At 43.7% G+C, this 72,089-nt stretch overlaps 1 protein-coding gene across 1 annotated transcript; it reads left to right on the forward strand.

The window, feature by feature from the left end:
• The first annotated feature begins 467 nt into the window (after window positions 1-467).
• LOC145351778 (organic cation/carnitine transporter 2-like) lies at window positions 468-50,590 on the forward strand. Its single transcript, XM_080201402.1, has 10 exons — window positions 468-1,020; window positions 13,633-13,736; window positions 17,276-17,430; window positions 21,474-21,645; window positions 27,215-27,341; window positions 29,746-29,846; window positions 35,631-35,845; window positions 40,729-40,911; window positions 47,166-47,301; window positions 50,243-50,590. Exons 1-10 carry the CDS (start codon window positions 634-636, stop codon window positions 50,340-50,342), a joined length of 1,680 nt encoding a protein of 559 aa, XP_080057528.1. The 5' UTR covers window positions 468-633; the 3' UTR covers window positions 50,343-50,590.
• The last annotated feature ends 21,499 nt before the right edge of the window (window positions 50,591-72,089 follow it).

Below are 72,089 nucleotides of genomic sequence, written 5' to 3' on the forward strand. Positions count from 1 at the left end.
TCTGGGTGCTCCAGTTTCCTCCCACAGTCCAAAGACTTGCTAGTTAGGTGCATCAGCCACACTAAATTCTCCCTCAGTGCACCTAAACAGGTGACAGTGTGGTGACTAGAGGGTTTTCGCAGTAGCTTCATTGCAGTGTTAATGTAAGCCTTACTTGTGATAAACAAATATAACCATTTCCATTTTACCTTTCCAATATCTGTGGGATTTTGTTCAGTGTAAATTTGCAAGAAATAGATTAATTACCAACATCTCAAAGAGAACTGAAAACACTGTCAATGTCTCAACTGGAAAGCCATAGGACATACTCAACACACTGGGTAAGGAGGTATCCAGTTTAACCACAACCAATCATTTCAGCATTCTGTCAGCAATGTGTTTCACAAGGTATGTGAATGTGCCGGCGTTGGACCGGGGACAGCAGAGGCTGTGTTATCTGCTAAATTATGTCCCACTTGGGAGGAGCTCTCTCACTGTCGGCTGAAGATTGGTTTAATATTTAAATATGGAAACGACTGATATTAAATCAGACTTTGAAATGACTCCAGGCTGTTTCTCCACTCGCTGCCCAGAGATAAATTCTTATAGTTTTAGATAAGTAATTCACTGCTGGTTCCCCCTACTGTCACCAGCATGCGGGATTACGATGAAATCACCGCTTTCCTCGGAGAATGGGGACCCTATCAGAAAGCTACCTTCTTCCTCCTGAGCCTCAGTGTCATCCCCAATGGTTTCGGAATGTCTATGGTATTTATCGCGGATATTCCAGAGCATCGCTGTGTAATTCCCGGGAATCTCAATCTGAGTGAAGCGTGGATCAATAGGACTATCCCCCTGCAAGTGGAAAAGGGCAAACTCCAGTACAGCAAATGCAGACGGTACCGGCTGGATGTGATCGTGAATCTTTCGCAGACTTTTCCTGACCCAGATTCCCTCAATATGTCTGAGCTAGAACAGGAGCCCTGTTTGGATGGTTGGGAGTACAGTAAGGATCAGTACATCTCCACCATTGTCAGCGAGGTAAGTGATTGAAGGAACACAGTCATTACACTGGTAGCAGGGACTCTGAGATTAGGGTAACTAGTATATTCAGTTTTGTGTTGAATCAAAGGAGCAGATACATTGGGATTGAAATGTGATCCGACAGCTTTATCTTCCCTGTTCTTTGATCAGATAGATATTAATATTTAACTTCAGCGTCTTTGCCTCTCTAAGCATTAGTTTTTTTGTATTTTAACTCCTGACTCCGTTTGTTCTCAATTGATATCAATCTTCTTTCTTCTCCTGCAATGTTTAATTATGCAGGACTGTGTGTTAAGCACGGTTCATGTCCTCTGGCCTCTGAGTCAACAGGTTCAAATCCTAGTCCTGCACAACTAGCTAGGCTGCTACTGCAGTGGTGAACCTAGGGAATGTTGAGCCGTCAGACATACAGTTCTCGGGCGGATTATTCAACCAAGGTTCGGTCTGCCCTCTCGGGTGGACGTATGCGATCCTGAGGCACAATTTTCAAAAAGGGTGAGAAAGTTAACGTAGTGTTGTGAGCAACATGTATCCCTCAAATCTATACCATCAAAAAAAAGATTTGCTCTTTGTCATGTTGCTGTTTCTGAAAGGTGTCTGTGTGCAAGATCGCTGTCACATTTCCTGGATTGCAATAGTTTCTCTAGGTTAAAAGTACAGAATTGACTGGAAGCACTTTGGAATGTCTGATATTGTTAGATACTATAAAATGCAAGTCATTCATTTTTGCATGTTAAGTCCTATCAGCTTTCTGCAGTATTGGGCTTGTGGGGCAGAGGCAGGGCTCCTATCCATTGCACCACAAGGCTTTGGAATAAAACCAGTGTAATAGATAGCGGTACCAGAACTTTTAATTAAATTCAGGAAAACTTTTTTTATCGCTAGAACCCAGCAAGCCCAATGAGGAAAGATCGGGTTCTGGAGTTAGGTTTCAGGAGTAAAGCTAGAAGCATCTTGGTGGTTTCATGGTATTTTAGTTAGTAATTTATTTCCAAAAAAACCTTTGGAGGGTGGAACGAAGTTATAGCCTTAAGACATAGAGTCCCTAGAGTGCAGAAAGTTTAATTATTTATCAGTCACAAGTAAGGTTTACCACAGTCAGGCGCCTGTTGGGGTCAATGCACCTAATCAACAGGCCTTTCAGAATGTGAGAGGAAATCAGGATACCTCGAGGAAACCCACACAGACACAGGGAAGCATTCCGCCCTTTGAGCCTGCACCACCTACAATCCCACCCAGACCCTATTCCTGTAACCCCACATATTTACCCTGCTAATCCCCCTGATACTGGGTGGGGTCAATTTACCATGGCCAATCACCCTAACCCCCACAGCTTTGGACCGTGGGAGGAAACTGGAGCACCCGGAGGAAACCCACGCAGACGTGGGGAGAATGTGTAAACGCCACACGGACAGTGACCCATTGCTGGAATCGAATCAGGGTCCCTGGCGCTGTGAGATAGCATTGCTAACCACTGTGCCATCGTACCACTCATTCGTTTCAACCTGAGTCATTTCCACATTTAAATATGAATCCAGTCTTCAGCTGACTCCAGAACTCCTCTCAAATGGGCAGTGTGTACCACTAGGTGCAGGAGGTGAAACGACAAAACAAATTGCAGTTAATATTAGGGTAATTGAAATTCCCTACAATTGCTACCTTTTCCCCCCTCGTTTCTCAGCTTCTGCCTATATACTTGTTCTTGTAATTATATAGGAAAATTGCTTAAAAGTGAGAAAAACACATTTGAGCATAGCTACTTTGGTAGGAATAATGGTAGGAAGGACTATTACTTACGTGGTGAAAAACTGCAGCAGGCGACGGTGCAGAGGGACCTCGGGGTCCTTGTGCATGAGTCGCAAAAACCCAGCTTGCAGGTGCAGCAGGTGGTCAGGAAGGCAAATGGGATGCTGGCCTTCATAGCGAGGGGGATTGAATATAAAAGTAGGGAGGTCTTGCTGCAGCTGTATAGGGCATTGGTGAGGCCGCAGCTGGAGTACTGTGTGCAGTTTTGGGCGCCGCACCTGCGCAAAGATATTTTGGCCTTGCAGGAAGTGCAGAAGAGATTTACTAGGCTGATACCGGAGTTGAGGGGGTTGAGCTATGAGGAGAGGCTGAATAAACTAGGCTTGTACTCGTTGGAGTTTAGAAGAATGAGGGGAGATCTCATTGAGACGTATAAGATGATGAATGGGATGGATAGGATAGAGGTGGAGAGACTCTTCCCGCTCAAAAAAGACAGTAGGACTAGGGGGCACAGCCTCAAGATAAAGGGGGGGGCGGTTTAGAATGGAGTTGAGGAGGAACTTCTTCACTCAAAGGGTGGTGAATCTCTGGAATTCTCTGCCCGTTGAAGTGGTGGAGGCTGCCTCGCTAAATATTTTTAAGATGCGGGTTGATGGGTTTTTGATAAGAGAGGGGATAAAGGGTTATGGGGAGAGGGCGGGAAGGTGGAACTGAGACACGACAGATCAGCCATGATCTTATTGAATGGCGGGGCAGGCTCGAAGGGCTAGATGGCCTACTCCTGCTCCTATTTCTTATGTTCTTATGTACAACATAAATACTACGTAATATTAATAAACTGCAAATACATAGGCATTAACAAAACATAAGAAAGGTAATGGAAAGTAAATTAAATATTTTTTCTGGGTGTATAGTGAGGATTAGTTGGACAACACACACAGTTAATAAGAAAGGTTGCAGAAAGCAGGCACACAAGAACTTCCGAAGATCATCACCAAGAAACAACTACAGTTCATTCTGCACATGCTGATGACTAGTCTGTTAACTCAGTTGCCTGGACAGCTGGTTTGTGATGCAGAGTGATGCCAACAGCGTGGACTCAATTTCCGTACTGAGGTTATCCATGTCTTCTCAACCTTGCCCTTTGCCTGGGGTGTGATGATCCCCAGGTTAAATCGCCACCAGATAACTTTTCCTTTCAAAGGGGAGAAAGGCCTATGGTCATCTGGGACTATGGCGACTTTACTTACTTTACATAGGACTGGAACATTGGATACAATGGAGGGTAGCAGAGCAAGAGGGAAACAAAAGGAGACATACACCTCCAGTTTAAAAGGCAGGACAGGTATAAGATTTAAAAACAACACTAGAATGTTGGTTACTGTCAATGATCATGAAAGTTAGAAAACCATGATCATGAAGGTTTTAAAAGGCACTTGAAGGAGATTTCCTCTTGTGTAGTCTGACTAGGGGTCTGTTGCGTTCTCCCAGCAGAAATTCAGAGGCATGTTCTTCACCAGCAATTCTCAACTGGGGACCCTCAGCCCCATTGGATCTGTGAGAATATTCCAAAAGATCAGTGGCCGGATGCAGAGTTGTGGTACCACCAAGTGACTTGCACAGAACTGCAGCTATAAAGCTCTCACATTGAATGTAGCTTCAGGTTTTGCCTTATTTAATTCCCTTGAGTGTTCCTCACCTTGAGCTACACAGGATAGAGTGCTGGACTATGAACAAGTCCCCTTCATTTGCTGCCTTATATCATTGGTTCTGATGATTCTGGAGAGGCAAGTTTAACTGTTGTTCCAATTAATTTGCTTGGTGGGGTGTTATCTGATACTTTCTGCCTTAGATACAAATGTCTGCAGCAGAATATTGAGGCGTTGTCAATAGCAATGAATATTGTGCAATCATCAATTAATATCAACAGTCATTAATAAAGCAGCTAAAGTTGCCTGGGCCTAGGGCGCTGCCATGAGAAACCAGCAACAATGTACTAGGGTTGAAGTGAGTGGCTGTCAAGGATCACAATGATCTCCCTTTTAATGAGGAATGATTTCTGTTGGTGGAGAGCTTTCCTCCTGTTCCCATTGACTTCAATTTTGCAAGCATCCCTTGATGAGCCACACTGGTCAAATGCTGCTTTAGTGTGAAGAATAGTCACTCTCACCTCAACTCTGGAATTCAATGCTTTTATCCATGTTTGGACCGAAGACTATAATGAGGTGTCATGATGTGGAGATGCTGGTATTGGACTGGGGTAAACACAGTAAGAAGTCTCAGGTTAAAGTCCAACAGATTTATTTGGTAGTAAATGCCACTAGCTTTTGGGGTTTGCCCCTTTGTCAGGTGAGTGGGAATTCTGATCACAAACAGAGCATACGAAGGCACACACAATTTACAGAATACTGATTAGAATGTGAGTCTTTACAGCTAATCAAATCTTAAAGGTACAGACAATGTGATCGGAGATAGCATTAAGCATAAGTTAAAGAGATGAGTATTAAGAACATAAGAACATAAGAAATAGGAGCAGGAGTAGGCCATCTAGCCCTTCGAGCCTGCCCCGCCATTCAATAAGATCATGGCTGATCTGTCGTGGCTCAGTTCCACTTTCCCGCCCTCTCCCCATAACCCTTAATCCCCTCTCTTATCAAAAACCCATCAACCCGCGTCTTAAAAATATTTAGCGAGGCAGCCTCCACCACTTCAACGGGCAGAGAATTCCAGAGATTCACCACCCTTTGAGTGAAGAAGTTCCTCCTCAACTCCGTTCTAAACCGCCTCCCCTTTATCTTGAGGCTGTGCCCCCTAGTCCTACTGTCTTTTTTGAGCGGGAAGAGTCTCTCCACCTCTATCCTATCCATCCCATTCATCATCTTATACGTCTCAATGAGATCTCCCCTCATTCTTCTAAACTCTAACGAGTACAAGCCTAGTTTATTCAGCCTCTCCTCATAGCTCAATCCCCTCAACTCCGGTATCAGCCTAGTAAACCTCCTCTGCACTCCCTCCAGGGCCAAAATATCCTTGCGCAGGTGCGGCGCCCAAAACTGCACACAGTACTCCAGCTGCGGCCTCACCAATGCCCTATACAGCTGCAGCAAGACCTCCCTACTTTTATATTCAATCCCCCTCGCTATGAAGGCCAGCATCCCATTCGCCTTCCTGACCACCTGCTACACCTGCAAGCTGGGTTTTTGCGACTCATGCACAAGGACCCCGAGGTCCCTCTGCACCGTCGCCTGCTGCAGTTTTTCGCCTCGTAAGTAATAGTCCTTCCTACCATTTTTCCTACCAAAGTGGACCACCTCACACTTGCCAACATTAAATTCCATTTGCCATTTCCTGGCCCATTCGCCCAGCCTATCTAGATCCTTCTGCAGACTCTCCACACCCTCCGCACAATTTGCCGTTCCCCCAATCTTGGTGTCATCAGCAAATTTCGACACCCTGCACTCGGTTCCCTCCTCCAGATCATCTATATAAATGGTAAATAGCTGAGGCCCCAGCACCGACCCCTGGGGCACCCCACTAGTCACCAACCGCCAATCCGAATAGCACCCATTGACCCCCACTCTCTGCCTCCTATTTGACAGCCTATCCTCTATCCACGCTAACACCCTACCCCCAACTCCATGTCCCCTGACCTTCTGCAGTAACCTCTTGTGAGGTACCTTGTCAAACGCCTTCTGAAAATCCAGAAAGACCACATCCACCGGCTCTCCTCTATCCACTGCCCTAGACACATCCTCATAGAACTCCAGTAAATTTGTCAGACACGACTTCCCTTTAATGAAACCGTGTTGCGTCTGCCCTATCAAGCAATTCCCTTCAAGATGCCTCGCAATTTCCTCCTTAATGACGGATTCTATTGTCTCCAGACAGGACAGTAAGTGAGGTGTTGCAAACCCAGGCAAGTTATGGGGTTACAGATAGTGTAACATGAACCCAAGATCCCGTTTGAGGCCGTCCTCAAGTGTGCGGAACTTGGCTATCAGTTTCTGCTCAACGACTCTGCACTGTCGTATGTCGTGAAGGCCGCCTTGGAGAACGTTCACCAAGCTAGGTGTTCTAGAACACTTGTTTTCATTGCTACAAGTGGGAAGTTGCTGTGGCCCAGTGAATCCACAATCAGTCATTTTTTTGACATCGCACAGAGTGATGTAGATTGGCTGAGGTCTGTAATGATGAGGAGTATAGGAGGAGGCAGAGATGAATCATTCACTCAATACTTCTGCCTCAATATGTTTACAATGCTTCAGTCTTGACTTTTGCTCTGGGCATGGTGCTTTCCAGCGGGGCTGTTGTATGGTCAAAGCAGCAACAACATTGCACATTGGTGCCTGGAGTCCACTCTTATTGTTAGGTTGAGTTGCGTTCCACTAATCCACCCACCTGACTGTCACATGGAAAAGCCACACTTCCTCCAACACAAAACAAAGGCAAAACACAAAAATCTGAGATTAAAAAATTGAAAAATCTGGATACATTCATCAGTCAGACATCATCTGCGGAGAGAGAACCAAGGTTAATGTTTCACGTTGATGGCCCTTCATCAAAGCCAGTTCTGCTGAATGCTCATCAGCCTGAAACAATTGTGTTTCTCTCCACAAATGAGGCCTGACTAGCTGAGTATTGTAGATTTTCTGCTTACAGTCCTGCAACCAACAACTTTTACTTCCCACAGCATTCTTTTGTTCAACATCTGATCTTGCCATTAATCACAAGTGAAAAGACCACGAGCAGCCACAAGAAATTAAAGTGAAAGCTAAACTCCAGCAATAATCAAAAATGACCAATTATGATGGAAGGTGTGTGACTTGCTTAAATTGATAACTTCATTCATGATAGGTATTATGTTATGAACCCCACTGGTATTAAATGTGAAAGTATCCCTAAACAGGGAAGGGTAACTTAGAATATTTGTTCTTAGTTGTGTATATTTTCAAGTTGTATAATGTGAGGGAAGCTATGAAAACCAGTGAGGAACATATCAGTCTTGTGGTGATCATTTAATGAAGAATATTTATTAACTTAAAAGAAACACACGACAAGGAAAACTACAATACATGACAACAGTACACATAACCACAATAATCGCCATACAACGCCAGTATCTTATGAAGTGAACCCCTTTTCCCAGATATCTATGTTCCTGATATCTGAGAAATGCCCCTTCCCCAAATAACATCCAACATTTTATAACTCTGAGCTAAATCCAGCATATAGTTACCACCAAAAGTTCTCTTTCCATCTGGGAAAACTTTTCTTCAGCATAATTTTTTTCTTTGGGAGTTTTTTAAAACAGCTGCTTTCAGCACGACTTTGAATCTGGAAGAGTCTGCTCTCTCAAGATAGATATGATTATCTTCGCAGTAGCTGCTCTCACACTGTGTTCCGTTATCTTGCTATGCTTATACTGTTGCACTCCTTTGATGTTATGCTGTCTCAATAACCACATGGACCAAGCTTTTAAAATATAGGTGCAAATTATTTCATTATCTCTCCATGTTGAACCAGCCTTTTTTATTGTTCTAACACCAATTTCTATGCACCCTTGTTCACCCCCTAGTCACTTAGGTAAAGATTGTCTTCCTGCTGCTATGGTAATTCACATATGAAAAACACCTTCAAATAGATGCACTCATATCAGTTCCCCTTTTATCCAATCCTTTACTGTATCCCAATTTTATTTTTAATCTTGATTGTACTCAATTCTTGCATCTTCCTTTTATTCCAGTACCTTGACAATGAAATGAAATCTTGTCTTGCAAAATAGCAGCAATTTGGATTTATGTAATGAAATAGTGGCAGAATCTTTACAGTGCAGATGAAGGCCATTTGGCCCATCACGGCTGCACTGCCTCCCTAAAGGAACATCCTACTTCGTCCCACAACAAAGCCCTAGCCCATAAATTTGCACATTGTTTTTTTTAGAAAGCAATCCAATTCCCCTTTGAATACATCTTCACCATATAAATATTTTGGCTACAAGAGTGGGACAGATGCTTGGAATTCTGTGGTGAATAACTCATCTTCTGACTCCTGACCATCATCTACAAGGTACCAGGCAGGAGTATAATTGTATAAATATGTACTTTCCACTTGTCTGGGTGAGTGCAGCTCTACTCAAGAAGCTTGGTATCCAGGACTAAGCAACCCTCTTGATAGGCACCTATCTTCACCAAACTCTCAGGAAGTTCATTCCAGGCTCTAACCACCATGTAAGTAAAAAAACATTTTCCTCACATCACTTCTACCTCCTATGCCTGTTGTTTTGAATCTGTACCTTTAGTTCTTGATGTTGACTTGAGAAGTTTCTCATTATTCACCCTGTGCATACCCCTCAGGATTTAAATACCTCTATCAAGGTTCCTCTCAGGCTTCCTTTCTCCAAGGAAAACAGACTCAACCTCTCCAATCTATTCTCAGTTATAGTTCATCATCTCTGGAATTATTTTTGCAAATCCTCTCTGTACTTTCTCCAATGCTTTCAAATCCTTCCTCAAGTATAGTGCCTATGATTGGACACAGTACACCGGGCAAAGCCTGCCCAGTGTTGGTCAAAATTTTAAAATGCTCATGTCGTCATCATTAGAGTAAGATTATTACATTAAGAATATTGGGTTCACTGGAATACAGATGTGCAGCATTCTGGGGGTGGCACGGTGGCACAGTGGTTAGCACTGCTGCCTCACAATGCCAGGGACCCAGGTTCAAATCCCAACTTGGGTCACTGTCTGTGCCGAGTATGCACCTTCTTCCCATGTCTCCGTGGGTTTCCTCCAGATGCTCCGGTTTTCTACCGCATTCTAAAAGATGTGTTGGTTGGGTGCATTGATCCGAACAGGTACTGTAGTGTGGCGACTACAGAAATTTCACAGTACCTTCATTGCAATGTTAATGTAAGCCTTACTTGTGCCTAATAAATAAACTTCTGGAACGGTCTTCCATCAAAATTAGTTGCAAGAATGATTCACTTATTATTTCCATTGATGATTCAGTTGTTAAGTGCAGTTTTTAATGTTGGATTGATATGAACAGACCAGAGTTCTATCCCAAATTGGAGGGCTGGATATGTTTGAGGAAAAATCTATCAATATCTCCTATATCTGTTCACGAGCCAGTAATTCCAGTTGAAAACTATATTTGTGGATTTCCATGAGATCAGTTCTGATGTGCCCATTATCAATTAGCCTGTATTGACCCCCTTATCAAGTTTCACACACAATGTACGGTCAAAGGGGGAGGCAATAGCATAATGGTATTATCGCTACACTATTAATCCAGAAACCATCCTGAGGGACCTGGGTTCAAATCGAATGGCAGATGAATTCAACAAAAAAAATCTGGGATTTAAGAATCTACTGACGACCGTGAAATCATTGTCGATTGTCAGAAAAACCCATTTGGTTCACTAATGTCCTTCAGGGAAGGAAATCTGCTGTCCTTACCCAGTCTGGCCTACATGTGACTCCAGAGCCACAGCAATGTGGTTAACTCTCACTTGCCCTCTAAGGTCAACCAAGGGTGGGCAATAAATGCTGGCCAGCCTGTGATGCACGTCCCACAAATGAATAAAAAAAAGATTAAGCTAACAACAGGCGGAGACTACACCCGGGGCCCAGATTAGCAGTCATCAATGGTCTCAGACTGTTGTGAAGAAAATCAATGGTGGAAAAGTAAAAATTAATTGATTACAATCCATTTAGCAAAAGCACTGATCATTACATGTGTATGATATACACATTACACGTGTATGATACAGATAGCCAATGGAATAGGGTTCTCCTAGTCTTTGATCAGCATTGATAATGTGGAGTTTTGCTGCATCATTTGCACGTTGTTAGGGAGTATTTCACTGTCTGCTTTAGAAATTTGACATAGTTTTTTTGGTGGTACAGAATTTGAATATTGTTGTAGACTTATTGTAGAAGTTTTTTGTCTGACACTCATCAGGACAGATGTCTTGTCCAATCCTGGAATCACATCAGCTGTCTGACATTATGGGCAGAGTTTTTCTATTAATAAGATTAAGGGGGCAATTCTCCCAAAAAAGTACTAAGTGTTGAATTCATGGGAAAAATGGTGTAAATCATGATTGTTTTTTCAGTGGGAGTTCAGACTCAAATCTCCCATGCTCTGTGCAATGCAGAGTTCACAATCATGATTTTCATTAAAAGCTCAGGGGGCCGGGCCTATTCACGCCAGAATCTGACAGTTCCGGAACTACCCCCACCCCACCATGGCCTGATCACAGCCCCCAGGACCATTCCCGGGTCAGCCCCAAACCGCCCCTGTCTCGGAGCACCATGATCCCCCTCCCCACCATCCTGGCAGACCCCTCCCCACGGGAGGCAGACCTCCCCCTCTCAGAACCCCTCACCCAGACCTTCCTCCAGCCCTGACCGATCTTGTCTGCAGAGTGGCAGTGCGACCCCTCCCTTCTCTCCAGCAGGGTCCCCCGCTAGTTCCCCGAAAGTGGAGAACAACTCTAAACCCCGCTAGAGTGAGATTGTACTGGCGGGGTGGGAGATGCTATTAGGCTTGGAGAATTCAGTCCTGGGCCCAATAATCACATTTAAATGACATTAAAATAAGATTAAAAGTACGCAGCTGCTGTTTGCTCCGGTTTCCTATGTGGTTCCAACCGCGCCGGATATCCATCTCTGGGAGATGCGCGCATGTCCGAACACATGGGCATATCCCACGAGTTGGTGTATGCACGAATCTCCCAGCCCAACCTGCCAAAATATTAGTGGGTCGGAATGGAAGAATCACCTCCTAAGTGTGATGGTGAAGTAGTTTTGACAAAAGCCATCCCATTGGCCAGAATGACAGAAACTCAGACCTGATTCAGTGCTTGGAAACTCGTTAGTAACGCACAAGTGATTCATGGGCCAAAACAGCTATTGGGTCAGGAATTTACTCTCATGCTCACCATCAGCTGACAGGGTCAAAGTTCCAGGTGCTATGGTTAATATACAGTGCAGCACATACACCTCACTCCCTGTAGGCCACCTGTCATCAACGGACTGTCGCTGATGTCTGGCAACCAGAAGAAAAAGGCTTGCAGGCTTTAGAAGAAGGTAACACACTGCTTCACCCAACAAGCTCTTTAGGCCTTGATCAGAGGATCATAGGTGCACAGGGACGTCCTGTGTCTCAGGCGTAGCTCCAGGAAGCACACCAAGGAAGAGTGCGTGAGCACTACAGTACACTATTGTTCTTCTGGACAACTTTGGCAAAGTACAGGCGCCTACTGACTTTACAACCTCAGCAATGTGGTATACATCGCAACAAAAACAATACAGTGCAGTGGTAGATGGGCTGTATATGTTGCATTCACCTCAAAGTCATGACTGAACTGAGTCTGACTTGCGCATGCCACTCATTTTTAAATGGGTTTGAGGCTGGCCTAATATCCCACTGGTGTGATAAAAGTTTGGAAGGCCTGATGATGTGCCAGCGAACATCTGTTTTAATGAGCATTCAGCAAATGTTAATGAAAGTAAATAGCATTAGCATTATTGGGCAGAGAGATAGCCAACCCACTATTGATCTGACGTTGGGAGAATTGCAAACTGTTTTTATGCTGATAGGTCTCTGACTTTTTGCCTGCTGCTGAACTCTCATCTACCACAAAACCTGCCAAGTGTGGAATGAGAGAATTCTACCCTTTGTTCAATGTCTAGCATTAGATGTGATTTCACAATTGCACAGCACTTTCTGAACAACTCTAAGAATGACATTAACAACCAATTTAAGAGTGTCAGTCAGGCATGCAATGTGGCTCACTTATGCTTGTTAAAAGTGACACATATTCATACAAAGGGACATGTCGTCTGCAGGCAAAAGAAACATGGCCAGTCATTGCACCTCTTTTGAATTCATTGAAACAATAGATTTTGTTGCATTCTCCAGCCAAAGCCTCAGCAACCAAAGTCAATGTGCCAAAGCTCTGAAGAAGGGTCATCTAGACTTGAAATGTTGGCTCTATTCTCTCCCCACAGATGCTGTCAGGCCTGCTGAGATTTTCCAGCATTTTCTGTTTTTTGTTTCAATTTGCCAATCAATTGGTACTCTTTTCGCATGCAGTGTAAATTATTGCTCCCTTTGAAATTTGGCATTCTTGCATGATCCTATGCATGTGAGATGAAAAATTTCATCAACTTATCTCTTTTCTCAGCAATACGCATGATGCATTATCCACCACTAATGAAATTCACTGGGGAGATTCTATGACAATGTAAATTGCATAGCATCTGTTGGAATTAGGATCATTTTACATGCAGTTTAATGAGTTTCCTTTGGCATCCCAAAGGTGATGAATTGTTTTTGAAATGTAATCAGTGTTGTAATGTAGATAAATGTGACAGCAACATCCTAGAACAATCAAATAGCAAAACTTTAGTAGTGAGGGGGGGGTCTTTCGGGTAAAACTTTAGTCATGGTAGTATAGTAAAACCTTTAACTTTAGTAAAACCGATTGAGCAATCAATACGCCCAGATATAATCCTGCTTTTCTTGAAATAGTGTCATGGAATATTTTATATCTGGAGGGCAGAGAAGTTTGCAGTTTAACATTTCATATAAAACACTTTCGTATAAAACAATTTCATATAAAACTCCACCTCAATGCTGAACTGAAGTGGCAGCTTGGATTATGTACTGGAGCGTCTGGAATTGGATTTGAACTCACAGCCCTTTAGCTTAGATGCTGCCATTGATCTGAAGCTTGGTAAGCCAAAAGGGCTTATTTCAAATCCGTTCCTTTCCATTCTAAAACAAATACATCAAATGATTTGCCTGTAAATTTTGTCCAAACTACGCGCAAGTTATTTTTCATTTCTTTTTCAGTGGGACTTGGTGTGTAACGATGACTGGAAAGGGCCACTTTCTATGTCAATATTCTTCTTGGGAGTGCTGGTTGGTTCTTTCATTTCTGGACAGCTATCTGACAGGTGAGATTTCCATTTATTTAATATTGGACCACAACTAAAATTGCCTGATCCCTAGTTGGATCCACAATATATTTTGTACTCTCCCAAATATGTTATGAATTCTTAATCATGGCTACCTACGTCAATTTGATTTTGCCAAACCACATGGAGATTCAAGTCACCTATGGCTAATGTAATGCTTTTTTTAACATGTCCTCATTATCTCTTCATTTATTCTCCACCCTACGTTATAGCTACTGTTTAAGGCCCTACAGACTGCTATCATTAGTGTCTTCTTCCTCTTGTTCTTTCTTACTTTCATCCATATGGATTCTACATCTTCTAAGATCATTTCTTGCTGTCGTATTTATTCCATCTCACAGGGCAAGCCAGTTAACGTATACATCCTCAGTCCTCAGCCTTGGAGAGATTCTGGTAGCAGCTAATGATTTCCAAGGTAAGGTGCCCATCCATCATGCACAGCTGCAAGAGGCTCCTTTTGGGTCATGGCTAGTGGGGGTGAGAGTAAGGGAGTGGGGTTCATTGGAAAGACCACAAGTAATAAGTCCCACGTCTTGATTGGGCAATGGGTTGGGGCATGCCTCACTATTCACATTCTGTCCCCTCCCTTCCAGTTTTTGGATTCACAAGTCTTTACTTATAGCCATGGGCCAGGAGAGAGGATGCCAGAGTCAACGTACAATAGCATGTAGAGAGAAGCAGTGCCTTGAGGAGGAAAGGATAGGAGGACCTGCTGAGCTCCTGGATTCAGACAATACATATCTTTTTAACCTGTGCTCAACCCTCTTTCCACTCACATTGCCTGTGCCTTTAAGACTTGATTACCTGTAAAGACTCGCATTCCAAACATTATTTTGTAAATTGAGTTTGTGTTTTTATATGTCCTGTTTGTGAACTGAAATCCCACTAATCTGATGAAGGAGCAGCACTCCAAAAACTTGTAGCTTTTGCTACCAATTAAACCTGTTGGATTTTAACCTGGTGTTTTGAGACTTCTTACTGTGTTTACTCCAGTCCAACGCTGGCATCTCCACATCATGTCAAAGCATTACACAAGGACTAGGAGCAGGGGTAGATCATTTGGCCCCTCGAACCTACTCTGTCATTCAGTAAAATCATGGCTGATCTTTTCGTGGACTCAGCTCCACTTATCTGCCCACTCACAATAACCCTTAATTCCTTTACTGCTCAAAAATCAAGCTATCTTTGCCTTATAAACATTCAAAGAGGTAGCCTCAATTCTCCACTGGGCAGAGAATCCTACAGATTTACAAGCCTTTGGGTGAAGAAGTTCTTCCTTAACTCAGTTCTAAATCTGCACTGTGTTAGTTTGAGGCTATGCCTCCTAGTTCTAATTTCACCCACCAGTGGAAAGAACTTCCCTGCTTCTATCTCATCTATTCCCTTCATGATCTTAAATGTTTCTGTAAGATCCCCCCCTCATTCTTCTGAATTCCAATGAGTACAGTCCCAGTCCACTCAGTCTCTCGTCAATGAGAAGTCATAGACTTAGGCTAATGGACAGTAAATTTGAAAGAGTTGAAGCAAAACTACATGTCCCAAAGGGTTGAGAATTTGTGGAATTTGCGACTCCAGAGTGTGGTGGATGCTGGAACAGTGAGTAAATTTACGGAGCAGTTAGATTTTAATTGGTAATGGGTTGAAGGGTTATGGGGAGAAGGCAGGAAAATGGGTATGAGGAACATCAGCCATGATCAAATGGCAGAGCAGACGATGGGTTGAATGGCCTAATTCTGCTCCTAAACCTTATAACCTACGAACTTATGAACTCATAAACCAACCCTCTCAACTCCGGAATCGACCTAGTGAATCTCTTCTGCACCCCCTCCAGTGCCAGTAGATCCTTTCTCAAGCGAAAAGACCAAAACTGTGCACAGTACTCCAGGTGTGGACTCACCAGCGCTTCATACAGCTGCACCATAATCTCCCTGTTTTTAAACTCTATCCCTCGAGCAATGAAGGACAAAATTCCATTTGCCTTCTTAATTACCTGCTGCATCTGTAAACCAACTTTTTGCAATTCATGCACAAGAACACCCAGGTCCCTCTGCATAGCAGCATGCTGCAATTTTTTACCATTTAAATAATAGTCCATTTTGCTGTTATTCCTCCCAAAATGGATGATCTCACATTTACCAACATTGTATTCCATCTGCCAGACCCTTGTCCACTCTATTTTAGACAGATTGACTCTACTTTAGACAGTTACATGAGTAAAATGGGTATAGAGGGATATGGGCCAACAGGGACTAGCTGAGGGATTTTAAAAAAGGGTGGAATGGACAAGTTGGGCCAAAGGGCCTGTTTCCATGCTGTAAACCTCTATGACTGTATGACTCATTTAAATTATCCCTAATCCTTTGCAGACTTGCAGTCTCCTCTGAGCACTTTGTTCTACCAGTCATCTTAGTGTCATCTGAGAACTTGGACACAGTACACTTGGTCTCCAACTCCAAATCATCTATGTAAATTGTATATAATTGCGGTCCCAACACTGGTCCCTGAGGCACGCTACTAATCACTGATCACTAAATAGAAAAACATCCTTTTACCCACACTCTTTGCTTTCTGTTTGTTAACCAATCCTCTACTACCCTGTGTCTCTGGATTACTAGCCCACTGTCAATACCACACCACTGCCTACCCTGCCAACCCATAGGTAAATTGTCTCTCCTCCAGGGCTTCCAACAATCAAGTTAGTGCAACCTCCGAGAATCCATGAGTTTGACTTCTCACTGCCATTCTCCTGGCTTGACTGTGAGCGACTGCTGCGGAGTTGTTTAAATGCAGCACCCTCTTGGCTGAAGTGCTTAGATGACCCATGGGGCTTTGCGTGGCATTTTTCACACCAGGGAAAATTTTCAAAGTGCCTAAAGATTATGATTTGGATATGTACCACTGGGACCGTTGGTCTCTAAATCTAAATCTCTAAACTGTCTGTGCTTTATATGCTCTGTCTGAGGCCAGAACTCTCCATTCACCTGACGAAGAGGGTAACCCCTCGAAAGCTTGTGAGAATATTATCAAATAAATAGGTTGGACTAAAACCTGGTGTTGTCAGACTTTTTACACCGTTGGGATTCACACTGATTTTCACACTGAAAATCCCATTTCGCTGAAAAATTCCATCCATCATCTCCAAGCTTATTTCCTCATGATTGTTTTTCGGTGGGAGTGGGGGGGAAGGCCCGACAAACTATCCCTCAATCCCAGAGGTATGACCATAACTACACAATATAATGTTTTATCTTCCCAGTGCATCTCAAAGTTATGGTGGCTGAGAACCAAATGGAACCAAATGGATTTTCAATCACACACAACTTCATGTAAACCAAAGGCTGAGTGGAGAAGTCTGTGTTTAAATGCATGATCGCTGTGTAGCTGAGAGAATACGGACATACTATGTACACCAATGCATTTGTTTATATACAAGTGTATGCAGTATTTAACGTGTGATTAACTACATGTATGTGTTTACCTGTATCTTCAGCACACAGCAGTTTGCTTCTACTTTACAGGTTTGGGAGGAAGATAGTCCTGTTTGGAACTATGGCTGTACAGGTTGGATTTGGCATAATTCAAGCCTTTTCCACAAACTGGGAAATTTTCTGCTTTCTGAATTTCCTTGTGGGTGTTGGACAGATTTCAAACTATGTGGCTGTCTTTGTTCTTGGTAAGCACCTACTCATTCCCAGTCTTTTATTAGCTCTTTCATACTCATTCTGATAATCCTGTCTCTCTCAGTACGACACTAAGTTCCGGTTGTTCCATGATAATCTGGGACACTGGTAGAACAGCCCTGCAAATTTAAGTCCTGACTTTATTCCCCAGTCCTTCTGTGGAAAAATGGTCGAAAAAGTTCCAAAATCTGAGAGGCAGCAGGGATGGTCCCTGCTAGGAATGCAAACCAGAGGATTAATGGATTGCAAATAAATCAACACGAGGATTGATTCAGAACATTTAGTGTGGCAAAATGAATACTTTGCTGCAAAAATACACCTTACTCACGAAAAAACCTGAAAGAACCTTACAAAACATTTCACAGTGACCATCACAGAAAGTACAATGCTTTTCAAGTTGTCTACTCAGATCATGCCAAGTAGTATCTGCCAAGGCAGGATCTTCATTGCTGGGCCCTTGTGTGAGCTGGATTCTGGTCAGCTGAGGCACTCTCAAGTGCTTCCAAGTGTAGAAATGTGCTGTTTAAAAGACCTGTAAAAATAAAATTCAAAGTCCCTCCAGCCCTAACCTTTCAAACCCCCTTCGGCCTCCCATCTATGCCCTCCAACCACCCCCATGGCCTCCCATGCTCCCTACGCCAGACCCTGCTCTTCCATTTCACCTTCCATGGTCCCTCCTCCTCCCTTTGCCAAAGTCTGCACTTCCACCCAGACCGTCAGCTCCCTCATGCTAGTTCTAGCATTTCCGTGCCCATTGTCCCACTGTACCCTTTCCAGAACTAGAACTTTTTTTTCACCTTATTTTTGTTTTTAATTGTTTTTCGAATGTATTCCTCCTTTTTTCACCCTTATCCCTCTGTTCACCTTGCCCAATCACGGACCTCTAAAAGATGCTGGGCTTAGTTGACATGTCTGCACTCAGATTCCAAACACAGCTTGGTTTGTGGGTTAAATCTGGAGAGAGTTCACCTGAACTGCTGGGAGATTTCTTATTTAAATACACATAAAAGTTTCATTTCAGAGTGGCAATAATAAGTGGCACAATAGTGCAGTGGTTAGCACTCCTACCTCACAGCACCAAGGACCCAGGTTCAATTCCCGGTGTCACTCTCAGTGTGGAGTTTGCATGTTGTCTGCATGGGTTTCCTTCAGGTGCTCCAGTTTCCTCCTGCATTCTGAAAGACGTGCTGGTTGGGTGCATTGACCCAAACAGGCATCGGACTGTGGCGACTAGGGAAATTTCACTGTAACTTCATTGCGGTGTTAATGTAAGCTTACTTGTGACTAATAAACAAACTTTACTTTAATCTATAATTAAATTAAATCAGGTAATAACTCACCATCAGGGCATTGATGAAAGGCCTTTGACCTGAAGCATGAACTCTTGTTTCTCATTCCATATAGGCTATCTTATCTAGAATCATAGAACAGAGTCATTGCATCCCTACAGTGCAGAAGGAGACCATTCAGCCCATCGAGCCTACACCACTCTGTATCTGTGTGGGTTTCCTCCAGGTGCTCCCACAGTCCAAAGTTGCGCGTGTTGGGTGCTGTGCTGAATTGCACCCTGGTGTCAGGGGAACCAGCAGGGTAAATATATAGGGTCATGGGGATAGGGGCTGGGTAGGATGATTGTGGTCAGTGCTAACTCGATGGACTGAATGGCCTCCTTCTGCACTGTAGGATTCTGTGATTCTATGACAGCACTTCTACCCAGGCCCTATCCCTGTAACCCCAGGTAGGACAGCATGGTTGCACAGTAGTTAACACTGCTACCTACAGCATCAGGGTTCGATTCCGGCTTTGGGTTATTGCATGTGCGGAGTGTGTGAGCCCTATTACTGTGCTGGGCGGACTTGAAACTGGGAGTGTTTCAGACCCGACTTTTAGGCCTGTTCTCAGGGTCCCCCATACGCACTGTGCCTGCAAAAATATCAGCGATTCCAAATCATGCTGCACAAGCCTGTGGGCAGGGCTTAACGCGCCCGAAATCCTACAGCTCCGATCGGCACCGCCAACTGCTCATGCGCAGTGAAAAAAATGATAGCATGCGGCTCCCATGCCACATCGCTCCAGGCCAGATAATGCCTCCCCCTGGCCCCCACAGACTTTGCCCCACCCTCACAACATTACTGAACCCCTTATCCCACCACCCGGACCGATCGTGGACCCCTCCCGCCCATCGACCTCAGGCAGAGTGGCAGCAGTTGCCTTTTCCTCTCACTGATCTTAGGTGGAGTGGCAGCGGTCCCCTCTGCCCCTCCCCCCATCACAGGCAGAGTGGCAGCAGACCCCCCTTCCCCCACACTGATCACAGGCAGAGTGGCAGCAGACTCCCCTTTTCCCCTCACTGATCACAGGCAGAGTGGCAGCGGGCTCTAGCAAGCCATTCAGTTGTAACAATCACTACAAAGTATCAACAAAGAAATGAAACCGGACAGACCACCTGGTATCGACCTAGGCACCAGAAAAAACATTGGCAAACCGAACAGCCCTGTCAATCCTGCAATTCTGGATTTCTCTGGAATTCTCTGCCCGTTGATAGCGCAATGTTCAGCACCATTCGTGACTGCTCAGACACTGAAGCAGTCCTTGTTCAAATATAACAAGAACTGGGAAATATCCAGGCTTGGCCTGACAAGTGGCAAGTAACATTCATGCCACACAAATGCCAAGCAAAGACCATCAGCAATAAGAGACATTCTAACAACCGCCCCTTGACATTCGATGGTGTAACCATCATTGAATCCTCCACTGTCAATATCCTTGGGGTTACCATTGACCAGAAACTCAACTGGACTCATCAAACACAATGGCTACAAGAACAGGTCGAAGGCTAGGAATACTGCAGCTAGTAACTCACATCCTGACTTTCCAAAGCCTATTCGCCATCTACAAGGCAGGAGTGTGATGGAATACTTCCCACTTGCCTGGATGGGTGCAATTCCAATAATACTGAAGGAGCTTGACACCATCCAGGACAAATCAGCCTTCTTGATTGGCACCACATCCATAAACATTTAATCCCTTCACCACCGACGCTCAGTAGCAGCAGTGTGTACTATCTACAGGACACACTAGAGCAATTCACCAAAGATCCTTAGATGGCACCTTCCAAACCCATGACCACTTCCATCTTGAAGGACAAAGCCAGCAGATAAATGGGAACACCACCACCTGCAAGTTCCCCTCCAAGCCACTCACCATCCTGACTTGGAAATATATCGCCGTTCCTTCACAGTCACTGGATCAAAATCCTGGAATTCTCTCCCTAACGGCATTGTGGGTCAACCCGCAGCACGTTGAGCACAGCGATTCAAGGAGGCAGCTCACCACCACCTTCTCAAGGGCAAACAGGGAAGAGCAATAAATGCTGGCCAGCCAGTGACATCCATGTCCCATGAATAAATCAAAAAGAAGTTGGGCGCGCAGCCCATTAAGTCAATTTAAATACATGCAAATACATTTAAGTGGCCATCATGCCCGTTTTAGGCACCATCCCAACCGTAGCCATTTTCAGACCTTGGTAAAGGGGATACCAGCATGAAAGTGGGTGCGGATCACGCTGCTCATCTCACGCCTGACTTTACCAAATTTTCGCGGCTGAAAATGGGTGCAACTTGTGGTAAAATCGGGTTCTGCATGTTTTCCCTATGCCTGTGTGAGGTTCCTCCTGGTGCTCCGGTTTCCTCCCTCAAGTCCGAAAGACATGCTGGTTACGTGCATTGGCCACACTAAACTTTCCCTCATTGTACATACCCCTGCTCATTCACCTGACATGAAGGAGCAATTGAGCAAGGCCAGTCAACCTAACCCACAGAACTTTGAAGTGTGGGAGCAAACCAGAGCACCTGGAAGAAATCAATGCAAACACGGGGAGAGCCTCCACATAGACAAGCTGGAATTGAACCCGGGTCCCTGGCACTGTGGGGCAGCAGTACTATAACCACTGTGCTACCGTGTTGCTCTCATACCTGCTGAATGTTTTCCAGTATTTCCTGCTTTTAACTTGCAATCGCTGTTTCTTTTGTTACAGGATCGGAAGTCCTTGGGAAATCTGTTCGTGTTAAATTCTGTGCGTTGGGAGTTGGTATTTCTTATACACTCGGCTATATGATGGTTCCCTTATTCGCGTACTTCATACGAAGCTGGTGGATTTTACAATTGGCCTTGTCTATTGTTGGCATCCTGTGCATTGCTTTGTGGTGGTAGGCATGAATGCAAACTTATTATCGATATAATCAGTAAGAACTTCTGTTACAAATTTCTAGTTGAGATAAAATGAAAGCCCTTCTTGCATGGGGGTAAGGATGGGGATCAGCATTGACAGTGTGTGAAAAAGGAGGAATGTCCTCTGGACAATGATGAGGTGCTAGATATTCAGGGGGTTAATTTTCACCTTCACTGCATCATGAAATTTTATGGGAGAGTGTGCAGTCAATTCTGGCCCCAGCTCTTCACAGCTCGTAATAAAAGTTTAAGGTTGGAATGTTATGATGGTTCATGCCGGTGGGATATTCCCATTCTGCCGCAATGAATAGAGATTTGGCTCAATTCTCTGACCTCACTGCTGCAGAATTACACCCTAAATGTCTACCTCACTCACAAAATTGACCAATTGATATCCTTTGACGCTCCCAGCATTGAATCATACAGTGCAGAAGAGGCCCCTCGGCCCATCAAGTCCACACCTGAACTCCCACCGACTCCCATCTGCCAGCATTTGGCCCATAGTCCTGGATATTATGCAGTGCCAAGTGCTCATTCAGGTACCTTTTAAAGGATTGAGACATCCACCACCCTCCCAGGCAGCGCATTCCAGACTATCACCACCCTCTGAGTAAAAAGGTTTTTCCTCATATCACTTAAAGCACCTGCTCTTCACCTTGAACCTATGTCCCCTCGTCACTGACCCTTCAACTAAAGGGAACAGTTGCTCCTTGTCCACTCTGTCCATGCCCCTCATAATCTTCTACACTTCAATCAGGTCACCCCCTCAGACTTCTCTGCTCCAACGAAAACAACCCAAGCCCACCCAACCTCTCTTCATAGCTTAAATGTTCCATCCCAGGCAACATCCTGGTGAATCTTCTCTGCATCCCCTCCAGTGTGATCACATCCTTCAGATAATGTGGCGACCAGAACTGCATGCAGTACTCTAGCTGTGGCCTCACCGAAATTCTATACAACTCTAACATAACTTTCCTGCTTTTGTAATCTATGTCTCAATTGATAAATCAATGCCAAAGGGCAGCACGGTGGCTCAGTGGTTAGATTTGCTGCGTCACAGTGCCAGAAACCTGGGTTCAAGTCCTGGTTTTGGTCACTGTCTACGTGGAGTTTGCACTTTCTCCCTGTGTCTGCGTAGGTTGTCTCCGGTACTCTGGTTTCCTCCCACAGTCCAAAAGATGCGCTAGTTAGGTGCATTGGCCATGCTAAATTCTCTCTCAGTGTATCCAAACAGTACCAGAGTGTGGCAACTAGGGAATTGTCACAATAACTTCATTTCAGTGTTAATGTAAGCCTACTTGTGACTAATAAATAAACTATTTCCCAAGGCACTTGTCCCATCTGCCTTTTTCACCACCCTACAAACTGCCCTTCCACCTTCAGAGACCTGTGGACGAATATGCCAAGGTCCCTTTGTTCCATAGATCCTCCTAGGGTTCTACCATTCATGGAAAATCTTCTTGTTAAATTAGTCCTTCCAAACTACCTCACACTTTTCAGGGTTAACATCCATCTGCCACTTACCTGCCTGTGTAACCATTCTGTCTATACCTTCTTGTAGCCCACGACACTCCGCCTCACTGTTAACCACCTGGCTAATCTTTGTGTCACCAGCAAACTTACTAATCCTAACTCATACATAGCCAGCTATGTCATTTATATAAATGATGAACAGATCTCTGTGATACACCACTAGACACTGGCTTCCAGTCACTAAAACAGCCTTCTGTCATCACTCCCTGTCTCCTACAACTGAGCCAATTTTGAATCGACTTTATCAATATACCCTGTATCCCATGTGAATTTACCTTCTTTACAAGCTTCCCATGCGGGATTTTGTCAAAGGCTTTGCTGAAATCCATATAAACTACATCAGCTGCACTATCCTTATCTACATACCTGGTCACCTCCTCAAAAAACTCATTCAAATTTGTTAGGTATGATTTCTCTCTGATAAAGCCATGCTAACTACCCCTGGTCAAGCTTTGCCTCACCAATTGGAGATAGATGCTCTCGTTCAGAGGTTTCTCCAATAGTTTCCCTACCTCTAACTTGAGACTCACTATTCTGTGGTCCCCTGTTTTATCTCTACAACCCATCTTAAATAGCAGGACAATATTACTTGTTCTCCAGTCATCTGGCACCTCCCCCTTGGCCAGAGACAAATTGAAAATTTGGGTCCGAGCCCCTGCAACCACCTTCCTTGCCTCCCATAGCAGCCTAGGGCACAATTCATCTGAACCTGGAGACCACTCTTAAGGCAGCCAACACCTCCAATATCTTATACTTCCCTATGTCCATTTGCTCAAGACCTTCATCTCTCTCCTTGAATTCCATATCATCATCCTCATTTTCTTAGGTGAAGACGCATGTGTAGTATTCATTCAACACTCACAGACTGCCTCCTTGGTACTTAATGGGCCCTACTCTTTCCCTGATTATTCTCTTCCCCCATTGATATACTTACGGAATATCTTGTGATTTTCCCACTTTTATTGGCCAGATTTTTCTCATATCCGCTTTTTGCTTGACTAATTGCTTTCTTAAGCTCCACTCTACACTTCCTACACCTCACCAATGCCTCCACTGATTTGCTGATCTTATACTTTTTAAAAGCTTCCCTTTTCCTTCTCATGGTATCCTGAATATCTCTAGTCATCCATGGTTCTCAGGGCTTGTTATTCCTACCCATCACTTTAGAGGAAAGATGGTAGACTTGTACTCTCCCCATTTCATTTTTGAATGCCCCTTGCCCACCTCCCGGCCCTCCACTGCCTTTCTGTAGATTTTCCCATTAGTAGCCAGTCTACCTACTTGTCCATTTCCTTGTCCATTGCAAGCTTACATTGTACCATTGTTGTGATCGCTATCACTAAAATGCTCCCCCATCACCATATTAACTGCCTGTCCAGCTTCATTCCCCAGAATCAGGTCCAGCACAGCTCCTAACCTGCTTGGACCCTCTACACATTGATCTGGTGTAAGAGGACGAACCAGGCTTCTTTCAGTTAGTGCATGAGAAAAGATTTATGAGAAAGCAAACTCTTTAAAAATTAAGAAACAAGTTTAAAAAAAACTGATTAACATATAAGTTTGGTTTAGAAGTGTAACAATTTTCCCTTTTTGCTAAAAAAATCCCCAGATATTCGAAATCCCATGTGCTCATTCACAAACACAAAACATGACCAAACAAGAATAGACCTCTGTAAAGGATGGAGTATGAGAAAGGATAAAACCTAATGCTGTTTATCTGACAGAACTCTGGTCACAATAGATTTGATGTAGAGATGTCGGTATTGGACTGGGGTAAACACAGTAAGAAGTCTCACAGCACCAGGTTAAAGTCCAACCAGTTTATTTGACAGTAATCCCACAACTTTCGGAACCTTCCACACACCTGACGAAAGAACACCGTTTCCGAAAGCTTGTGAGATTACTATCAAATAAATTGGTTGGACTTAAACCTGGTGTTGTGAGACTTCTTACACAGTAGATTTGGCAGTTCTTTCAGATGGATTTTTGGTGAAACTATTCTTAATGACTCTAAATTATTCCAGCTTTGCAGGCAAAAAAAGATAACTTATTCTGATCAGAATTTCTTTGAAAGTTTCATTTGCTCTAGGCTGCATGCAACACAAAGGTGCAAGAGAAAGAGGGAGACTTCTTCTTGCAAACTGTAAAAGGTGCACATTCCGATTTACATTTACTATCAGTTCTTGACTTTAGTGTTTTATAATGGACAAATTTACACAGGCTATTACACTCAGCCGCAAACATGTTTGTTAACACAATAAAACACTCCTAATACAAGAGCTATAAACTAGTTTAATGATATACAACACTTGAAACCACGACTTTTTAAAAAAACACATCCACGAAAGAGCATGGGAAATCCCTAGGGCTGATTCTCCCAAAAAAATTCTAAGTGTTGAATTTGTGTAAAAACTGTAGTAAATCACGTTTTTTTCAGCGGGAGCTTAGAGAAGAATCTCCCACACTCTGTGCACTGCAGAGTGCACCAAAGTAAATCCCATTAAAACTCAGGGATTGGGCCTATCCGTGCAGAAGAGGCCTGCAGCAGAGAGCTGAGCGGGCCACAGCATTTGCACCGATCTGTCAGCGCAGAGATCGGCGGATGTACAGTGGTCTCTATTGGCCAGCCCCCCAATTGCTGGCCAGCTCAATTGACCCCCGCATCGCCGACTGTGCAACCCTCCCCACGGATTGATCGCTGGCCAGCCCTGCAATCCCACAACACCGGCCGCCCGAGCACCCCATAGCCTGATAGCTGGTCTCCTGGATATGGCCGGACCAGCCTCGATCCCCTGCATTCTGCCCCCCATCCCTATCTCCATCCCCCACACTGGATGCCCTGACTGCCACCATAATCCCACCCCACCCCCCCCCCACATTGCTGACCAGCACCCTGCAACCCCAACCCCCAAGCAGGCTGCCCCCACTCCCATCTCAATGACTAACCACGATTTTTGGCCTCCCTCAGTCTCCCACCGATCATGACTGCAGAGTGGCAGCGAGGCCAGCCATCCCCACTGATCTCCTCCCAGAGAGCCCTGCCCCCATTAGGCTCCATCCCATTAGGCTCCGCCCCCTTGGCTCTGCCCCATGCCTGATTACAGTAAGAAGTCTGACATCACCAGGTTTTAAATCCAATCGATTTATTTGATAGTAAACCCGCAAGCTTTCGGGGTTCGCCCCTTCGTCTGAAGGGGCAAACTCTGAAAGCTTACGAGTTTACTATCAAATAAATCGATTGGATTTAAAACCTGGTGATGTCAGACTTCTTACTGTGTTTACCCCAGAGCAACACCGGCATCTCCACATCACTTCCACACAATGCCTGGTTGGCAGTGTAAAGCTGCCCCCCAGGGCCACCTGGGGGCCCAGGCTGGCACTGCCAAGGTTGTAACATCCAGCGGTCTTCCCCCACTGATGCCCAACATTCTAGTGAGGGGAGGGCCTTGATGGCCCCGTTCACTCCAGCAGGTAGGACACAAACCATGCAAAGGCCCTTTGCCTTTGGGCAGCATCTTCTGGCATTAGGGCGATTGAGACCAGAAAATTCCACCCCGTTAGGTGAGATTTAGGTGAGTGCTTAGCACCTTTAATCTGGCTTAGCTTGGCTCCTGCGTAGGTCCATTCAAACCAACCACTGTTTTGGCAAATTCTCATCTCTCTTGAAGTTAATGTTGGATAAAGACATTTAATTCTTTTCCTGTTGGAGTTTCCATTCAATGCAATGCTTAATACAGCTTGGTGATAGAGACAAAGCAAAGTACCCATTCTTTCTCTCCAGGTCTTCCTGCAATAAATGCCATATTAATTAACGGAATTTTGTACATTCAGACCTATCATCTTGTCAAATGCCATTTTAAAATTTATCTTTCATACCATTGTCATTTTTAACTCTATCCCTGATTTGAATAAAATTGCCTGTTACTGTCTGCCATTAAAACGCATTTGAATGTTAATAGTATCCGATCAAGACCTTTGTACTTTCCAATCAAAACAAAACACTTTTAATTCCAGGCTTATTCCTGAATCCCCTCGCTGGCTGCTGATAAATGGAAGAGTACAGGAGGCTGAAGCAATTCTCCGACACATGGCTAAGAAAAACCATATCACTCCACCAGAGGTTCTCTTCAGTGATCTTGAGGTACTGCAGACTGATAACATCATGACAGCTACCAGGAGACTGGGCATTACCCTTCATAATAAAAAGCATAACGGGTCCTCCCAGCTGAAGCTAGAGGCTGTGCAATCCCTTTCAGTTGTGTTATATTTCATATATGAAGCCATGAAATTTCGGATGGGCAATGACTAAAGCAAGGTGTTCCATTTCAATTTGTGAACTTCCAACAAAGTAATTTATTCTTTGGCTCAATGGCTACTTACGCTACTTGGGCTCTGCTCAAGATTCCGGGGATAACTCCCATGCTACAATCACGTGACCTCTTATCTAGCCACATCATCACATTCTCACATGACAGCTGGATCTACATGTATGTTTGTGTAGGGTAAAGTCAGGTAACTCATGCCACAGCACTGCCTATAAATTGTTGGTAAATTGTGAGAGATGCTGTTGCATGGCTGATTGGGAAAGGAATAGTCACGTGATCGGGGGGGGATAGTTGGATTAGGTTGAGGTGTATGGGAGGTAGCAAGGCGTAACAGTTAAGTGGTCAGTGCCCTCGGTTTGAGCCCGGGGGAACATTCGAGTGATTGGTGCACAGCTGAGTGATTGGGGAGGGCAAGATGGGTGATTGGAGCTGTGGGGGTTGGGGTGAGGTGAGGTGGGTAAGTCAGGTATGGGGTTATCCAGTTGTTAGAGCAGGTTATAGTCTGTATAAAATTTCCTGGATAACTACTCTGGTGAATATGTGGATCTGTACAATTCTCAAAATCAGAGTTGGAGCTATTTGTGCAGAGTATCAGGAAACAGGGGGATTGCCCACTGCAACTTTAAATTTCCTGGGCAGTTCCCACACAATTCTGAATGTTAGGGCTTTCAAAAGATCCTGATACACCTCTTCAGTCATACACCCGAGTTTCCGATGATCTCGACATTGTAGTCCCGAGACACATTCCTTATTTGTATGTCTCAGTATTAAATCTGGTGTAGAATTTATGCACAAAGCCATTGGGATAGCCCCAGATGGTGGGATTTTGGGGCTGTAGTGGGGGAAGGGAGGTCAGGACTGCCAGTGGGGAGAGGGAGGGCAGGGAGATCAAGGCTGATGGAGGGACATCGGGGCTGGCCCAGAGAGGTTCGGGTGACCAGCAATCAGGGTGTCTGCATGGCTGACTAGGAAAGGGATAGTCGTGTGATCTGGGGGATAGTTGGATCAGGTTGAGGGGTATGGAAGGTGATGAGGCATAGCAGTCAGGTGGTCAGTGTGCTCGGTTTGGGCCCGGGGGGGCAGGGAGGAAATCAGGGCACAGCTGAGTGACTGTGGGGAGGGCAATGTGGGTGATAGGGGTTGTGGAGGTTGGGGTGAGGTGAGGCACTGTGCTGACCAGGGATCTGCTCTGACAGATTGGTGCATGTGCAGTGGCCCACTCAGCTTTATGCTGCTGACCTCCCCAGCAGGAATGGACCCTGCCCCCAGATTTTCAGCGTGAATCTCTCTGAAGCACTCTGTAATGCACAGAGTGTGCAAGATTCATTTTGAAAATCCCACTAAGAAAACATGGGGAGTTACTCCAGTTTCTACTGGAGTATCTGGCACTTAAAATTTTTTTTGGAAGAATCGTCCCTATCATGCCCAAATTATTCATTGGTTTTATGCCAATGAGAAAGAATTTATTGTGCTCAAAATATACCAAATGTTAGGTCCTGTCCATTAACTCCACATACTTATCTCTGAAAGAGATTGCAGGAAGATATAGAAAATATAATGCTGCGTCATATATATTATAATTTATGCATAAAATATATAAATATTATCATAGAATTCTACAGTACAGAAGAAGGCCATTCAGCCCATCAAGTCTGCACTGACCACAATCCCACCCAAGCCTATTCCCATAACTCCATGCATTTCACTCTAGCTAGTCCCCCTGACACTAAGGGACAATTTAGCATGGCCAATGCACCTAACAGCGCATCTTAGGACTGTGGGAGGAAACCAGAGTACCCGCATACTCCACACAGACAGTGACCCAAGCTGGGAATTGAACTTGGGTCCTCAGCACTGTGAGGCAGCAGCACTAACCACTGTGCCACCATTATATAATAGCCAGCCTAACAAAAGCATTTTAACTAACCAAGCACAAGACTGAGTGACACTATGACTCCTTGAAACGAGTATCATGAATTGTGACAATAAAATGGGGGTTTTATTCTCTGTATGCTGAGCCCCACTTATTCACCAGTGTCAATACAGTAGGTGACAACGGCAGAGGAAAGAAAGAAGCTGCAAATGCGATCATTTATGCCGCATTCTTCAGATTTTCTCTGATTCATCCATATCCAATGTACACTCAACAGTAATAGTTAATAATATTGTTATTTGCCAATAATCCTTGATAACCCTGAACCCTCTTTGTTCTCCTTTCAGCTCCAAGATATGAAAGCTAAAAGTGAACAATCTCATTCAATTATTCACTTGTGTAAAACACGAAATATCCGAATCATTAGTATTTTAAACTTTCTAGTGTGGTGAGTATTTCATTGAATCACATACGAATACTAGCAGAGCAGCATGCCATTCAGCCCATCACCTCCACGCTGGTTATTGTGAAGACCATTCCAGTTATTTCCATTCATAGAAAAATGGAATGCCTACACTGCAAAAGGAGGCCATTCAGCCCACTGAGTCTGCACTGACTCTCTGAGAGGGCATCCCACCAGACACCAACCCCACAACCCCATGCATCCACCACACTAATCCCCCTAACCTACACATCCTGGCAATTTAGCATGGCCAATCCACCTAACCTGCACACCTTTGGACTGTGGGAGGAAAACAGAGCACCCAGAGGAAACCCATGCAGGCAGTTTATAAAAATGTATTTATTTAGTGTCACAAATAGGCTTACATTAACACTGCAATGAAGTTATTGTGAAAATCGCTGTCTGTGTGGAGTTTGCATGTTCTCCCCATGTCTACATGGGTTTCCTCTGGGTGCTCTGGTTTTCTCCCACATTCTGAAAGATGCACTGGTTAGGTGCATTGACCCAAACAGGCGCTGGGGCGTGGTGACTAGGGGAATTTCACAGTAACTTCATTGCAATGTTAATGTAAGCCTTATTTGTGAGTAATAATTAAACTTTGGGAGACAGACAGGAAAATTCCACATGGTAGGTATACCTACACCACACGGACTGCAGCAGTTCAAGAAGGTGGCTCTCCACACCTTCTCAAGGGCAACTAGATTTGGCCAACAGATGCTGACCTAGCCAGTGATAGCTGCAGTCCATGAGAGGAATTTTAGAAAGATAATGGGCGGCACAGTGGTTAGCACTGCTGTCTCATAGCACCAGGGACTCGGGTTCGATTCCTGGCTTGGATCACTGTCTGTGCAGAGTCTGCATGTTCTCCCTGTCTCTGCATGGGTTCCCTCTGGGTGCTCCAGTTTCCTCCCACAATCCAAAAGACATGCTGATTAGATGGATTGGCCATGCTGAATTCTTCCTCAGTGTACCCAAACAAGTACCAGAGTGTGGCGACTCAGGGATTTTCACTGTAACTTCATTGCAATGTTAATGTACACCTACTTGTGACACAAATAAACTAATAATAATAACACTGTAAAAGTCACATTGCGTTTTGTCTGGCAGCTTCTCCCAGCCTTGCCCCATTGTGTGGCCCTACCAGGAACAGGATTTCCCTGTACAATCATTAACAGATTGTCAGAGCGTACAAATCTTTCCTTCACCTCAGGCTGGTGATTCACTGAGGTGCATTCACATGTACGGGGTACAGTGGTATGATCGATGTGTTACTGGACTAATAATGTGGGGGAAGTTGATTAATGATTTCGACACGTGAGTTCAAATCCTACCACAGCAGTTGCTGCATTTAAAGTAAATTTCTTGAATAAACATCAGGAATGGGAAGCTTGGGTGAAAAGTTATAGTCCTTCTTCATCAAGTTTTAGGGTGCAAGGATTGGGGGGGAGGGGATAGCTCATAAGATGTAGCAAATCTGTTATCTGTCCACTGTTTACCTGCCTGACCCGACTGGTCTCCTATTTTGTAGGCCTGCCCATCCTTGGGGCTATTATGTAAGAACATAAGGACTAGGAACAGGAGTAGGCCATCTGTCCCCTTGACGCTGCTCCACCACTCAATAAGATTATAGCTTTTTGTGGACTCCACTTACTCGCCCGCTCACCATAACCCTTAATTCATTTACTGTTCAAAAATTTATTGATCCTTGCCTTAATAACATTCAATGTGGTAGCCACAACTGCTTCACTGGGCAGGGAATTCCACAGATTCACAATCCTTTGGGTGAAGGAGTTTTAAGAACGTAAGAAATAGGAAATAAGAAATAGGAGCAGGAGTAGGCCATCTAGCCCCCCGAGCCTGCCCCGCCATTCAATAAGATCATGGCTGATCTGTCGTGGCTCAGTTCCACTTACCCGCCTTCTCCCCATAACCCTTAATCCCCTTGCCTATCAAAAACCTATCTACCCGCGTCTTAAATATATTTAGCGAGGTAGCCTCCACCACTTCAACGGGCAGAGAATTCCAGAGATTCACCACCCTTTGAGTGAAGAAGTTCCTCCTCAACTCTGTTCTAAACTGCCCCCCTCTTATCTTGAGGCTGTGCCCTCTAGTCCTACTGTCCTTTCTGAGTGGGAAGAGCCTCTCCACCTCTATCCTATCCATCCCATTCATCATCTTATACGTCTCAATAAGATCCACCCTCATCCTTCTAAACTCCAACGAGTACAAGCCTAGTTTATTCAGCCTCTCCTCATAGCTCAACCCCTTCAACTCTGGTATCAGCCTAGTGAACCTCCTCTGCACTCCCTCCAAGGCCAAAATATCCTTGCGTACGTGCGGCGACCAAAACTGCACACAGTACTCCAGCTGCGGCCTCACCAGTGCCCTGTACAGCTGCAGCAAGACCTCCCTACTTTTATATTCAATCCCCCTCGCTATGAAGGCCAGCATCCCATTCACTTTCCTGACCACCTGCTGCACCTGCAGGCTGGGTTTTGCGACTCATGCACAAGGACCCCGAGGTCCCGCTGCACCGTAGCATGCTGCAGTTTTTCGCCATGTAAGTAGCAGTCCTTCCTACCATTATTCCTACCAAAGTGGACAACTTCACACTTGCCAACATTAAATTCCATTTGCCAGTTCCTGGCCCATTCGCCCAGCCTATCTAAATCCCTCTGCAGACTTTCCACACCCTCCGCACAATTTGCCGTTCCACCAATCTTTGTGTCATCAGCAAATTTCGACACCTTACACTCGGTTTCCTCCTCCAGATCATCTATATAAATGGTAAATAGCTGAGGCCCCAGCACCGATCCCTGGGGCACTCCACTAGTCACCAAGTTTCTCCTCAGCTCAGTCCTAAATCTGCTCCTCCTTAATTTGAGGCCATGCCCCCTAGTTCTAGTTTCACCTGCCAGTGGAAACGACCTCCCAGCTTCTATCTTATCTATTTCCTTCATAATCTTGTGTTTGCATAAGATCTCCCCTCATTCTTTTGAATTCCTATTAAGTGGCCAAACAATGGTCATTTCAGGGCCTCATCTTGTTACCATCACTTCTCACATTCCCATTCTGCCTGCATCAGCTGCGTGGACCATAGATACCTGGAATGTTATGTGGAATCCAGTGTAATAGTCTGCCAAAATACAGACCGGGGCTTCTGATTATGCAGATCTTTGTCATGGTCTGGGCCCTTCCTATAGGAATCGACTTTTGCTCCTTTACAAAGGACTTTCTTGTCTTCCCCAACGACCTCCCAAGGCCCAGCAGTTAGCCTCATAGTCTGCAGCTACCTGAGCAAACACATCTCCAGAATGGGACTTCTATGCAAAAAGAAAGAAACTCTCCTGGTCACACAAAGTCCACCAGGGAGGTGGGGGGGTCACTGTTACAGTTCCTCAATGGATTCCCACACCATGCCCCCTTTGCCAAAAAAGTGACTTTTTTTCTTTTGTTTTGTGAGTTTATCTCAAGTGCAAGAAATATGTAAAGTTACGTTTTAAGAGACTATTATAAACAGTGCTACAGAATAGCAGTCCTTCAGAATATTACAGTTGAAGAGAAAAGGTAATCAAGCCATTTCGAAAGGAAAATATACAACCAAAATTCAGCTGTAAGTGAGTGTGACCTAGTGGAAATACACCCATACATATAAATAATAGTAAAATAAATGATTTTGTAGCACTCAGGGCAGAAGAGAAGAAACTCACCTTCTCAGCAGCTGAATGGGTCATCGTGGTGTTATGTTATTCCATGAACTACTGGAAGGATGAAAAATGGAATGGAATCACATATACATGCTATATGTATAATGTTTGACTTTCCAGGAAAATACCTGTTTCTCAATGGAGGAGAATGTCATAGAACATAGAACATTACAGCGCAGTACAGGCCCTTCGGCCCTCGATGTTGCGCTGACCAGTGGAACCAATCTAATGACCCTCTAACCTAAACTATTCCAATGTTATGCATATGCCTATCTACTGACCATTTAAACACCCTTAAAGTTGGCAAGTCCACAACTGCTGCAGGCAGGGCATTCCACACCCTTACTACCCTCTGAGTAAAGAATCTACCCTTGACATCTGTCCTATAATTATCACCCCTTAATTTAAAGCTATGTCCCCTCATGTTAGCCATCACCATCCAAGGAAAAAGGCTCTCACTGTCCACCCTGTCTAACCCTCTGATCATCTTGTATGCCTCAATTAGGTCACCTCTTAACCTTCTTCTCTCTAACGAAAATAACCTCAAGTCCCTCAGTCTTTCCTCATAAGACCTTCCCACCATACAAGGCAACATCCTGGTAAACCTCCTCTGCACCCTTTCCAATGCTTCCACATCTTTCTTATAATGCAGCGACCAGAACTGTACGCAGTACTCCAAGTGTGGCCGCACCAGAGTTTTGTACAGTTGCAACATGATCTCACGGCTCCGAAATTCAATCCCTCTACCAATAAAAGCTAACACACCATACGCCTTCTTAACAACCTTATCAACCTGGGTGCCAACTTTCACAGATCTATGCACATGTACCCTGAGATCTCTCTGCTCATCAACACTACCAAGAGTCCTTTGATTAGCCCTATATTCTGTACTCCTGTTACTCTTCCAAAGTGAATCACCTCACACTTTTCCACATTAAACTCCATTTGCCACGTCTCAGCCCAGCTCTGCAGCTTATCTATGTCCCCCTGCAAACTGTAACATCCATCCTCACTGTTTACAACTCCTCCGACTTTGGTGTCATCAGTAAATGTACTAACCCATCTTTCTACACCCTCATCTAGGACATTTATAAAAATGACAAACAGCAGTGGCCCCAAAACAGATCCCTGAGGCACACCACTAGTAACTGAACTCCAGGTTGAATATTTCCCATCAACCACCACCCTCTGTCTTCTATCAGCCAGCCAATTCCTGATCCAAACTGCTAAGTCACCATCAATCCCATGCATCTGCATTTTCTGCAGTAGCCTACCATGGGGAACCTTATCAAACACTTTGCTAAAATCCATATACACCACATCAACTGCCTTACCCTTATCCACCTCTTTGGTCACCTTCCCAAAGAACTCGATAAGGTTTGTGAGGCACGACCTACCCTTCACAAAACCGTGTTGACTATCCCTAATCAATTTATTTCTTGCTAGATGATTATAACTTCTATCTCTTATAATTCTTTCCAAAACTTTGCCCACAACAGAAGTAAGGCTTGCCAGTCTATAATTCCCAGGATGGTCTCTACTCCTCTTCTTGAACAAGGGGACAACATTTGCTATCCTCCAATCTTCTGGCACTATACCTGTAGCCAATGATGACATGAAGATCAATGCCAAAGGCTCTGCAATCTCCTCCCTAGCCTCCCAGAGAATCCTAGGATAAATCCCATCCAACCCAGGGGACTTATCTATTTTCATACTCTCAAGAATTGCTAACACCTCGTCCTTATGTACCTCAATCCCATCTAGTCTAAAAGCCTGTATCTCAGTATTCTCCTAGACTACATTGATTTTTTCCTGCACGACATTGACTTTTTCCTCTTAGTTAGTTCATTAGTTGCCTGCAGGGAATGTTCATGATGGCTTCCTAATATTTGACATTAACTCATTGGATGGACAACAGATTTTGGGGTGGCCTGTTTCCTTGGTGGAAAATACTATGTGGAATAGGGAGCAAAAATCCTAGTCAGACCAAGTTGCAAAAGATGTTAAGGGGGGGAAATTTTAAAGAGTGGTTTTGCAATTAAAGTTCTACATTTTGTTGCAGGTTCATTTCAGCATTTGGATACCATGGTCTATCTTTGAATACACCTAATCTCCATGGTGACGCCTATTTGAATTGTTTCCTCTCTGCTGCTTGTGAAATTCCAGCTCATACTGCAGCCTGGCTTTTACTCCGGAAGTTTCCCCGAAGGTTCAGCACGTCAGGCCCACTCTTCCTTGGTGGAATACTCGTCTTGTTCATCCAGCTCATACCTTCAAGTAATTTTCTTACAGTGCAGCAAAAATTAGTGCAACCTATCTTTGTAAAATGTTTCAAAGCTGAATTTTCTTATCAATTGGAATGGAAAACTAGTATAAGATTTGATGAAGGGACACACGTTACTCAAAAAATCAAGGAGTTGCAAGTGTTTTAAAGTGGTTTATTGAGAAGTGACAGAACAATAGTTCAAATGCATAGCAAGATGGTTCACGGGAACCCGTGTGGGTACCCAGGCAGAATTCAGGAGGCATGATTAGTAAGTTTGCTGATAACAATAAGATTGGTGGCATAGTGGACAGTGAAAAAAGGTTTAGGATTGCAAAGGGATCTTGATCAGTTGAGCCAATGGGCTGACAAATGGCAAATGGAGTTTAATTTAGATAAATGCAAGGTGATGCATTTTGGTCGATCGAGCCAGGGCAAGACCTATACAGTTAATAGTAGGGCATTGTGGAGAGTTATAGAACAAAGAGATTTAGGGGTACATGTTCATAGCTTATTGAAAGTGGAGTCACAGGTGGACAGGGTGGTGAGGAAGGCATTCGGCATGCTTGGTTTCATTGGTCAGAACATTAGATACAGGAGTTGGGATGTCTTGTTGAAGTTGTAGAAGACATTGGTAAGGCCACACTTGGAATACTGTGTACAGTTCTGGTCACCCTATTATAGAAAGGATATTATTAAACTAGAGTGCAGAAAAGATTTATTAGGATGCTACTGGGACTTGATCATTTGTGTTATGAGAGGTTGGATGGACTGGGACTTTTTTCTCTAGAGCGTAGGAGGCTTAGGGATGACCTTGTAGTGATCTATAAAATAATGAGGGGCATAGGTCAGCTTGATAGTCAAACTATTTTCCCAAGTGTAGAGGAGGCTAAAACTAGAAGGCATAGGTTTAAGGTGAGAGGGGAGAGATACAAAAGGGTCCAGAGGAGCAATTTTTTTCACACAGAAGGTGGTGAGTATCTGGAACAAGCTGACAAAGACAATGGTGGAAATGGGTACAATTTTGTCTTTTAAAAAGCATTTAGACTGTTACATGGGTAAGATGGGTATAGAGGGATATGGGGGCCAAATGCACGCAATTGGGACTAGCTTAATTATTAAGAAAAGGGTGGCATGGACAAGTTGGGCTGAAGGGCCTGTTTCCATGCTGTAAACCTCCATAACTCTATCCATAGTCACATCTTTTATTTGGAGGGAATTTAAGCAGAAATTGTTCAGTAAGGGAACAAGTTTAACCAGACAGAGAATAATGTGAAAAGGGATTGTTCAGGCCTCCATTTAGGGAGGAAACGGGAAGCATTAAAACCATTCTAATGGGGATGGGGATGTAGAGAGATTAGGGTTGGCAATGGGACATAGTTATGCCTGTCTTTGTGGAACATTCCCTGTTCTAGCCCTACTCAGGTCCCTCCCATAACTCTTTTCCATTACTTTGATTATATAATTGGTGCTACCTCATACTCTCATCAAGCCCTGTAAGTATTTATCAAATTTGGTTCCAGTTTCCACTCCTCTCTCACCTTCTCTGACTACTTCATTTCAGGTGATAAACTGTCCACCAATAATTATTATAAGCCCATTGACTCCCACACTACCTTTACAACACCTCTTCACACTCTCTTTCCTGTAAGGACTCCATCCCATTCTCCCAGTTTCTCTGCCTCCGTCACATCTGTTCCGATGATTGTACTTTCCAAAATAGCAGTTCTGACATGTCTTCCTTTCCATTGAGTCAAGGTTTCCCCCACATCCCTCACTGTGTTTGCAGGACCATCAACTGTATCTAACTCATGTGCCACATGTCTGCTCTCACCCCTCTCCTCCCTCCTGGAAACATAATAGAGTTCACCTTGTTCTCACTGATCCCATCAACCTTTGTATTCAAAGAATCATCCTCCACCATTGCTGCCAACTCCAGGATGGTTGAAGCAACCAAGCAAATCTTCCCCTTGCCTCTGTCAGCTGTTTCCTCCATGATGCCCTTGTCCACTCCTCTATCACCTCCAATTTATCCCTTTCCAAAATACCTTCCCATGCAATTGCAGGAGGTATAAGATCTGTCCTTTTAGCCCCTCTCTCCTCACTATCCAAGGCCTTAAACATTCCCTCTCGGTGAAGCAGTGCTCTTCTTATACTTCTTGCAATTTATTCTCCTGAATTTGCTGCTCACATTGAGTCTCCTCTACAGTGGGGAGACTAAACACAGACTTGGTGACCACTTTGTGAAACAGCTTTGCACAGCTTGTAAGTATGACCGTGGCCTTTCTGTCACTTGCCATTTTGATTCACCATCTTGCTCTTGTACCCAATTTCTGTCCTTGGCCTACTACAATGTTTGAGTGAAACCTAACGCAAATGGGAGGAACAGCACCTCGTCTTCCAATTAGGTGCTTTAGGAGAAAAAAACTAGAGGACATTATTTAAGAGTGAAGGGGGGAAAAGTTTAAAGGGAATATTGAGGGGGAGGTGGTTCTTCACACAGAGAGTGGTGGGAATGAGCTGTCAGATGAAGTGGTAAATGCGTGCACACTTTTAACATTTAAGAAAAACTTGGACAGGTACATGGATGAGAGGATGTGGAGGAATATGGTCCAGGTGCAGGTCAGTGGGACTAGGCAGAGAAATGGTTCGGCATAGCCAAGAAGGGCCAAAAGGCCTGTTTCTGTGCTGAAGTGTTCTATGGTTCTATAAAAGAATGGCCTCTGGAAATCTAGTGGACTCATCCATTATGGACAACAAATACTGATTCCCACTTTTTGTTTTAGTGAGGGGTCCTACACAATCAATTAAGACGTTTGTAAAAGGTTCCTCAAATGCTAGGATGGGTATCAGGGATTTTGGATTGATTACCGCTTGAGGTTTTCCTATTACCTGGCATGTGTGATATGTATGGAAAAATTCTACTGCATCCTTACTTACTCCAGGTCAATAAGAATATTTTTGTATTTTTGCTGGAGTTTTCCTTATTCTTAAATGACCTTCTACTAGGTACCTCATGCGCTACTCACAACATCTCCTTTTTACAGCCCACCTTTTATATAACTTGATGAAATTCTGCTCAATTTTCATTTACCTGAATATGTAAAGTTCTCCACTTCGATTTGAGATATTGTTTTTAATATAATATCATTCCGGTATATACTCAGATTCTTCTTCTGCATATACTTTCTGATATTACTGCTTTATCTCTACATCTTTCTGGTATAATTCTACCAATTTTCCTGAACTGAAGACATCTGCTTCATCCTACACCTGTTCTTGTTCTTTCTCAACCATCTGATCAAAATGATTTCTGCTAACTGAACTTCAACCTTTTTATCTTTACTCTTTGATTTTTGCTCTGTCTAAACCTGTGGCTTTGTGATCTTGTTACTACACAGTCAGGAAAAATCCTAGGATACGCTTCCTGCAATATCTCAGTTGTTTGGTTTTCCACTGGTAACATTCCCACCTGCAATCCAGCTATATCATTACCCAGGATAAACTGTCTTCCTGGAAAAGATCATTTCTCTATTACTCCTACCATCACCATCACTTTCCACCAGACTCTCCAACTTTATCATGGAACACCGCTCTTTTCAAAACAAATTCCACACATTATCACCTTTAATGGCAATACTCTTTCTGAAGTTCATTGGTTCCTTTATCTCTTACAATCTCAAATTTGTTACCCATATGTCCTTGTACGTATGAATAAACCTTACCCACACAAGTAAATTATTTAAAGAGATCTAGCACTCAGTAATCAGCCAACCCTTGACCAGGCAATATGTTTATTTTGCACCTCTTTAGCATTAACTATGGTTTCCTTTACTACTTAAACAAACCCTACCTGCTTATCCTTTTTTATCACACCGAGCTTCTCGGTGTTCTTCTTAAGCTGCCAGCACTGTGTCTTTGTGTGTCCAACTTTATAGCAATGAAAGCATCTGAGGTCTCATACGTTTCCTTTTTAACTTTAGGTAAACTACCCTTACTACCTCCAACAAGAGCTCCTTTGCCTTTACCACGTGAGGAATTTTCTTTTCCCTGGATTCTATCCCTCACAGATTGAAGTTGATGTTCAAAACCAAACATTGATTCACGAACAATTGCAAAATCAACTGCCCTTTTTGCTGCTGCTGTCACAGTTTTACACATTTGCACTTCTAACATTTCAAATTCAAATTGTCTTTCCCATTTCTGAAGGCTTAATTCTCTTTTTGCTTTGTATTCTGCCAGTGCTATTCTTTCCCCTTTCCTCTGCTTTTAGTCATAACTCAAACTGTTTAATTTCCTTTTCCCTTGCCATTGGCCCTAATTCAAGATGATTCATTTCTTTCTCTCGTTCAAACTATTTTTGTTCTTTGTCCTTTTGGGAAGGAAATCTGCTATCCTTACCCGGTCTGGCCTGCATGTGACTCCTGAGCCACATCAATGTGGTTGACTCTCAATTGCCCTCGGGCAACTAGGGATAGGCAATAAGTGATGGACAGCCAGCGACATCTATGTCCCACAAATGATTAAAAAAAACAATTTTAGGATAAGATATTGATCATTTAGTACTGAAGTGAGGGGAAATTTCCTCACTCAAATGAATGTGAATCTTTGGAATTCTGTCCCTTAGACAGTTGTGGCTGCTCCATTTTTGACTGCATTTAAGGCTTGAATAGACAAACCTTTGGTCTCTCAGGAAATTAAGTGATATGGGGGGCATGCAGTAAAATGGAGTTGACCTCCAAGATCAGCCAGGATCGTATCGAGTGGTGGAAGAGGCTCAAAGAGGCTTTTGGTTCATTCCTGGTCCTATGTCTTGCATTCAGGTGTTCTTGTGTTCTTTTAAACCAACTTGTTTTCCATTGAGTTTATGTATGTGTGTGTGTGTTTTTGTTTCTAGATCTTTCAGCACTTCAGACAGCGTTGATGTTGATTGGGAAATCTGGACCCACGACTGCTTTCACGATTATTTATATCTACAGTGCTGAGCTGTACCCAACCGTGGTAAGAAACATGGGAGTAGGAACAAGCTCAACAGCCTCGAGGTTGGGTAGCATAATCTCACCTTACATTTTCTATATTGGTAAGTTAATGGTATAAGTTCTGTATGCTTCAATGAGAAGTTCAGTAGTGCATGCCAGGTCCGCCACCAACCTTACTTAAAAATTAGGATCCAAACTGGCGAAGCCACAACAGGATGACATTCATGCCAAACGGCAGAGGCAACACATGTTGGATGAAGTGAAGTAATCCCACCACCAACAAATCCAACCAAAGCTCTGCAGTCCTGTCACATCAAGTAGAAATGGTGATAAACAATGAAACGACTAACTAATGCAGCAAATGCCTTACGTGTATTTATCCTCAATATTGCCGGAGTTCATAGAACGCTTTCGAGATAGCTTCTTAGAGCAGAACATTCTAGAAGCATCCAGGATGCACTTTATATTTGAATTTGGGGGAAACGGTGATGTAGCATCGATGGCCGTGATTCTCCCATCGTGACCCACAACTTTTCTAGCGGGTTGGGCCGGGAGATGCACTTATCGGCCATTTCGCACATTCCCCGCCAGCTTTTACAACCCACGCACATCTCCCAGCTGGAGAAAAATGGCGCTGCTGGGAACCTGCTGAACCTGCTGATTAGCATGCGTTGACATACCTTTACGTGTCATTGTCGGAATCCACACAGCAATCTCCACTCACATCTGCGTCTCCCATCCTTTAGCGTGATGTAACTTTGGCACGAACCAGACTAGGTATTTAAAAGTTGCAACCTGGCATGGTAGCCTTGAACTGGCGTGAGGAGATAAGTGCTGCTAGCGGAGTGCGGGCGATGTTGCAGGCAGGCCCTGGAGATGTCTGGTGGCTTTCGACTCTGGATGGACTTGACAAGGTGGATGTTGAAAGGATGTTTTCTTTTGTGGGTGAGCCCAAGACTAGAGGACACTGTTAAAATTAGGAGTTGCTCTTTTAGGTTGCAGATGAGGAGAAATGGTGTGCAACTTTGGAACTCTCAGTAGCCAAGCAATGGAAGATGTTGTCAACACTGCTATTAAGTGAAACTAGCATAGAGATATTCTGCTCACCAGTGGTCTGCTTGGGTTCTGCCTGTTCCGCTCAGCTTATGCCTTCAATACATTGGTCAAAATGGGGGCACAGCACCTTAGAAAAGAAACCTTTAAATGTTTTTGTTTCAGGTTCCAGATCCACAGTATTTTGCGAATACCTTTTAATGGTGTCAGCTAATATGCAAGCCAGGAAGTGAAGTTGAATAGGAATAGGGTACAGAGAGCAAGAAGTGGATCTCTTGGACAGGTTAAATTAGAGAGTACATGGGGAGAGATAGAGAAGAAACGAGACAACATTACACATTCAGGTCCAGGGCAGGGGAAAAATAAAGACACCAATTTGCAGTACAGGAAAGACGCCTGGAGATTTATCTTTACAATTAGGGTGATCCTAGAATAGTAAGCAATTTTTGTAAATGCAGGAAGGACCCAATAGTGCATTATGTTACCCAGCCAGATCTGTCAATGAATGACTGAATCAGTCGCCTGTCATATTAACTCATGTCTACATTTGTTGGAGATAATATGCATTCATATCAGAGTTGTACCAGAGGAAGTGAGCAAAGTGAGAGAATCTGTTACCACTGCAGCTGATGTTAACACTGAGCAAGACAGATCTTAGATCAAAATTTATCTCAACTGATTGTAATTTTTTTTGTATTGTAGAATCAAGGAGGGGTAGCTACTGAACGCAAAAGTACAGAAATCCAGTGATAAATTTTAAAATGTGGAGAATTAAATAATTTATTAAAAGAAATGAGAACTAAAACACATAAGATCAAAAATACACTGTTGGGGAAAAGATCTTACAAAATAACACCCAAAACTGGTACATAATCTAACAATCTTTTTGACAATGCCCTTAAAGATTCTTAACTAAAATGCAAGAAAACGTTAACAAATCAAGAAATTGTCTTTCACTACAAACAGAAGAACAATGTCCCACTTCTCAGAAGTAAAACACACTAATGCAGTTTTCCAAAGGCACATTCAAATGAGCTGCTTCACAAGATAATTATCCTCCTTGTAAAGTTGCAGGGTTGTATGGAAATGATGACAAAGGACTAGCTCAGTGAACCATTTACTGAGTGATCGTAGCAGCTCTTACATGTTATGTGTTTGCCTCTGTCGGGGGTGAACTCTCACACTACCGACACATCACTTGTGTGCACAGCATCCTGACATAGACATAACCACTCAGTCCACATCATCCCCACTTTAGTTTGGACAACGGGTACGACAGGCAGATGACAATGTTGGGCGATGTTAACAGGTCATTAACTATTTACAATGTACAAAGCACAGGCTTGGATAACAGATATTAACCATTTACAATGTACAGAGCATAGGCTTGGGCTGTTGCACCTGATATAAATCCCATCAAATCTCTTCCTCGAGACTCTTCCTGAACAAAATGGCAAAATGGCTAATCGACTAAATCAGTACATAGTCCTTGAGCTTGGAGTTTGGTGCACTCAGACATCCAGAGCATGTAGTTGTGCCAGTTTAGCTGTACTTGGGGTACATTTGGATTATTGTCCTGAGACAGATGGCCTCTGGTATTCCTGGGGTGTGCACCGTGGCTGCAGATCTTGTTGCATTGGTCTCCAAAGGGACCTTCATCTCCACTGTATAGGGGCACAGATTGCGGATTTGGTGTGTTGAACTCTGTGACTGTTGATGGTGCATATTTGGGTACCTTTAATGTATGATGTGGGTTTCCGATGTAGAAACCATCACCTGAGGCAACCACATAGTTGTTTGGTTGGGGTGCATGGAGTGAACCGCTGCCAGTTTGTCATTGCCCCCTATGGCCTGCATTCTAAATGTTTGGCCTGATTCTGGAGGACAGAATCTGCGGGCGTTGTGGCCATAGTGTCTTTTTCTCTTTGTCAACATTTCAGGAGGGCTCCAGCCAGATTTGCTTCTGCTTTGGATTGCAGAAGAGCCTTGTTGATAGGGATCATGGTTCTGGTATTTCTGGAGAACAATCTCTGTGCTGACCAGGACAAGCCCTGTCTCGGCCAGCCTATTACAATGATGACATAGAGCTGCCTGCATGTGTCAGCCTCCTGTAAGGCAGCTTTGAGTTTGTTGATTCTACAAGATAACAATGCTTGAATCAACATGATACCAATGCCCTCATGATCTTCCTGGTCAGTGAAGTTTGCAGGTAAGCCCTGGAGAGGGCGTCAGTGAGCTGTAGCTCCTTACTATGCTTGTGAAGGAGACTAAGTTTGTAAATGTAGCTTGAGCATCATCTGCTGCCAGGAAGCGTGTGATTGAGGGATTCTCTTGAATTCAGATGGGTTTTCTGTTGCTCAGAGGTGTCCAGCATGGAAACAGGCTCTTCGGCCCAACTTGTCTATGCTGTCCTTTTTTTTAAAACTCCTAAGCTAATCCCAACTGCCCGCATTTGGCCCATATCCCTCTATACCCATTGTACCCATGTAACTATCTAAATGTTTTTTAAAAGATAAAATTGTATCCGCCCCTGCTACTACCTCTGGCAGCTTGTTCCAGACACTCACCACCCTCTGTGTGAAAAAACTGCCCCTCTGGATACTTTTGTATCCCTACCGTCTCACCTTAAGCCTATGCCCTCTAGTTTTGGATTCCCCTACCTTTGGGAAAATATATTGACTATCTACCTTGTCTATGCCCCTCATTATTTTATAGACCTCTATAAGGTCATCCCTCAGCATCCTACACTCCAGAGAAAAAAGTCCAAGTCTATTCAGCCTCTCCTTATAACTCAATCCATCAAGTCCCGGTAGCATCCTAGTAAATCTTTTCTGCACTCTTTCTAGTTTAATAATATCCTTTCTATAATAGGGTGACCAGAATTGCACACAATATTCCAAGTGTGGCCTTACCAATGTCTTGAACAACTTCAACAAGACGTCCCAACTCCTGTATTCAATGTTCTGACCAATGAAACCAAGCATGCCAAATGCCTTCTTCACCACTCTTTCCACCTGTGACTCCACTTTCAAGGAACATGTATCCTAGATCTCTTTGTTCTGTAACTCTCCCCAACGCCCTACCATTACCTGAGTAAGTCCTGCCCTGATTCAGTCTACCAAAATGCATCACCTCACACTTGTCTAAATTAAACTCCATCTGCCATTCATCAGCGCACCAATCTTGGGGTCATCTGCAAACTTACTAACACATGCCCCTTATATTCTCATCCAAATCATTAATATAAATGACAAATAACAGTGGACCCAGCACTGATCCCTGAGGCACACCGTTGGTCACAGGCCTCCAGTTACAAAAACAACTCCTGAAGGCCTCCCAGCATACACTGTTTGGGTTTGCATGCAGCCTCCCAGTGGGGAGTTGTGACGGTGGGTGGAGTAGGCGGGTCCCTCTTTGCAAAGGCACTTAGTGCCCAATTGAGAGATCTGGCATCTGGAAGGGTTATGCCCAGTGACAACCACCCTTGTATTCAACTACCTCCTCGCCCCCATACCTCTCTCACCTGTGACTCCCCTTCCCATAACACCCAACCCACCTACCTCCAGGGATCTAGTGAATGTTCTTGATGAAGGCCTCTTTGAATTTTTGGCAACAGCCAGCCTTCCCTCTAGCACTGCCTATAACATAGAGTTTTCAACCTCTGACTGGTGACGGGCAGCTCTTCGAGTGGGCTGTCTTCCCACGGGGAACTTTATTCTGTAGGAAGCCTGATTGCACTTAAAAATGGTTCAGTGTCTTTTGGACAGGTGACAAGTTTCCCACCGGTTATTCCAACAATGGGCTGAATGGTGTCACCTACACTCACATCCCATCTCCCCCACCATCACTCCACTCTCTCTTCCACTATCTACTCCCAAAGCACTCCTTTGTGAACACCACGAGAGTTCTAGTTGATAGTTGTCCCTCGGTCACCATTCATGAGATGCTGTGGGCCATCAGCAGGAGTAGAACTGTATTTCAAAAGAATCTGTAACCTCATAGTCCCACACATCCCTCACTTTACCATTCCCATCAAACCAAAGGGTTAACCCTGGTTCACTGAAGAATGAAATGAGGATGTCAGGGACATCACCTCAAAATGAGATGCCGTGCTGGTGAAACTCCAACACAGGTTATTGAACAGTGAGAGTCCCGTGCTAGAGATAGCTGAGCAATCCCACAACCAATGCATTCGATCAAAGTTCTGCAGACCAGCCACAGCCAGGCAGGACTGGGAATGGACAGTTAAACAACTAAGGGGAGGAGAAAATTCCATGAATCATCTTCATTTTCAGTGATGGCCAAAAGGCATGTACTTCTGTTAGTATTTGCAGAGAAAATGACATTGGAAGAGTCCATTCCATTGATTGACATAAAGTCTCAGGAATTTGGGCTGTTATCCACCTCGATGGAAAAGTCTCCATCTTCATGGAGCGTCTGATGTGGAGTTGCTGGCGTTGGACTGGGATAGGCACATTAAGGGGCAATGCTCTGGAAGCCCGTGTTACCAAATACACCTGTTGGACTTTAACTTGGTGTTGTGAGACTACTTACTATGGAGCATCAGATGCAGCAGGCCACTGAGTACATATTGGCCCACACCAATAACCTGCACACCCTGACTGAGGCTTTAAACAGGAAATCTCTCTCTGGTAGCACAATGTATCACTGACATGGAGCCAAGTGCTCTGCAGGTCTTGGATAGCAGACAAGAGTAGGTGTACATGAAAGGCAATGAAGGCAATGGGCTCATGGCCATGGGCAATCTTCTCAAACTGCTCCTTCCTCTCAGCCATTCGATCCCATTTCCCCCCAGACATACCCCACACATTGCCTTCTGCCCTGGTGACCGAGTCGGCCCCTCCATTGGTGCAGGTGGAGCATCTTTGGTTGGGTTCACACGGTCTCCAAAATCCAGAGGATGTCTACAAAGTGCATCTCATTCTGTCAGAGCAGGGGTTGGCACATGGTGTATCCAAAACACGGCATGTTGCAATGAAGAATCGCAGATTGTGGGTATGATCTTCTAATTGTGGGGAAAAGCCAAACTAATTCCAGTCTAATACTGCCGTCATTGTTTCGGAGCAAATTTTCTACCTCTTCACTGGGAAATGGAGCCTGAAGTACAGGCAGGAGAAAAGAAACTTTAAAAACAGAAATGAAAACCTTTCCATGCTATTTGAACATATTTACATTGTAAATGTATGGAAGAGTATTTATGATAAGATTTGTTTTTTATGGGCTGTTTATTTGATATGTGGGTTTTCACCTTACAGTTTATGTCTGTGCTGTGTTTTCTCAGGTGCTTATAATGAGTTTCTACCTTATATTCTGATTGGGAGTTTGACAGTATTTGCAGCAATTCTGGTCTTGTTTCTGCCTGAAACACTCAATGTTCCTCTCCCAGAAACCATTGACCAGATGCAGAAAATGAAGGGGTAAGTGTGTACACTTTTAAAGGTTTAGCTTTTTGCTAAGTGAAGAGCGACTTACGTTTATATAAGGCTTTTAAAGTACACAATATCCCAAAGTTCTTCAGAGAGGAGAAAGGAAGCAAGTACTTGGCCTTTGATGGGATGTGTGGAGAGGCGATTAAAAGCTTAGTTAAAGATGTCTATCCCAAATAGAGGGAGAGATGCAAAGACCTGGGAATACCTGGAATGGAAATTTCAAAGAGGACTTGGGGAAAGTAATGGCCCAGTGGAATTATCGCTAGATTATTAGTCCAGAAACTCAGCTAATGTTCTGGGCACCTGGTTTCAAATCCCACCACAGCCAATGGTGGAACTTGAATTCAATAAGAGAAATATTTGGAATTAAGGATCTACTAATGACCAAGAAACGATTGTTGGAAAAACCTATCTGGTCACTAATGTCCTTTAGGGAAGGAAATCTGCCATCTTTACCTGGTCTGGCCTACATGTGACTCCAAAGCCATGGCAGTGTGATTGTTTCTGAACTGCCCTCCAAGGCCAACAAGGAATGGGCAATGAATGCCTGCCACCCAGCAATGCCCATGTCTCACGAATGAATTAAAAATAAACTGCCCTGATAACTGAAGATGGAACGATGAGTGTGAGGATTGGAGGGGGAACAGGTTCAGACCAATTTCCCAATTTACTGATAACACCAAACTGAGTGGGAATGTAAGTTGTGAGGTGAACCATGATCTTACTGAATGGGAGAGCAGGCTCGAAGGGCTAGATGGCCTACTCCTGCTCCTATTTCTTATGTTCTTATGTGACTTCAAGAAGATTTGGACAGGCCAGGTTAATGCGCAATAACATGGCAGATAAAATATTGTATGAATAACTGCACAGATGATCACTTCTGTAGAAAAAACAAAAAGGCAGAGTATTTCCTAAATGTTGAGAGGGTTAGAAGTGCAAGTGTTCAAAGTTCGATTCCTGGTTTGGGTCACTGTGCGGAACCTGCACTTTCTCCTTGAGTCTGCGTGGGTTTCCTCCGAATGCTCCAGCTTGCTCCCACAGTCTGAAAGGTGTGCTGGTTAGGTGGATTGGCCATGCTAAATTCACCCTTAGTTACCCGGACAGGTGCTGGAGTGTAGCGACTCAGGGGGTTTCACAGTAACTTCATTGCAGTGTACTGACCTGATAAAGGGGCAGTGCTCCAAAAGCTCGTGCTACCAGATTAAACCCGTTGGACTTTAACCTGGTGTTGTGAGACCCCTTACTGTGCCTACCCCAGTCCAACGCCAGCATCTCCACATCATTGAAGTGTACGCCTACTTGTGACTAATAAATAAATTAAAACATTTTAAAACTTGCCACAAAATTAGTGCAATGATAGTTCACCAGATTAATCCCTCAGGTGGAGGAATTGTTGTATGGCATTCAATAGCTTTCTAATTCAAAATTTGATTAGTGGTTAAGGGGACAGAGAGCTCATGATTCTGTTTGTTATAATGGAGTTTTTGAAAATACAGTGTGTGAGCAGAGGCAGTGATTGAAATGTTGATTAACATTAGTGCCGGAAAAGATAGTGCTCAGGAAGGGGGAGACTTGCACTGGCTCTAATAAAAGAAATGGATCTCTTTGAGAGGCATTTAGTACTAAGTCCTGTGCGTGTTATTTCACTAGATGTCATTGCCCTAGTTTCAGAGCCAAGTAGCCAAGGCTGTTAATGAGTGAAGTGATATTTGACTCAATCAAGTTCCATGACTGAAACTCTACCACCTTGCCTGCAACGAATCAACACAGGCGAGGGTCCAGCAACGGTAATCTCCATTGACCTCGGGTGGGAACTTTTGGCCTCGCCCAAGAGAGGCTGTAAAATCCTGCCCCATGTCTCTCTTTCCAGCAGAGAACCCTGGCTTTGCATACATACAGTAAGGAGTCTCACAACACCAGGTTAAAGTCCAACAGGTTTATTTGGTGGCAAAAGCTACCAAATAAACTTTTTGCCACCAAATAAACGTGTTGGACTTTAACTTGATATTGTGAGACTTCTCACTGTGTTTATCCCAGTCCAATGCCAGCATGCCCACATCATGACTTTGCATACATACACCACTGCTCCCTCAGTCCCAACTCCATCACATTCCCCCGCCTCCTTCCAGGGACCATTATAGTATCAAATCAAGAACTTTCAAGGTATTGCCACTTCACTCCAACCACTGCATCCAGTTAACAGCCTTCACTCCCATCCTCAATATTTTTATAATTAATAACAAAATAGCATCAGCTCAGTTTTTACACTCTCAGTGCTGAGTGGCAAGGATATAGGTTCAAGTTCCAGCTCAGGGTCATGTCAGTTTCTCTGGTCATTATCACATTGCTGTCCATGGGATCTCTTCACCACCAAAAGAAAGCCACTCACTTGAAGGGCAGCGCTTCGAAATCTTGTGATTCCAAATAAACCTGTTGGACATTAACCTGGTGTTGTGAGACTTCTTACTATCCTTCAGCTTTGATTTTAACACACATTAACAGGGAAAAACGCATACACTACTTTGATGTTGCTTAATGCCTTAACTTGAACACATTTTTCTGCTCCACAGTTTTTACAGTTGACTGAATTGAGATTGATTTTTCTGATCCATCTGAGCTTGGTTAAAAGGCGCTAATCTCAGAGTTAGAAAGCTTATATTACCATTTCCCCTGATATCCCTGCATGACTATTAGTGTAATCATTGACAGATTAATGAATTGATACATTCCATTATCATATCACTAATACTAAACCTATTTAAGAGCAACAGACGTAGGAACAGAAATAGGCCATTCGGCCCATCAGGTCTGCTCTACCAGTCAAATAAAATCAAACTGATATGAAATAAGTGACTGCACCTCGAGAGACAGCATGGAAAGGTTTTGGTTCATTTTTTATGATAGTGCTTTTTTTTTGATTTTATCGCAGGTTCAAGTGCAGAAGGAAACAGAAAAATGCACAACATTTTTATGAAAATGAAACATCTGGAGAAAACAATATAGTTGTCAGTAAAACAGAAGGAATCTAACCCATTCCTGACCCCACATCCACAACAATGAAGAAATGGACGAGCAATCCTTTCCGTTTTATGTCACAAACTAACATTATCTCCTGTGCAAACATTCTTAGCAATATAATCAAGATACTCAGGGTTTACTGATAAATATTCAGATCAGCGCAATTTCATACTTTCATTTGGAACCAACAATGTAATCTTGTGTAACGCAAAACTTTGTCTCACATTTTGGGCTCAAGTGTATTACAATGTTGATTTTGACAGTTAGACAATAGACTAATGGCGCCCACTGGCCGACTGGTAACCCATTACTGGAATGAACACAATATTGATGCTGACCTCATGAACATATAGCTGCCTCATTATGAATTGGGAAGTTACAGGTGATGTTGATGTAATGCTAATGTGACCTGATTAGTAATCCAAAAGCCTAATGCTTTTGGGACGTCCGTTCAAATCCCATCACGGCAAGTGGTGGTATTTAAATTCAATAATTAATAAAATCTGGAATTGAAATTTAGTTGGACCATGAAAATAACATCATCCAAAAGAATCTACAAAATTCAATGCAGATGACCAAGTTGCACCCCCAATAATGATGTTAAACCATTGATGTTGATAGGGCAATAACTGACTCCATGCAAATCATATCCTCTGTGTGTTTCTCACCCCAAAGGAACAGTTTTGCCAAAGAACATGAAACAAACCAGTGCCTTCCTTTCAGCTGATACTGTTCACTGTTCCTGATGACTATTATTCATGTTCTATTCCTGTAGCCAAATTCCCCCAACTGGGTATAAAATGGGAAATAGATCATCAGGTTAAATTCAGGGAAAAGAGATTTTAGATCAACAACAGGAGCCAGGTCTGAAATTGGGAGAGATAATTAACATTTAATTAGATCAATATTGAAGAAGTGGACAAATTAGGTATGAAAAATATCCAAATTGCAATGAAAGAGGACAGGAAATAATGTAGCTAGCAGCATGCATGTGAGAATTCATTGAGAGATAGTGCATTACAATTTTGTTCATTATTTTGGATGGATGTTTAGAGTTATTTTACATGTAACTGACATTATAAATTGGTAGTTACGATGCGTTTTGGAACTTTTGTTATACTCAAATAAAGTTTGGATATTTCTCTGAAGTTGTTGATTGATTCTGAAGACAAATGCCATCATTGATGATGTTCAGTTCAATTTTATTTAATTGTTTCCTGAAACGATTTCTTTCTGTTTATTGATCTCAGAATTACAAAGGATCATCTGGACTCGAAACGTCAGCTCTTTTCTCTCCTTACAGATGCTGCCAGACCTGCTGAGATTTTCCAGCGTTTCCTCTTTTGGTTTCAGAATTCTATTTGTTCTCCTTGTTAGCAAGTAAAGTTATTCAATCTGTAATGATGGGATGATGAGTGTGAGGAATTAGGCTGCAACAATGAATTTTTGATGTTAATCCAAGTTATAGGATTTAGCTGTGAGTGAAATTCATTGAAACCCCTTTGATCTTATTTGATATCAACAAGAAGTCTCACAACACCAGGTTAAAGTCCAACAGGCTTATTTGGAATCATCAACTTTTGGTGCACTGTTCCTTCATCTCACCTGATGGGCAACAAATGCTGTCCTTACCAATAATGTGGAGATCCCATGAAAGAACAGAGAGAAAAAAAACACACAACTCACAAGCTGGTCCAAAGATGGGTCTGGATGATGGAGCAGAATACTTGGGTGAAATAGCTTTCTTTTTATGTTTGTAAGGGATACATAGTCATATATCCAAGGGAGTAAATAAAACTCCTGTAAGGACCTATCTCCAGTTTTCAAGTAGCAAGCAACTCAGGCAGGAGTGATAATCCCCTCTGATATTATGAACAGAAGGTGATTAAGAACCAACAGGCAGGATAGGTGGTCAATTAAGATCAACAGTGTGCCTTCCATGTTGCCAGCCGAATCTGAGAGTCAGCAGATCTAGAACTTCGATAACGCCACTGAGCGAGGTAGTTGCTGATGAGGCAGCAAGAAGAATGTAAGGTTGGCTCCATTTCTGCCTTAGAAAGGAGAGGTAAATAAATGCTTACGTGGGACAATCAGACAGGGCCCAGAAAATGGGGAGAGACCCCTCCAGCAACAGTACTGGGGCCAGGAGGACAATATTTTCAGTCCACTGCTCCTTCCCTTTGCAATGCAGCCTCTAGCTCTAATGACACTCCTAGGAAGCTGCTGAAGGAGGTCACCTTCATCCAACCTGCAGTCTTTCCAGGTAGGGGAAGGCCACTCCACCACTGGCGAAATGTCAGCCACTCAAGAAAATCACTCCTAACTGGACCATTAATCATTGGGATTGGCTGCCCACCTCCGTTTGATGGGCAGCTAAGCCACTACCATTGCTGCCATTGGAAGCAATGGGACTGCCTCAGTCATACCATCACATGGTTCCCCAGCATTTTCCTGGCACCCTGCCTGACTGGCCACCTGGGAGTGGGGAAAATGTAACCATATTTTGGTGACAGACGAAATAGTGCACATGGGAGTAGAAAGTTACCAAAGGATGTGGATATTTGGACAGGATTTTCCGGTCATGCTTGCCCAAAACCGGAAAATCCCACCTGAGCCCAAGCGACCTTTACATGGTCCATTCCAGCCCACTACATTTCCCATGGCAGGCAATAAACTTCCACCCATTGAGCGGGAAAATATGTCAGACAGGGTTCATTCTAGGGCCAAGTGATGCCATTGCTTTTGTCAAGAGAAAGATTAATCAATCTGTTTTCAAAAAGATATTTTCTTCAAATCTTTAAAATTTTTTAAAAATCTATTTCAAAAATATTTTAAAGGAGCATTTTCAAAATGATAATAAACTGGAAAGAACAGAAAAGAAACAAGGAGATCTACAAGCGTAAAAATCAGTTGAAAAAAAATCAGCACCAGTGACAAAATTAATCGAGAAGACTGATGAAATGTAAGGGAGAAATGGAAAATGCTGGAAACACTCAGCAGGGCTCGCAGCATCTGCGAAGAGAGAAACAGAGCTAATGGACTTGATTTAGCAACACTCATTGGTGTGTAATGATGGTGGGGGCCAACACAAAGGCAATGAGGCAATGAGCCACTTGAAGCCAATTTTCCATGAGTTCTCCCAGAGTTTGGTGTTAACTCAGGATTTAATGGAAGTTGCGTGACTTTCCTGCATCCACCAAGGCTGCTCAGTGAACCCCATTGGGCTTGTCTGTAGTCTCAGGGTGCTGGTGTTGAGGGATGGTGGTGTGGGTGGTGTGTGGGCTGGAGATGGAGCTCATTGTTGATGAGCATGCTGTGTCAGATTCTTGGACTTGTTATCGCAAAGAATGGGGGAGTGGGTGGAGGGGTCACTGAAAGGCATCTCCAGTTCTTTTCTCCAATTCACCCTTCTCTCCACTCTCCAGTGACCACTGCCCCGAGGATCCCATCAGCACGAACAGCTGGAAAAATCCTATTTCTTTGTCCTTGGATGCTGCCGGGTATTTTCCAGCATTTTCTGTTTTATCCCAGATTTTTTGTGTATGCTGTACTATGCACTTGTGTGAATGAAATGTAGCCTTTATTTCAATCCAAAATTATACTACAGTTATAGGATAGATACCATATAGAGGGATGGCCTTCATTCTGAGTTTCGTAATGCAAGAAGTGTGTATTAATTTTGGATGTTATGAAGGGTTAATAGCTATTATTCTCATTGCCAATGTACCTCATCAGTGATGTCAGATCACATGTAACCAGATCTCAGAGAGAGAGGGAGAGAAGCTTCTGGAAAGCATGTGATCTATAGCAGATACGTTTTTAGTCAAGAGAAGCCCATTATTAAATAAACAGGAAGTAAGGTTTGATTTTAACAGGTTATGAACTCTTTCATGTCCTATGGAGATGACAAAGGGCAGTGGTGGAGTAGCAGTATAGCAATGATGAATACTACCTGAGCTAGCATGCATATTTGTGCTCTATAAAGCTCCAATGGGATAGTACTTCAGCAATCCTGGAACTATGTTGGAAGGCCAATTGTTGCTGAGATCCTGCAAGCCCCTTTGCGCCCATGGAGCATCTGGAGGAAACCCATGCAGACATGGTGTAAACGTGCAAACTCCACACAGTCACAGAAAATCCTGTCTACCACTGGAATCGCAATGGGTAGGATCTTGATTTGGATGAAACAGTTTTGGTAAGGACACGAGATGAATTAAATGAATACGTTACATTCTATGGACTATGATGATAACAGTCTGCACCCTCAGGTTTCTGCATGGTCTAAATCCAATGGCCATGCCACTGCACAAGCCAGAGTGGAGGAAGAATCAAATTTAATTTAATTAAATGAAAAGGTCCATCGGCCTCAGACGAGACTTTCCAGCTTTGGGCGCTCATGGCTGGAAAATCCCACCCTATACCTTTCATTTTTTTACAGAAGATTTCATGAACCACCAGCCTAGTTGCTTGTTGACGAAAAAGGCATGTTATCCCAGCTCAGGAGTGGTAAAATGCCCATGGCCAGGGAGTGGAATCATTGGCCCCGGTGCTTCTCCTGTTTCTGGGCCCCTAATTCCTTTACTCTCCACTCTAACCCTCCCATTCAATCCTGCATAATAATTTTCCTCTTTGAAGATTCACCAATCAACCGAGCAAGCAATCACATAAAGATCCTAGTGAAATGACGACGCCCATTAATATTAAGAGTAGCAATTATATAATGCAGTTTTAGTTTGTGTGCATCCTGTAGACGACTCCATCATGACTATTAAATAAACCAGAAAGTACAAATATTACTTTAACAGCAACACTGTTAATCTGACAGGAAAATATCCCATTATTATAACACTGCTGTTGATAACACTAATTTTAGTGACTGTCTCTGCCCTCAGTAACATGTTCTGCACATGGACACAATGGGCCCTATTTTACCATTTTGATTCTAAGTGCTGGGCGGACTTGAAACTGGAAGTGCTTCAGGTCCGATTTTTAGACCCGTTCTCAGGTGCCCCCATACGCACTCTGCCTGAAAAACTATCAGCAATTCCGAATCTTGCTGCAGGAGCCTGTGGGCGGGGCTTAACACACCCGAAATCCTGCAGCTCCGATCATCGCCTCCGAATGCGCAGGTGCAAAAAAAAATGGAATGTGGCTCCCCCCGCCACATCTCTCCTGGGCCGGATAATGCCTCCCACTGGCCCCCACAGGCATTGCCCCCCCCGCCACCACATTACAGACTTCTTTAGCCCCTAGCCCCTCCGCCACCCAGACCAATCACAGGCACCTCCCCCTCTTCCCCCCCACCAATCTCAGGCAGAATGGCAGTGGACCGTCCTTCCCCCTCACTGATCACAGTCAGAGTGGCAGCACAACCCCTTTCTACCCCCTGCCCCCATTGATCTCAAGCAGATAGCCATCGGACACTGTGCACTTAACTCCCCCCTAACTGGAATGCCCAAATCGGACTTTCGTGGAACATGTCTGTTTCGTGCCAATTCTGGATGGGCAAACGCGATGGTAAAAGGGGAAGTGTCGGTAAGGTTGGGTGTGCATCCTATTAAGTCAACTTAAGGTCGCGGCCATTTTCGGGCTTTGGCAAAGGGGGAACCAGCGTGGAGGAGGCAGGGATCGTGCTACTTGCCTTACGCCTGACTTTATCAAGTTTTCACGCCCAAAAATGGGTGCAACTTGATGGTAAAATCGGGCCCAATAACAATAAATTAATATTTGAAGTCTTGCTCAGATGGAATCAAATCTGAAGGATGGGTAATTGCACCCGGGGACCCAAAACCTGCCTCCCTCGGCAGGTTCTTTTCTCCCAGCTCTCAGCTGGCCAATGCTCTAAGGGCAGCCAGATGAACTGGAATAAGGATACATAACCATAGAACCATAGAACACTACAGCACAGAAACAGGCCTTTTGGCCCTTCTTGCTCAAGGCTACCCAAAGACATAGAGGCATTAACTGGAAGGAGAAGGTGGTGGGCTGTTTGTCATGGTTCAACCTGAGCCATCAAGGCACAAGTCTCTTTGAGGCTCATTGAGTTGACAGCGAGGCAGAGCAGCGGTGGCAGAGGACGGAAAGGGAAACCAACCTGGAATTCCACTCCACTGCTCAACAACCTGCTCCCACTGTGGAATAACTGGTCGCTGCAGACTTGGGTTCCTCCATCATCTGAAGACTCACCAAACGAGATAGACCTCATCTTCGATTTTGAACCAACGACAATGGTTTGGGGAAAGAATGCAATACTTGCAACCCAGATAAACTGTACAGGATCTTTTTCACCTTGTAGGAATATAAGAAGACTTTCTTCTGCCTGGGTTCATGATATTACTCAGTATAATTATTTCAAACAAGGGGTGTAATTGGATTGTATTTTACCAGTAATATCACAGGGTACAAACAGCAAAAAACTCCTGAGCAACAAGGTGGAATTGTTGAACAACGTAGGTTTCCAATGATCAATGCGAAGCCCTGAAGTGACTCTGTTTAAGAGCGGGATCAAACGTAAAGACAATGAACAAAATTGGCGTCAGTGGAAAACAATCTTGAGAATTATATGCAATGTAAGATAGATTGCTGATTCAATATGAGTCCATTATGCACTCTTGCCCTGACAATCCTCTCCTCAAATCCCATTCATTGTAAACTTTAATTACTAACAAAATAAACAGAACTTCAGTCATGATTCCACTCTCTGTTCATAAGATAATTATGAATGACAAAGCAAATAAGCTCACTTCAGCTCATCCATCCCAGCATGACATATGGACATGTAGAGGAGGTGATGGCCTAATGGTATTATCGCTTGCTCAGCTAATAGTCTGGGGACCTGGGTTCAAATCCCGCCACAGCAGGTGGTGGAATTTGAATTTAATAAAAAATATTTGGAATTAAGAATCTAATGATGACCATGAAACCATTGTCAATTGTCAAATGGAAAAACCCATCTGGTTCACTCATGTCCTTTAGGGAAGGAAATCTGCTGTCCTTACCTGGTCTGGTCTGCATGTGACTCCAGAGCCACAGCAATGTGGTTGACTCTTAACTGCCCTCGAGCAACTAGGGATGGCCAATAAATATTGGCTAGCCAGCGATGCCCATATCTCACAACTGAATTTAAAAGAAATATGCGTTAGCATCAGGAGTAAGCCCCAACCACTCCATGAGTTTTGTCTGCCATTTGATAACATTGCGTACATTAAACAATGACTGCAACTCAGAAGTACTTAATTGGCTGTAAAGCAATGTGGGACATTGTGAAAGATGCTGTCAATGTAGGTTTTGTCTTTCTTTCATTACATCTGTATGCAGTAGGCAGAGTCACAGTAGCAATGGTGAAATTGGAGGTCCAACGCTGATTCTTTAAGGATAATTAATCACAGAGCAAACCATTGATTTTCTGGAAAGGGACCACAAAATCACTACATTTATGAAAACAATTCAATTATGTAGCTAATCTACCCCCAAGACCATCCACTCTAACCTCCCCCAAACCCCTCTGTCTAATCTCTCCAAATCCCCAATTTCCCCTACCCTTACACCTAATTGTAACCTCCCCAACCCTCTCAGTGTCTCAACAAATCTCCATCCCCTAACCTCCTCCAACCTCCAGTCTCATCCCCAATCCCCTCCAATCTCCACTAACCCCTTTCTAACCTCAATCCCTAAAATCCCCCACACCCCAATATACCTCCAGCCTGTCTACTCTCCCCCAGTGCTCCCTTGACCACATTCTAGCCTCAATGTCCTTCTAATCCTCTCCTCAAACCACCTTCCAACTTCCTTCCCAACCCCCTTCATCCTTTTTTATTTGATTTGATTTATTATTGAGACATGTATTAACATATACTGAAAAGTATTGCTTCTTGCACATTGTACAGACAAAGCATACTGTTCATAGAGAAGGAAACGACAGAGTGCAGAATGTAGTGTTGCAGTCATAGCTAGAGAAAGATTAACTTAATGCAAGGTAAGTCCACTGAAAAGTCTGACAGCAGCAGGGAAGAAGCTGTTCTTGTGTCAGTTGGCACGTGACCTCAGGTTTTTGTATCTTTTTCCTGAAGGAAGAAGGTAGAAGAGAGAATGTCTGGGGTGCTTGGGGTTCTTAATTAAAGTGGTTGCATTTCCAAGGCAGCGGGAAGCATAGAGAGAGTCAATGGATGGGAGGCTGGTTTGCACGATGGGTTGGGCTACATTCACGACCTTTTGTAGTTTCTTGTGGTCTTGGGCAGAGCAAGAGCCATACCAAGCTGTGATACAACCAGAAAGAATGCTTTCTATGGTGCATCTGTAAAAGTTGGTGAGAGTCGTAGCTGACATGCCAAATTTCCTTAGGCTTCTGAGAAAGTAGAGGCGTTGGAGGGCTTTCTTAACTATAGTGTTGGCATGAGGGGACCAGGACAGGTTATTGGTGAATATTAACATATTATTAATAATAATATTAATTATATTATTGATATTATTACAGAATAGTTACATTCCAACAAGAAAAATTATTTCTAAGGGAATGGTCCACCATCCATGACTAACGAAAAAGTTAAAGATCATATTAAACTTAAATTGAAAGCATATAAGTGCGCAAAAATGGATGCAGATCAGAAGATCGGAGAGAATTTTTTTTAAATCTAAGAATGACAAAGATTAAAAAGAAGGGAAACAGAATATAGTAGAATGTTAGCGAGAAATATAAGGATATATAGTAAGAGTGTCTATGGATATTTAAAAAAGAAAATGGATAACAGTGAGCATTGATCTGATAGAAAGCGAGTCTGCGCCAGTTGTCACTGTAGAGGATATCAGTATGAAAGAAATGGCTCTAAACCAGGAAATGTAAGGGAGGGATGAACTCAAACAAATTACAATCACTTGGGAAGTGATGCTGAGCAAATTGTTGAAGCTGTGACTGATAGTCTCCGGATCCTGATGGACTTCATCCTAGGGTTATAAAGAAGTGGCTAGTGAGATAGGTGAAGTGTTGATTTAATAAGGTGCGTATAATGGATTGTTCTTCCAGAACCATCTCTGATCTTTTCTACAAACTACAGCAAACATTTTCTTACTTGCGCACTTCTCAAAACTTTCTCAAACTTAGGAACGGCCTCTCTCAATGTTCCTGATTCCATTGAATCATAGAAACCCTACAGTGCAGAAAGAGGCCATTTGGCCCCTCGGGTCTGCAGCGACTCTCCGAACGAGCATCTCACCCATGCCCTCCACCCTACCCCCATGACCTCACATATTCACCATGGCTAACCCACTTAACCTACACACCTTTGGACACGAAGGGGCCATTTGGAATGGCCGATCCACCTAACCTGCACACCTTTGGACTCTGGGAGGAAACCAGAGTGCCCGGAGGAAATGCACATAGACACGGGGAGAAAGTGCAGACTCCACACAGTCGACTGGCTGGAATCGAACCCGGGTCCCTCGAGTTGTGAGACAGTACTTCTAACCACTTTGCCAGTGAGATTTTGCAAATCGGATTCAGCTGTTTATCTCAGCTGTGGCAGGTCACCCCGCTTCCAATATCCCGGATCCACGTCCCACCAGCTTTTCTTTTTGCTCGACCCATTCAACCCCACATTGGCACAGCAAATTCTGGCCCTGTGACTGACTTTCTTCAGTGTCACAAAAAGGACTTGCAAATCAAACTATATTCCTGCAGAGGGAGCTACAATAGCATTCACTCTTGAAAAGTTTGGAAAAGTATTGGTTTAATTTTATGACTGTTCATTAAGTATTCTGGCTCAATCACTCGTCATGGTGTTACACAAAAAAATCAAAGTCTTTGAAAGGGACCAAACCTATGGCTTTTCTCTCAATCAGATGTAGTGTTCACATTCTCCAGGAATTTGTTATAAAACCAATGGAATGGATTGTCATTATTACCACTTGAGTATTATATCCTGTATAAGTGGAAAACACTGAGATGATTACATGCTACTAATAGAACAAAAGTTCAGATTAAAGGAATAAAAATCCAGAGAGTTGTGCCAGAGATGGCAATCCTTACCCTGGATTTGCACATGATGGTTATTAAAATGAGGCAATAAAAATAAAAACCTCATCCCAGTATCTTTGTTCCTTTTTGACCTCAATACACTAAAGGCCATATCAGGGTGAAAAATTGTTTTAAAAAAAGTGCTTTAAATCCTAGGGTTGTTGCTGAATCTCCACACTGGCTGATGTTAAAGGGGAGGATGCAGGAGGTTGAAGCAATTCTCCCACACATTGCAAAGAAAAATGTTTTCAATGCACCAGCTTTTCAATGATATTGAGGTGCTGGAACACAATATTGTATTTGTTTGCTGTGTGATCACTCAGACTTTCTCATCATCCTTCTTTTCTGAAGGTGTTAACATTTTGCTGTTACTGTTCACGGGAGGTCAGTCACCTCCTATGTCCAAGCCAAAAATGAACCCAGATGGGCGTGCTATTAGATTAATTGGCCATCAAGGATCACAAAACCCAATTCCGTTGGCACACAAAAGCAAATTTACCACAGAGGGGTTAGGTATAAGAATTCAGGCAGGACTGCCTTTGGTTCCCCGGAGTTTTATTGGACAACTTTAGCAAGTGCACAAACGAGAGATCAGAAGTGATTGATTTGACTCATTACGACAGTACATTCTGACTTGACCCATTGAGCTGTTTCACAATCCTTTTCTCACACGGGCTGATTGTCTTCTCCCAACTGCTACTCAATTCAACACGATCCTTGGGACTAAACTTTTATGTCTTAACTTCTCAGTGGATAAAATCATGGTGGGGAATCTTTTCTTAACTCAGAACAATTTGGGGATGAGGTCACATGCACATGCCATCAGTTCATCAAGACGTGCTTTGTATCAGAGAGCACACAGATGATGACTAGATTCTTTGTTTGCACTATGCTTTCCTTCCATTTCAACGCATGCAATTTTCTTCTGGCATTTTCCCCCAAAAATCTTCACATCAGTGACATGTGCGCCATGAAAAGTACAGAATGAAAACAAATTGTATTGTTTGTAAAATACACATGTGTCTAGTTTTTGAGTCTGGTGTACTTCCTTAATCTTCCGCCACTCCTGCAGGAGATATTGTACACTGAAAATCACTAGACGTTTTTCATTTATCTGAAACATAGACTCACAGACCTGCTCATAGCAGGGACCTGGCAGTAAATGGGGAACCCGATAGTTTGCAAATCAGACATAGTTGTTTATCAGCTGTGGCAGTCCATCCCAACATTCTGACCAGTGGCAGTGTGGGCCTGAGAACTACCTACATCGCTGGTAGTCGCTCTATTCAAAAGGCCCACAGCAGGGCTCAGAATGGCTGTGTCCAATGTTCTCTGCAAAGGTCACAAGAAAAAAAATGGTGATGGCGAGACATTGGAAGGCAGCCCCACCCGAAACCTGATTCTCTGACTCTTCACTGGTGATTTTCCCTTTAAGAGTAACACAGCAGAGTAAGGGTCACCTGGCTTAGTGGGCCAATTTGGATGCAGATAATCACCCCAAGGGTTGAAGTCCTCTCTTGGGAAAGAGGGACCTATCAGCAGCTGTGTATCTGCTGGCCTCTGTACAGTTTGGTGTGTGAGTAGTCTTGTGTTGTAGCTTCACTGAGTTGAAACCTTATTTTTATGTATGCTTTGGTACTGCTCATGGCATGCTGTCCTGCACTCTTCATTGAACCCCCCCATTTGGTGGTAATGGTAGAGTGGGAGATATGCCAGGCCATGAGGTTACAGATTGTGATTGAGTTCAATCCTGCTGCTGATGATGGCCCACAGTGCCCCGTGAATGCTTTGTGTTGCCAGACATGTTCATAATCTAGTTTGCACAATATTAGTGCCATTTAACAAGACAGACAATATTCTCAATGTGAAGACACAACTTTATCTGCACAAAGATTGTATAGTAGTCACTCCTGCAAATACATGGATGCAGTTACTACAGTGAATTTGTGAGGACGAAATCAAGAACTTTTTTCCCTCTTGTTGGTTCCTGCTCCGCCTGCCAAAGACCCAGTCAGTAGCTGTGTTCTTTGGTGCACTTTGTTTCCTTTGTCCTTTCACCGCCATTGTTACCTCTCACCTTTTGGACAGTAGGCTTAAGAGAAATGGTGTAAGCAGAGAGGAAGATAAACAAAAGATTTGAATGAGCTGGAGAAATTTCTTACTGTGGGAATGATTTGCATTTGAGGTGGGTGAGCAAATGAGGTCCACACCAGTCTCCGGTGAGTTTCCCAGTCTCAGCGGGAAATCCACATTGGTGCAAAATTGATATTTGGGCCTCTCACTGAATTCTTCCCCAGCTGACAAGGGCGTGGGAGAATTCCATCCACCATGGCTACAAGAGCATGTCAGAGGCTGGGAATTCTCCAGGGGGCAACTACTTGACTCCCCAAAACCTGCCCACCAAAGACAAGGCACAAGTCAAGAATGCGATGGAATACTCTCCACTTGTTCGAATGGGTGCAACTCTAAAACTCCAGGAACTTGACATCATCCAGAACAAAACTTATTTCCACCCCATCTACCATCATCAACATCCATTCCCTCCACCACTGACACGCAGTGGCAGCAGTGTGCACCATCTACAAGATACAGTGCAGAAACTCACCAAGGCTCCTTTGATAGCCACTCCCAAACTCATAACCTCTACTACCTAGAACAACAAGGGAAGCAAAAATAAGGGAAGACCACCATCTGGAAGTTCCCCTCCAGGTCTCATAGACTTGGAATTGGATCACCATTGCTTTCTGTCACTGGGTCAAAATTCTGGAACTTCTTTTCCTTAATAGCACTGTGGCTACATGGACTGCAGAGGTTTAAGAAGACATCTCATCACTACCATCTCAAAGGCAATTTGGAACAGGCAATAAATGTTGGCATAGCTAGCGACACCCATATCCTGTGAAAGAATAAAATCAATTAGTCCATCTTTTCTGTATCATTTCCACCTCATAGAATCACTACAGTACAGAAGGAGACTATTCGGCCCACTGAACCTGCACTGACAATCCCACCCATGCCCTATCCCCATAATCCCACATATTTACTCTGCTAACCCGCCTGACACTAAGGGACAATTTAGCATGACCAGTCAACCAAACATGCACATCTTTGGAGTGTGGAAGGAAACCGGAGCACCTGGAGAAAACCCATGCAGACATGGGGAGAATGTGCATATTCCACTCAGACGGTCACCCACACGTGAACCTGTTTCCCTGGTGCTGTGAGGCAGTAACGCTAACCACTGTGCCACCAGGCTACCTACACGCCACCCTGCTTCCTAAAAGGAGGTGTCCAGAATTGGACTCCCTGGAGCTGAACTAATATTTTATATATGCTTGGGGAAATGGTTAATTTCGTTGGCTAGATGGATAGCATGACATTTAAAAGAATTACCACAGGGCATTTAATCCTGTTCTGGCTGAGTTAGACTTGGGAGCTGGCTCCTTGCCCGGACCCAGAGTAAATGTCACAGTATTAGCCATGGCTCAGGGACTCTCAAATAATCGAGGACATTACCGTGGGCATATCTCAGGACCCATACAGAGATGAGATAAAATAAGGTTCTATAAATTAAGGTCCTAGGTGTCTATTACCAACTTCACTATATTGGAAAAGCAATCTCATTAATAAAAACTCATGTACTATATTTACATTCCTTCAACTAAGTATAACCTTCAACACCCAACATTTCATTCAACCACAGCAAGTATTGGAATTCATAACATCAAGCCATCCAAAAGCACATGGAGTTATCAATCAAACAGTGAAATTAAAGGCATCTTAATGTGTTAATGGCTGGTTGTGAAATCAGAGATGCAACAGTAATCATGTTCTGGAAGGTCTCAAGCTTACATCAACAATCTGGATGAAATAGCAAGCAATCCTTTTTTTAAGTCCCCGACTTTCTTTCAAAGATTTGTAGGCAGAAATTGCCTCAATATGTGTGGTACGTTCTCGCGATACTACACTTTAACAGGTGCTCCTGGCAGCTTTGATGTGCCTATTGCTAGTTACAAAGAGCTTGATAGTTAATGAGTTGATGCATTTCTTTACACACCTTTATTCCTGTTTTTAACCAATCAGAAGAGCACCTTCCCCCAAAGATGGCAAGATCTAAAGAGGTACATTACCTCTCCAAAGGGCTGACTTGGCTATCCAAACACACTCACATAGTTCGTACCTTTCCAAACAGGCCTATCCTGCATTCCCTAGGTTTCAGACTACAGGGATGCCAAATTCAGAACTGAATGGAGGCAGCTGACAATTTAAATGACCAACTCCCTCTGTGAAGCATGCATGCAGTAAATCAATCTGAACCACTGATTGGCATGCAAGTAAGTAATCCTTTGTTGCAGTTTCATCAGATTGATACCTTATTTTACAGAATGGCTGATGGTGCTCCTTGCACCTTCTCCTGCATTCCTTATTGAACTAAATTTAAATTCCTGGTTTGGTGGTGATGGTCGACTGAACGTTATGCTGGGCCATGAGGTTCCAGATTGTGGGTATTAGCAATTCTGCTGCTGCTAATGGGCCACAGCACCTAATGGATGCCCAGTTTGGAATTGTTAGATCTGTTCTAAATTTGCCCCATTTAACACATGGGCAGTGCCTAAAACAAAAGAATGGAGAGTATGCTCAAAGTGAAAATTGGACTTTTGTCTCTAAAAGGACAGTGCAGTAGTCTCTGACCAAATGCATCTGTAACAGGGAGATTGGTGAGGATAAGATCATGTAGATTTCTCTCTCTCATTGTTTCTCTCACCACTCGGTGCAGACTCAGTCTTACAGTTATATCCCAAAGTTCCTCATAATTCCCAGGAAACTTTTCTTCACCCTTTTGACTACATTCACATCATTCCTAAAGTGCGGTATCCAGAATTGAATACAATACTCCAGCTGAGATCAACTGAGTGTTTCATCACAACTTCCTTGCTTTTGTTCTCCATGCCCCTACTTATAAAGACTATGGGTCCTGTATGCTTTAGAAACTGCTTTTTGAAACTGCCCTGCCACCTTCAATGGTTTTACACACATATACTCCTATATGTACATATATATAGATATAGATATATATTCATATACTGTGCTCCTGCTTTCCATTTAGAGCTGTATTTATTGCTTTAGATTGTCTATCCTCATTTTTTCTACCAAAATGATTCACTTTACACATCTTAACTGCTAAATTTCATTTGCTACCTGGTCTGCCTATGTCCTCTTGAAATTTACCATTTCCCTCCTCAGAGTTGAAAATGCTTCCAGGTTTTGAAATTGAGCCCCTGTCTTCAAGTCCAGGTCATTCAAACCTGTCAGGGAAAGCAAGGATCCTATCACTAACATTATTGTGTAGTAAAACATTGACTGGATCAGCTTTATTTGGTCAGCAAAGCTGAGGGCTTTTCTTAGCTCACACTGAAGATGAAATTTGACACAGACCAGAATTTTCCCATCCTGCCTGCCACGGGAATTGTGGTGGGCCGGTGGGTGGGGTGGAGGGAAGCGGACTGTGCAAAGTCTGTTGACCTCAGGTGGGATTTTCTGGTTTTGGGGAGAATGCGGATGGAAGATCCCAGCTAGAAATGCATGTTTCAATAGGAAGATCGAGGAGCGTGATTATTTAATCACTTTGTTAATCTGTCTACAATCCACATAGATTTGGGGACAAGTATTACCAACTCTTCCAGAAGAGAAAATGCTGGAAAATCTCAGCAGGTCTGGCAGCATCTGTAAGGAGAGAAAAGAGCTGATATTTTGAGTCCAGACGACCCTTTGTCAAAGCTTTGACAAAGACATTTTCTTTTTTGGTTTCAGATTCCAGCATCCGCAGTAATTTACTTTTTATCAACTCTTCCTCTTTTTTGTTTCTCCTTTAACAATCCACCTTCAATATGTATTGTCACTTGCGTTTGCATTTATCGTCAGCAGTGACCACTCCACTTCCAAAGCTTCTAAATCCATTCTAACAAAATTTAACTTGTGTTTTTTTTTCCCCTTTGTAGTTCAATTGGTAGAATATTTGGTTTAGCTACAGTTTTAGTTGAAGCAAGGAGGAGGAGGAGGGCACAGTGACAGGTGAGCCAGTGCCAGTGAGGAAGGCCTTTAGATGGGGGGAAGGGCAGTTGGTGACACTGCCACAGTTTGGCGATTGCCACTGAGCGGCCTTTCATGGGACAAAAAGTGCAAGGAAAAGAGGCTGCCCCCACCCTCACCCAATGTCAGCAAGATGGTAAGTTGGTGGGCAAGAGGATGATAGACGCATCATCTTTGCCTCCCTGTGCTATCTTACATTCAAAACTTACCATAAGACCATAATACATAGGAAGAGAATTAGGCCACTCACCCCATCTGTTCCCCCATTCAATCATGGCTGACATTTTTCTCATCCCCATTCTCCTGCCTTTTCCCCATAACCCCTGATCCCCTTATTAATCAAGAACCTGTCTACCTCTGTTTTAAAGACATTCAATGACTTGGCCTCCTCAGCCTTCTGTGTCAAAGAGTTCCACAGATTCACCACTCTCTGGCTGAAGAAATTCCTCCTCATCTCTATTTTAAAGGGTCGTCCCTTTAGCCTGAAGTTGTGCCCTCTGGTTCTCGTTTTACCTATGAGTGGAAACATCCTCCCCACTTCCGCTCTATCCAGGCCTCGCAGTATCATGTAATTTTTAATAAGTTTCCCCCTCTTCCTTCTAAACTCCAATGTGTACAGACCCAGAATCCTCAACCATTCCTCATATAACAAGCTCTTCATTCCAGGGATCATTCTTGTGAGCCTCCTCTAGACTCTTTCCAAAGCCAGCACATCCTTCCTTAAATACCGGGCCCCAAAACTGTTCACTGTCCTCCAAATGGGGTCTGATCAGAGCCTTATACAACCTCAGAAGTACAATCCTGCTCTTGTATTCTTGCCCTCTTGACATGAATGCCAACATTGCATTTACATCCTAGCATGTCCCCAGTAAGCTGTTAAAATCCTGTCCTCTATCTTTGTTATAATGACAGGATCTTTCAGTGCTGTCAGTTAACCCAGTCCTGCCACTGAACAACCTGGTGGATGATTGTCAGGCTGTGAAAACAATGTAACAGTTTTCCATAATGCTCAATGTGATTTCTATGAGAGGAGTAGACCTGGGACTACTGTAGTGAAAGTCACCCAGAACCACTCCATTGCCAGCAAGATGGTATTGTGGCTTAGGTAGAAGTTTAAAAAAGTGATTTCTCTGTTGCCCTGAGGGTAGGCAAAAGGAATTGTTTCCTCAGTCCACCAGGCCTGAATACTTCATTTGGATCCAACATGTTCCATACACTTTAAGCAAATAGTAAGATAAAAATTGGAATGGAATCACTCACATAGATATTACATACAGCATTTGTTTTTCCAAACACATTTCAATAGGGATTCTATTGTTTCCCGATGGAGACAGGATAAATTAGAAAGTTAGTTTCCTGAAGAGAATATCTCTGTTCATCATCTAACATTTGACATTAATACAGAGTATGAAGAGCAGATCTGCTGCCTGCTCCCTTGGTGGAAAATTGTAGGTGTGATACATATATAAGAGTATTGGAGTTTAGGGGTGGACAGCCCCTTTAAGAGTGCGGGTCAAGGGCAATTAATACCTCCCAATGTGGGACCCTGTTGGGCAGTCTTAGATCTGACTGCGACTGAGTGCTCATCTTAAATCAGCAGTTCCCAGTGTTCAAGTTACGAAGCCTACCTCGTGATTCTTTATGCAACATTAGTCCATAGGGGGCATAGATAATAATGGGCGATGAAACTGCTTCATTGTCTATACGTTCTGCTGCCGTGAAGGAGGGGGGAGATTGAGCATGGCCCTGAGACTTTGTAGGATGGCGCTGGAAAAGAACCACAGTGTAACGACCCCATGAAGAACGTGTAGGAGTGTTCTGACCACCATCATTTCACTTTGAACAGTCCGTTCAGGGGAGGTAGGATATTCCTGGGAGCCTGCCAAAAACATTGCAGAAAGCGAGCACCAAGGGGACTCGGCCTGTGAGGGGCTATCGGCAGTGGCAGGAACAGGCTTTGGGCCTGCGGAAGCAAGTGCCAAGGAGACTCAGGCTGCAGTCGGCAAAGGGGAAAGGAGACTTAACTTCAGTCAGTGAAAGAGCAGCTATCGCGGGAAGCAGATACCAAGGAGACTCAGGAAGTGGATGCCAAGGGGCTTCAGGCTGCGGCAGCTGCCGGTGACATGAGAGGAGGCTTCAGGCCTACACTCATTCGGCGGAAAAACATTCGGCCAAGACTAGCAGGTAAAACAAAATTGGCAGCCAGATTCGGGATGACAGGGTAAGTTAAATGGAGTGCTTCAGTGCTTATCTGGCAGCAAATAATGTGGGTGAGAACCCAGTAGTACCAGTTTTCGTGACTACCAAAGGGAGCAACACCTTTGTTGTTTAAGGAGTTTGGTACAACCTGATAAACCGGCTGAGAAGAAGGACAGCACAGTGGCACAGTGGTTAGCACTGCTGCGTCACAGCGCCAAGGACGTGGGTTTGATTCCCAGCTTGGGTCACTATCTGTGTGTGGAATCTACACGTTCTTCCCGTGTTTGCGTGGGTTTCCTCCGGGTGCTCCAGTTTCTTTTCGCAATTTGAGCTGATTAGGTGCATTGACCATGCTGAATTCTCCCTCAGTGCACCCAAACAGGCACCAGAATGTGGTGACTAGAGGATTTTCACAGTAACTTCACTGCATTGTTAATGTCAGCCCACTTGCGACACTAATAAATAAAAAATTTACTAGGAATTGTGCGATATATTTATGATAACCCACATGATCTGCACGGGGAATCACTAATTGACCTCTCGGTTGGGCTTGTTGCATACGAGCTTCCTGGGGATAAGTAATTAGCCAACCAGTTGGAACTCCTAAACTGAGCCCTGTATACAGCAAGACCCTGAGAAGGCCCATTAACCTTCCAGTCCCAGTTGGGGCCTGTTGTGCTCACCACCAGCTTGTGGTTTTTATTCATTTTCATTTAGTACAATAAAAGTACAGTTCCTTCACAGCCGACTCCTGGATTTATTATAGTATTAAAAGATAATTTCACCCCAAAACCACTAACGATTGCTGACGTTTTCAATACTACCAGTGAGACCAACTCAAAGGGGAGTACATTTGTTCAATTCATGGCAACTGTGCAGAGACTGGCTGAACACCGCGAGTTCAAAAACATACTCCTGAATGGTTTACAGGATAGACTGGTTTGTGACCTCCCACATGAGGCATTTCAGTCGAAGTTATTGGCAGAAAGGAATTTACCATTTAAGTTTGCATTAGGGATCTCAACTTTCAGGGAATTAGCCACCAGAAAAGCAGCATAGTTGGGTGTCAGCCACCAGGTACTGGAAGCCCTGCAGGTTTTGGCACGGTAGGTGAAATGACACCAATGTGGCAGGGCAGGTCACAAGAACTCAAATTGCTGGACACAAGAGGCCCAATGTTGCAACTGCAAGCGAGTTGGCCCCGTTGCCTGGAATCGTCTGGCGCAACTAAATCCATAAAGATGGAGAAAAAAAAGTCCATGTTACCAGCCACAGTGGGGAACGGGAGTCAGCCAGGTCTGCAGACGAAGCAAGGGTTTAGGCTAAATACTCTGTCGGTACAAGGTAAAGCCAATCTGTCCTGGGTCCTCTCTCAACTGGAGGGGAAAATCATGAAAATGAAAGTTGATACGGGGGTGGCTGTGCCTTTGATACCCAAATCATTCAAAGCTCTGCCTTTAAAGGCTGAAAAGATCACGCTATGAACATATATCAAGCAAGTGGTATACCGTTGAAGGCGCAGTTAAGGGACAAAAGTGCACAATTACCACTATATATGGTAAAAGGCTGCCCTGTATTATTCAGATGCCCCTGGTTATAGAAGTTGAAATTGAACCGGGGCTGGTTAATAGGCTGGCAAACTCGAACACAAGGTTACAAAGCATTGAATCATGGAATCATAGAAACCCTACAGTGCAGAAGGAGGCCATTTGGCCCATCGAGTCTGCAGCGACAACAATATCACCCAGGCCCTGTTCCTGTAACCCCACATATTTACCCAGCTAATCCTCCTAACTTACGCATCCCGGGACATCAAGTGACAATTTAGCATAGCCAATGAACCTAATCCTCACATTTTTGGCCTGTGAAAGGAAACTGGAGCACCCGGATGAAACCTATGCGGATACAGTGAGCACATGTAAACTCCACACAAACCCGGATCCCTGGCATTGTGAGGTAGCAGTGATAACCACTGTGTCACCATGCCCCATGTTGAAAAAATATAAGAATGTCTTTCAAGGAACCCTTGGAGAAATGAAGGGTATCAAGGTTAAATTACAGCTGAAGCCATATACCTCCCCAAGGAGTTTAGAGGCACATTCGTACCCTAGGCCATTAGACCTGAGGTGAAGGGTGAAATGGAATGGCTGGTGGATCTGGGGGTGTTGGAACTAGTGACCACCAGCGAATAGGCCACCCCAATTGTTCCAGATTTGAAATGGGTAAGGAGTAAGCCCAGCTCTGTGTGCAGACCAATACCCACTTCCTCTCATAGAGGACCACTTCAGTGGCCTGGCACGGGGAAAGAACTTCTCTAAAATAGACATGTTGCAGGCTCACTTGCAGATGTCAGTAGTGAAGAATTCGCAACTACTATTAATGGTAGTCACGCACACAGTGGTGTGTTCCACTATAAATGGCTTCCTATTGGCTTTATGTCAGCTCTGACCCTTTTCCAGAGGGCCATGTGCCAAATATTGAGTGTGTTGACAGGAGTCCAGTGTTACTTGGATGATATTTTAGACACGGGTTCGACAGAGGAGGAGCATTTAAAGAACAGGTGCTGTGAGGCAGCAGTTCTAACCACTGTGCCACCGTACATAGCTCCAAACTTTTAATAAGGACTCCCTGGTAACTTCAACAAGACTGCTTCATGGTGTCCAAGCAGCACACTTCACAGGTAGCAATAGGTGAATAGATCATAGTGGCAGCACAGAATGAAAAAAAACATATCTCTCTAGAAGTCTGAAAAGCTCAAGAAAAGGGTACCAGCAACTGAAACAACCTCACTCCAGAAGCAAGACGTTGAAAAAACTTACATGGGAAGATTCAGAGACATGAGATTATGGCAGCAGAAAAGAAAGACAGAACCAGAAGTCTCCAATGAATCCACGCGGAAGACCAGCTTTAACAAAGAGAGCCCACACGTGGAGACACAACCCCTTTAAAGTTCCAGGCTAGTCAATCCTGTGAACCTTTATAAAAGTCAGGCAGAAACTCTGTTGTTTATAGTCTGTCCAACATGTCACATGGCCCCTGAGTCTGGAATGAATCGAGAATAAAAAAGGGACCGGATTTTTTTTTGAATGAATTTCGAGTGCCTCGCGATTCTACCTCTTCACAGCCAGGGAGAATCCTGCCCTCCTGAACTGTCCCCAACCCACAACACAGTAAGAAGCCTCACAACACCACGTTAAAGTCCAACACGTTTATTTGGTAGCACAAGCTTTTGGAGCAACTCACCTGATGAAGGAGCAGCGCTCCAAAAGCTCGTGCTACCAAATTAAACCCATTGGACTTTAACCTGGTGTTGTGAGACTTCTTACTGTGCCCATCCCAGTCCAACAGCAGCATCTCCATGGCAACCTAAAGCATGCATTCGTGAGTGAAAAGACCCAACACCACAGCTGATTTTTGCTTGAAAGCAAATTACCGCGGATGCTGGAGCTGAAAAATCCCA

This window comes from Carcharhinus amblyrhynchos, chromosome 13 (assembly GCF_965287045.1).
Source record: "Carcharhinus amblyrhynchos chromosome 13, sCarAmb.v2.hapA, whole genome shotgun sequence".
In the NCBI taxonomy this organism is placed as follows: domain Eukaryota; kingdom Metazoa; phylum Chordata; class Chondrichthyes; order Carcharhiniformes; family Carcharhinidae; genus Carcharhinus; species Carcharhinus amblyrhynchos.

Coding starts and splice junctions, on each gene's coding strand:
- LOC145351778 (XM_080201402.1), top strand. CDS start 634: ATGCGGGATTACGATGAAATCACCGCTTTCCTCGGAGAATGGGGACCC. Junction 27,342..29,745: donor TTCTCTTCAGTGATCTTGAG/GTACTGCAGACT, acceptor TTCTCCTTTCAG/CTCCAAGATATGAAAGCTAA. Junction 29,847..35,630: donor ATTTTAAACTTTCTAGTGTG/GTGAGTATTTCA, acceptor ATTTTGTTGCAG/GTTCATTTCAGCATTTGGAT.